This window comes from Equus przewalskii, chromosome 5 (assembly GCF_037783145.1).
Source record: "Equus przewalskii isolate Varuska chromosome 5, EquPr2, whole genome shotgun sequence".
In the NCBI taxonomy this organism is placed as follows: Eukaryota; Metazoa; Chordata; class Mammalia; order Perissodactyla; family Equidae; genus Equus; species Equus przewalskii.
Genome location: NC_091835.1, coordinates 22,754,068 through 22,825,224, shown reverse-complemented (window position 1 = coordinate 22,825,224; position 71,157 = coordinate 22,754,068). Strand labels below are relative to the sequence as shown.

The 71,157-nt window shown below is 50.1% G+C and overlaps 1 protein-coding gene and 2 long non-coding RNA genes across 4 annotated transcripts; all 3 read right to left on the bottom strand.

The window, feature by feature from the left end:
- Positions 1-29,354: 29,354 nt before the first annotated feature.
- On the bottom strand, positions 29,355-31,861 carry LOC139083283 (uncharacterized). The gene is made up of 2 exons (XR_011539879.1): positions 31,628-31,861; positions 29,355-30,427 (listed from the first exon to the last, which is right to left on the bottom strand). It is a non-coding gene; the product is annotated as an uncharacterized lncRNA (long non-coding RNA).
- A 9,481-nt stretch (positions 31,862-41,342) lies between these two features.
- Positions 41,343-48,358, bottom strand: LOC139083281 (uncharacterized). Its single transcript, XR_011539878.1, has 3 exons — positions 48,078-48,358; positions 44,450-44,566; positions 41,343-43,873 (listed from the first exon to the last, which is right to left on the bottom strand). It is a non-coding gene; the product is annotated as an uncharacterized lncRNA (long non-coding RNA).
- A 9,312-nt stretch (positions 48,359-57,670) lies between these two features.
- On the bottom strand, positions 57,671-69,764 carry ACKR3 (atypical chemokine receptor 3). 2 transcript variants are annotated; one of them, XM_008541389.2, is made up of 2 exons: positions 69,682-69,764; positions 57,671-59,575 (listed from the first exon to the last, which is right to left on the bottom strand). In XM_008541389.2, the coding sequence occupies exon 2, from the start codon at positions 59,547-59,549 to the stop codon at positions 58,461-58,463; it is 1,089 nt and encodes a 362-aa protein (XP_008539611.1). In that variant the 5' UTR covers positions 59,550-59,575; positions 69,682-69,764; the 3' UTR covers positions 57,671-58,460. The 2 variants fall into 2 exon arrangements, with proteins under 2 accessions (XP_008539611.1, XP_008539612.1); XM_008541390.2 differs by lacking the exon at positions 69,682-69,764 and adding an exon at positions 68,564-68,654.
- Positions 69,765-71,157: the final 1,393 nt, after the last annotated feature.

The window sequence follows — 71,157 nt, the reverse complement described above, 5'->3', positions numbered from 1 at the left end:
GGGAAGAGGGCCACATCGGCGGACTTATTGCAGCACATAATTATTCTTTTGGATGGACAATTTGTCCATTGGGAGCCCCTTCAAGCCAGCTCCTATGTCATTGTGTATAGTCCTCTCAAGCTCTGTGCACATCCTTGGGTTCTGAAGTTAGAGATTCTAGGTGCAAATTCCCTAGTGGCATCAGTCATTTCTCCAAAGAGCCCTGGTTCCCTTTAGTGAGGAATGGTATTTAGAAACCAAGGTTTGGGTGCTAGGTGTGCTTGTTGTCACTGGGGTGTCAGTGCATCTTGGCACTGTTGGTGACAAGTAGTAAATAAATATGTGTTCCTTTCTGACGCCTGTCATTCAAACCCAACACCACAGGTTCTTTCTCACCTCCCCCATTCCATCATTTGTCTCCCTTCTCCCACAGTGAGAACCGGGATCCCAAAAATATGACTACATTTACTTATTTGATCTCTTCTACAGCATTTACAAAGTCATTTAAAAATTTCAGAATGACAGCAGACATGCCATTATCAACAACAAATCTACGTAGCAAAGTTGAAAGTTATTTGAATTAGTTCTTTTCTCTTCTACAGTGAGGGTTATCAATTTGATATACGACTAAATTCATGTGTTTATGCTTTGATTCAATACTAAAGTTGGCTTTTAGTTTTACCATTTTGTATTAAACTTTATTTTTGAATATTAAAATACCTATGGTGCAAATATCACAGTTATATACAAAATTATACTCAAATAACCCTTTCTTCCATCCCTACTCTACAGCCATAGCCATACCCCATTCTTATCCAATCCCTACAGGTCGCCATTTTTCCTAAATTCTACTTTATGTTTTCTGCATCTCTTTTTGCATAGATATGCAAATATAATCATATATTCTTATTCTTCCTTTCTAACAGTCTTTTTCACGCTAACAATATATCCTGAAAATCATATCAGATGAATTCTTAAAGATCTCCCTCATTATTTATTTTATTGATGCACACTATACCATTGACTGTCAATCCATCCCGTTTCATTGCCTTTCTCATACAGAATTTCCACCCAAACATCAGAGAGAAGGAGAAAATGGGGGTGATGAAGTTGTGGAAACCAGAGGTTAGAAGAGATGAGAGAGCGATGAATGAGGGTAGGAAAGGTCCAGAATGGTAAGTTGATGCCGTGATGAAATCCAACACGGCATGCCCTCCCTGTGGAAGGAGTGGCTTCAGCAGGACAGAAAGGAGAAGGCAGCCGCGTAACGTCCAAGCAGCGGGGTCCTTTGCAGGCTCAGAAGCTGTCCCAAAGAACTGCCAGAAGTGGGCGGAGAGGTTGCCCTGGCTGTGCCGGAGACGTGGTCCTACTCAGCAGACTGATCAACGCAGAGGACTTGGTGTGCATCAGGCACATAAAGCCAGTTTTGCAAATTAGCATTTCAAAGCATTTGTGTAGGATTACACATGCACATGACACAGTGACAGATAAAATGACGGTCACAAAAGCATCCTTGCCCTCAAGAGCAGGGATTCTCAGCTCAGGTTTGTGAAACCTCTGAAGTTCCTTGCAAAATGTATGAGTAGATCTTAGGGGGAGAGCATATACAGAGCTTTCATGAGGTTTTGAAAGGAGTTTCTGACTCCAAAAAATTTTTCCAACAGGTTAAGGAACACTGATGTGGGGGCCAGAATATTAATGGATGAGCACATGGCTATGGCCGTTGAATTGATTGTACTTAGCCAGTGCGGCCAATGAGAATGACTTTCCCAGGCTTCATCCATTATAACATAGATGCTTGTTGCATACATCATCTCATGCAACTTTATAACGAGTGTTTACCAACAGCCCTGTCCCAGAGGGGTCAATAACAATCCCAAGGCCATGACATTGGCAAGAGGTAAAGCTGAGATTCAAGCCTCATTCCAGAGGCCACACGTTGAGGCTGGCATCAAATGGCTTCCCACCAGTCTGGCCACTGCTGACACATGGCATCATGTGTACCTTACTTAGAGACCAGATGGGAACATACTCAGAGAAGAGTGGCTACATGGTGTGAGAACTCACAACCTCATCGATGCAAAGACCAGTCGGGTGCTCTTCCCAGACTGTTCTCTCCACAACTGCAGCCAGAGATGCCCCTGCAGCCCCATCCTGCCAGCTACCACATCATGAGACATGAGGATGCAGAGAAGGCTGCTCAATCTTCAGCCCACTGGCCCCAGGGTGGTGCTGCTCCAGCCCTGCTCTCGCCAGCTCTGGCTCCAGCTCTTCCTATGGCCAAGACATCACTCTTACCACCTCTGGAAACTGGGTTCCCCACACACGTCTGCAACCTGAGTCCCTTGGTACTAGACTCTTTTCGATTCTCTGCCTTGTGCCCAAAGCACCCACACAGACCTTGCTCCTGCCTGTCAGCTCACCTCCAGGAAACTTCAGCCTCTCCATCTACTGGCATAACTTCCCACCTGGTCCAGAGCCCTGGTATGGACACACTCCTTCTCCAGTGACGACCTCACCAGATAATCCTGCCCTCTGGACACAGCATGTTTTCTTCCAGAAGGAATTCCTCCCGGAGCCTCCAGCTGTGTCTGCTGGTTCCAACAGCACCTGCAGGTTTGTCTCTTGCTACATACTGTCCTTAAAGGCTGCTAAGTGAGCTCTTCTTACAGAAATGCATCATGTTAACAACCAATAAATGAATGCCAAAAGCCAGATTAGAGTTTACTATTTTTTAAAGTTCATTCTAAAAACTTTTCATGACACGTCCACATTGTTATAACTTCTTCATCCTTTAGAGGAGAGCCTGGGACATCCCTGCCATTGTAAGACTGCCCAGCAGGTCCAGAGTTGCTCATGAATATTGATGCTGATAGGTAAATAAACACCATTGATACTGAGGTGCCCAGTGGGAATGCAATGAGTAACCAATGGAAAGAATCCACTTATTTGAAATGAGTATAGCAAAACATTGTAATTCCACTTTCATTTGACTGTATTTTTCTTGAAACTGTTTTTTTTTCCATGGCTTCTCCCTGGAGGGAAGTTAGGAATATTTCCCAATATTTAATAAGAAATCATCCCCTTCTTAAGGACATCCCTGTGTTTCAAATCTGGTGCTTGGCCTTAGCTGAACAGATGGGATTTTCCACTGGGTCCTTTTAGAGAAAACTTGGATTCTGGGCGTCTGTAATCAGTTCTGAAATTGTACCTCTCCTGATAACACTGCCATTTAGATTATTCGCTACCAATTACGTTTATAGCACTTGCTCTGTGCCAGGCACAGTTCTAAACACTACAAATGTGAACTCACACCATGTGTGTTTTCAGCTGACTCCCGTGTGTACGGAAGCACACCCACGTCAGAAGCTGGGTTTCATATGTAATTTAAAATGTGCTCAAAGCAAATTTCTTTTTAATTTTATGCTAATGCCAGCCAAAAAAAAAGATGGGAACAATGCTATAGTTAGAAGTTAACAGAGTGGGAGAGGGATAAATGAGGAGTGAGCGCTAACGGCTTTCTTTTGGAGGTGATGAGAATGTTCTGGAATCAGGGAGGGGTGGTATTTGCACAACTTTGTGAATACAAAAAAAAAAGACTAAATTGTACACTTTGAAAGGGTAGATTTTATGGTGTGTGACTTGTATCTCGATTTTTTTAAGTTAACAAGATAAGAAAACCAGAAAAGCAACAATTCTCACACCCCACCCTCCAAACACTGGCCATGACCTTTTCCCCCTTTTGCCTGGGACTCAGAGAGAGAGAGAAGAAACAATAAAACTGGAGAAAGAGAGGAGAGAAAGGATAGCGGTGCTGCAAGAGCGACTAGAGCAGCCGTCACCAATTTGGAGTAGAAAACAATACTCAACTCCGAGAAGAATGCAAACATCTGGCCTGAAGCTCTTCCTGGCGGCTGTTGCTTTCGGCAGTGTTTGCCAGGTGACTACCAAGCGAGGGCCAGACAGACCTGCCTGGGTGCTGGAGTGAGACAGTGGGGAAAGGCCAGGAACAGGCAGATGAGGAAGAAAATGTCCTTGCACAGAGGTACGCACAGCCTTCCGGAGGAGAAACACCGAGATAGAGAGACGAGTCGGGCACAGGGAGATGCTGTTGAGAGAGAAGCATGAGCTGAGAGTGGAGGGGCAATGGGTTCTACTGGGATCTCCAAAGTAGGCACACTTGAACAAGGTCTTGAAGGATGAGTAGAAGTCCACTAGGAGACTAGATGGACCCAGGCAGAGGATACACTGGAGAACTGGGGTCAGGAATGATGGTGCACATTTGGTGCGAGTAAAACATAAAGGCATGCTAGGGGAAGGAATGGGAAAGGACAAATTGAGAAGGCCTTGCATGCCATGCTGAGAAGGGAATCCAGCAAAAGGCTTTAAGAAGAGGGAAGGATGCGCTGTGTGTCTAAGAGCAACCATGCTGGAGGTGGTACGGATGCTGGACCCTGGGACGAGAGAATGATGAGGTGCAAGGAGAAAAGATTCTGTCCACACCACTTCCAGGGCTTCTGGCTTCATGACAGGAGTTTCATTTCGGAAAAGTTGGGTTTGACGTGACTATGGGTCTTGCTAATGAAGACATCCTCGGGACATACATGGGTCTGGAGTTCAGGGGACTGAGCAGCCGAGACAGAAAGAGTGGTCCTCAGCCTGTCAGTGAGCACTGAAGCTGTAGCTGGGAAGGTGGGAAGGATAAGAAGAGAAGAGGACTCAGGACAGACCCACCAACTGTGGGAAGAAGAGGGGCTTCATGAAGGGGGCGGGGGAGAGAGAAGGAACGTGCGTGGGTGGTGAGAAGAGGGGAAGCACTCAGGGGAAGGGAGAATCAAGAGAAGGGTGGTCATCCAGAAACACCAGGAGGCATGGCAGACGTGATATGGCAGAGGGCTGCATGCAAGGTGACCAGTGTCCCCAGTGCTGAGACCAGCTCATCTCCTGTGCTCCCTAAATACGTCACGATTTCTCCCAGAGAAAGAGCCAGCCTTCGAGCTTCCTAAAGGAACAGGATGAGGCCCAGATGGACTCCACAGCCTGTCAAGCCCGGGCCCTGGGCCAGGGGTGCACACAGCTCTCCTGACACACTTCCTCCCTTCGTTCTGTGTACTTAGTGGAGGATGTATTCCTAGCCTCAATTTGTGCTTCTGATTCAGGCCGTGGAGGAGGCCATGAAGTAGAAGGCTGTTGGGCCGAGTGACTCTCGGTGACAAAGAAGCTTCTTATAGACAGCAATCTGCATGTGCCTGAGAACCTTCTCCATCACACTCACAGAAAATGCTTTCTGGAGGCCTTTTTGAAATGCAGGATTTTCTGGAGCTGACTCAAGGATTTGTTGAGAAAGAATGAACCATCCCATGAGAAAGAGAGCACGTGCATGCACACACGAGTGATGACCTTCCAGTTACTCCTCACTGAGCTGCCAGTGGTAGACTGTGGGCTGTTCTGGTCTGGATCCTCATTCTCCTTGGCTCTGATGATCCCAGGCCGACTGAGTTGAAATCATTCTGTGTTTGAGACCTTCTCACTATTTGAAAAATTGTTGAGACTTTGATCTAAAACCACTCAGATCCCCCATTTAAATTCATTCTTTATTTGTAGATTCCTACAAGGCTCAAATCTACCAAAGAACTTTTCAAAATGGCGATTTCCTGCCTGCCCCGTGGGCTCAGGTATGACAGGCCCTGCAGCTCCTTTCTCTGCTTTTATGCCCCGTCATGTCTGCCCTGCCACATGGGCGGCAGCTCTGCTGCCCCACTGGAGTCCCCGCTGAACCAGGATCGCCCGTGGAGCAGAAGCCTGGACACGTGGAAGCCATTTTCTGTGTAGGAGCATTGACCGCCATTGCCCTTGGCCACAGCAGCTCTAGATTGCTCCTGTGACCTGAACTCATGGTCAGTTTCACTAGAGCTACCCCAGTAGCTCTCGAAGATGCCCAGAAGGCATTTGAAAGGGCTCTTTCTAGAAGATTCTGATTCAGTTGGTGTGGAGGGACTTAGGAGTCCACAGTTTTAATTGCCTCATTTGTGTATCTAGGGATGGGAACCCCTAGATCATACTGTGATAGGAAGTGCCCAGGAAAGATTGTTCTGACCCCAACCATGACCTCTGGCCTTCCTTGGAGGCGTGCCATGTCATCATTCCATCTCATTAGCAGGATGGAGGCTGATGGCAAAGTGCCAGTGTGGTCTATTGTTTTAAACCACCTGCTAGTCTTGGGGCTGGATTAATTCCCCTGTGAATTTATGTACACCTCAGTTCATCCCACAAAATAATTGATATGGCTTATCACCCACCCACCCCCAAATTGTTTGCAATAAAATAGTAAAATAGTCAAGAATTGAAAATAATTTTCCCCTTCCTGACTCAGAGGGTTTGCTGCCTGGTAGCCTTATTACTGAGAATCTGAACAAGCAAGGTCCCCATGGAAAATGCCAGAAAGGGGCCCCCAGTCTGTTTCTTGAGGTTCATCTCCAGAGAGACACAGGCAGGAGGGCACAGCACTTATTTGGGAGTGGAGAGGAGGGAAGATACAGAACAATAATAACCAGTACATTCCAGGAACTGAGCGAGGCGTGTTTTCCCACCTCATCTTCACACCTTCCCAATGGGGTCCAGGACAGTGTGTATTAGTCTCTTGTAGCTGTTATAACAAAGTTCCACAAACTGGATGGATTAAAACAACCATGACTTTTTTCCATCACCATTAGTTCTGGAGGCCAGAAGTCCAATTTCAAGGTGTTGGCAAGGTTGAGTTCTCTCTAAAGGCCCTAGGGGAGGGTCGTTCGTGTGTCTCCCCAGCTTCTGGAAGCTCCAGGCATCCTTTGGTTTGTAGCTGCATCACTCCAGTCTCTGCCTCCATCTTCACACGCCCATCTTCTCTGTGTGTCTCTATTTGTCCTCACCTCTTCTTACAAGGACCCACCCTAATCCAGGGCAATCTCTTCTCAAGATCTTTAAGAACATCTGCAAAGACCCTACTTCCAAATAAAGCCACATTCACAAGTACCAGAAGTTGGAATATGGGCCTATTTGGGGGGAGGGGTGCTATTCAACCAACTACAGGGAGATTACCGTGCTACCCCTATTTTAGAGATTGAGGCAAAAGGGGAAAAATTCAATAACTGATAACACAAGTGGCAAGAAGCAGAGCACAGAGCTGTGGTGTGTGCAAGTATGAGTGAGTGTGCTCTAGAGAAAGAGAAAGAAAGATGTCTTAGATTTCTGATGATACCCCAAAGCAAAGCTGAGTACCCTGAAATGGCAATTGGTTTTTTGATCCCTCTGGAACCAGAGTGCTTGAGTAGACTCTGCCCATCCACAGAGTGTGGGCCATCCATCCACTGTGTGGCAGCCGCCCTCCCAACCAGGGTCTGTGACATTTGCACCTGTGACAATCACTATGAAATAGAAAGATGCAGTTTTAACAAGCACACTCACTGGCTTTTCTCCCTGAATAAACAAGGACACTTCCCATGCTAATTCATGAAGACTCAGTGGCAGGTGCCCCACCTGGGGCTCACGAGGCAGCCTTAATTTATGAGGATTGATCATAAATCCTCATTTAATGCAAATCATTCCACAGCTTGTGGGGAATATGTCAGCTGTCAGAGGCGCCCAGGGGCGTCGCTTTTCCGCCTCTGGAGAGTTGAGCCTGATGCTTGGAGAAAAGGCGTGTGAACCAACCTCTGGAAGAATTACATAAATGTAAGAAGAGACATCAGAGATCTCCGGATTGCTGATCCAAGACGGAAGGAATTACAGTAGAAAATGTGACAATAGCAAGACATATACGTCATAGTACACTTGCCACTTACTTACACGAGGGAAATGAGGGAGAGAAGAAAATACGGAAAGTTAATTAACCTGCCAACTTTATAATCCTTCACCTGTGTTTTAGAGCTAGGAAGGGAATGATGGAGAAACAAAGAAGGAGAGCCATTTGCAGAGTGCAAAGAGCACTGAGAAGCCGCCCTTCCTGTCCTAATACTGGACCTGAGGACACAAGGCCAGGGAAACCAGGAGACAAGCTGAAAGTTGTGCTGCTCGCCGCCTCGGCTGCTGTTAGAAGATGCTCCTGACTCAGGGCACCCCGCTACACCTGGAAAATGGGTTCCCCATTAAGACAGCTGCCAATTTTCCTTCTGACTTTACCCAGCATCAGCTGAGGACTCTGCTTTCTTCCAAAAGCTGCATTAGATCATCAGATGTGTTGGAACAGACCTTACACGGGGATTGGGTTAGAGATGGTCGGGCTGAGTGGTGTCAAACAGGACTTAGGGTTCCATTATAGTGGTGCAGCTTCTCCTGCAGAGATGCCCAGGCATGAAAAAGCAAAGAGCCCAGAAACCAGTTTTCAAAGTACTGAAGTCAGCCTCCAATCCTATGAAATGTGAGCTCCAGAATTTTAAAGACGTGGTAGCCATATTTATCCAGAGCACTCGAGTATTGCTGGTGTGGTTGCGTATTTGTAGATCCCGTTAGTTCTCCAACACGGATGCTCGTGGAGCTCTGTTCCTGACCATCTCCTCTGCTCCTGCCGTTGGACCCTCTTTCCAGATCTCTCACCCACTGCCTCGACCACGTACAGACTGATGACCCACAGATCCTCATCTCCATGCCCCCTCCAGACACACACACATCTAAGCCCCTCGACTGTCCAGACCGAGCTGATTCCCTCCTGCCTCCTCTCACCTGGAAACCTGTTCTCCCACTTGTAATTCCTGGAGGGGATATTAGCCTGCCTCCTGTCCAGCACAAAGGAGGGAGGGTGTCACTTCCCCTCGGGTCTCAGGCTGGCCCCTAGTCTCTACTTCATCCCTCATCCCTGTTTGCCTCCCCTCCTAATTTCTTAGCTCACTGGCTCATTTTCCCCCGATTGCCCCGCCCCCACTGAGGTCTCCACCACATCTCCTGTGCAGACTTTCTCAGAAAGCTCCTAACTGCTCTTTCACCACCGGCTCCCCATCAAGTCCCTCCTCCGTGTTGCATCCAAGTGGCCGCATGTCCGTCTGAACGCCTTCTGTGGCTTCTAAGCCTACAGAGAGAGGGACACTTGGTGGAGCCCAGAGGTCTTCTATGTCCCATCTCCCCATCATCTTATCCACACCATATCCTAGAAATGCAAAGCCCCCACAGGCCCGCCCACCATGCTGCCTTTGGCCCCCGCATCCATCGTCTGCGGGTTCCTCCGCCTGCACCTCCCTCGCCCCCTCACCCACCTGAGCAACTTCATCCTTTAAAAACCTTTCGGGCATCTTCTCTATAAAGCCTTCTCTGGACGCTCCTGCCCCACAAGGTCCATTCCTTTATGCTCCTCACTACCCTTCCTGCCCCTCGCCTCTCTCACGCTGCTGTGTACCTCACATGCCACGCTTGCTTGTCATTGCTTTTTGCATGCCACCATCCCTTCCACACCCGTGGCTGGGAGCTCCTTGAGAGAGACCCGTCTTGTCCTTTGCAGATCCCCAGAGCCCGAGGCTCTAGTTTACACAGATTTACGGGGCCAAAATCCCCCAGCCCCTCCTCAGGGATTCATGTGTCGACAGCAAGTACCTTTGACATGATGTGATGAGAAGGGTACTTCAGCTCTGAGGGCTCCCCCCAAACCCCACAACCCCAGTCTAACCAGGAGAACCACAGCAGACAACCCCAATCAAGGGACATTCTACAAAACACCTGACAGGACTCCCTAAAATTTCTCCATAAGAAAGAGAGAAAAGCATGGAGAAGACTGTCACTATTAAGTCTGAATGCTTCTCTTATAGCCAAGATTATATATACATATATACATACATATATATACAATGGAATACTACTCAGCCATCAAAAAGATGAAATCTGATCATTTGTGACAACATGGATGGCTCTGAGGGTATTATCCTAAGTGAAATAAGTTAGAAGAAGAAACACACAAATACCCTATGATCTCACTCGTATGTGGAGGATGAACAAACAAACGAACACAGATTTGGAGAACAGATTGGTGGTCACCAGAGGGAAAGGGGTGTGGGGAGGGTTAAAAGGATAAAAGGGGACATATGTATGGGGACAGATAGAAACTAGACTTTTGGTGGTGAACACGATGCTGTCTATACAGAGGTTGAAATATAACGATGTACGCCTGAAATTTACATAATGTTATAAACCAATGTGCCCTCAATGAAAAATAAAATATTTTGTACTGTCAGCAGTCCTGGTTGTGGGGATGCTCTGATGTGTGGTGGAGATGAAGAAAGTACTGTCCCCTAGGTCCCCCAGCTGCCTCCTGCCCCTCCCCCCACAGGCACAGTGGCCCATTTTAATAGTGAGTTACCCCACACCTAAAACTGCCCAATGCTTCTCCCTGCCCTTGGGAAGAAATCCAGGCTCCACCCTGATCTAAAAGACCCTGTGTGGTCCAGCCCTGCCTCCAACTTATTTCACTGCCCTTCCTCCTGTCACTGTGGGCCAGCCATGCTGAACCCCTTTCCATCCCTCAGACGCCCCAAACTCTGCCTTTGCTGGCATGGCCTTCCCCCGCCTCTGATAAGCCTACTCCTTCTCACCCTCCAAGTGTCCTCTCCAACATCCCCTCCTCACAGGGGGCAGTCCTGCTCCCCTGGAGAAACAAGCCACCCTAATCCTCATCCTCATTTATGATTTCTTGCTTACTGGCCACCTCCCCCTGACCCGTACGCCCCATGAGAGCAAGGACCACATCAGCTTTGAGCACTCCAGCAGATCCGTGGCCAAGCTGCTCCTTATGACATCCTGAACGGATGGAGGAATGATGCTGGCCGTCGTTAAGCATACTGGAAAGACCGTATAGACTCTGGTCCAGACAGACGGAGATCTGAAAGAGGACTTTCAGAAAGCCCGTCCACAGCAGGGCTTCCTTCCCCAACCAAGAGCAGATGGGAGACTCCACCTAACAAGGCAGCGAGGGTCAAATACAGTGATGGATGTGAAGGGCCAGCGCCATGTCTGCTTCGGAGCAAGATGCTCATTATCCCCTCATTTTTTCTAGATATGGTTAAGCCACCGGTGTACATTGTCTAAATCCTTTCCAAACCCAGTTCCACGGCCGTCATTCTTCCATACATGCAAAAAGGCCTCAGATTTTAGCTCAAGCATAAGTCATGCGAAACAACCCATTAAAAAAAACAAAAGTTAACTTTCTACCTTTTCCACATATCTTGAGTTCCAAAAAGAGTCTAACGAGACGTTTTGAAGCAAATGTTTCTTTTTCTGCCGGTAGAAAATAAAAGGTGAATTTCTAAACTCCGCTCGGAGGTGAAGGATAGCGAATTCAAGGCGTCCAGCCCTGTAAGCTGCGGCCAGGAGAAGAACAGCAAGACAAGAGGAATCTGAATGGAAAGGTAAAAGAAAATAAGACAACAGACTTCAGGCTTCAATCCCGTCTCTGCTTTTAACCTTCCCCTAGTCAGATTTTAAACAGAAAAAAAATCCTTTTCTTAGGGATGATTATGGCACTTACAAAAAAAAAGATAAAAAATGGTGGGAGAAGCATAATTTATTGTGGTAAAGACAAATGTCTGTCAAAGAAAACAACACGAAAAAAGGGAAAAAGAGACAGAAATTCCCAAAACAATGGGTCGCCGTGGCGAGGGCTTGATCGGGATCACTGGGCCTGGCACAACCGTGCCCAGGAAGGAAAGTGGAGCCGCACAGCTTTTTGCCCCAGAATAGGACGCACAGAAGTGGTGAGAACGTGGCCCTGCTGGAGAGAGGTGTCGCGGCTTTGTGTTGGGTGCTGGAGAGTTCTTGATGGATGCAATGCGATCTTGTTGCGATGCAACAGGCATTGTGCAAGGCCATAAAGAGACATCTGGTGAATTCTCTTTCCTCCAGAGTCAGCTGGTCCTTGCTGTCCAGTGTACACAGACAGGCTCCTTTCCACCAAAGCCCACTGTGGACAGCTGGGTCACTGCCCCGACCAGCCACTAAGTGAGGCCAAACCAGAGCCAGTGTTCTCTGACCAGAGTCAGGGTGCGGACTGCGGGAGCAGAGGAAATGTGGGGGTCCTTGCTCCTGACCCTTCAGCCTGCAGGTGGGGACAGGGAGCTCCAAGCCAAAACCTCGGAGCCCTGAACACGGGGCCAGGGCCCTTTGGACACACCATGCTGCCTGAACTCAGAGGTTCAAAGACAGAATCACTCGCCCTACCCAGCAACACTGGCCTAGGAAAGTACCCAAGATAGTGGTGTCGCCAGACAGCCTGTCCCCGATCTCAGCAGAACAGCTTCTCTGTGTTAGGTTCTGAGTCACCGGAAAATGCACCACCGCCAGGCTGAAGGTCAGTCCGAGGACCCCAGCAGGCTGGACTCTGGGGAGGGCAGGCAGAGCAGCAGTGGGCATGGGAGCGCAGCCAGCTCTGCTGGGTCCTCAGAGCCAGCTCTAGCTCTGACAGGATCAGCAGAGCTCCCAGCCAAACACCCCTCCAACTTCTGTGTGAGGCTGAGTCTCGTGGGTTGAATGGTGGCCCCAGAAGATATGGCTCCAGTCAGGAACCTGTGAATGTGACCTGATTTTGAAAAGAGATCTTTGCAGAAGTGATCGTGTTGAGGATCCTGGATTATCTGGGTGGACCCTAAATCAATGACCAGTGTCCTTAGGAGAGACAGAAGCCAACACACAGGGGAAGGGGGAGAAGTCATGTGGAGACAGAGGCAGAGACCGGAGTGATGCAGCCACAAGCCAAGGAACACCTGGAGCCACCAGAAGCTGGAAGAATCTAGGAATGGAATCTCCCCTAGGACCTCGGGAGGGAGGGCAGCCCTGCCAACACCTTGGTTTTGGACTCTGGCTTCCAGAACTCGGAGAGAATAAATGTCTGCTGTTCTAAGCCACCTGGTGTGTGATATATATTTTGGCAGTGCCAGGGAACTGCCACATGCAGCTTCTTTAAGTCCAACCAGACTGAAAACAGAGGGAACTGCTGGGGGTTAGAGCAAGGAACACTCCAAGATCCCAGTCCCCCCCACAGCCCCCTCCCCCCAGCAGCCGCCTGGGACCCTGTCCAGGAGGGAGCGAGCTAACACACAGGCCCGTGGAAGACAGACCGGACTCTGGGGATCTGAGTGGGATGGAAGCAGAAGGCAGACGAGACATCCAAATGCCTGTGTCCGTGTCTGGCCCATCCAGCCCACCAGCATCTGCAGGTCAGAAACGGACGGAGGGGAAGAGGGAGGGACCCAGGAGAAGTGTGAGGGCGGGCTGAGTAGACAACAGAGATTGCCACCGTGTTGAGCCGACTCTGTGCGAACAGCAATTGTCCCCCAGAGCTTCTGACACCCCTGCCCTGCCCGCAGGTACCATTGTCTACTGCCCAGGTCACTGGGGCCAGCTCTGTTATGTCCCCCCGTCCACCTCCCTTCTGCTTTGCTGACAGGACCCCAGGGTGCACAGCATCCACCACAGGCAAGGGGACCTCATTTCTGCCCACAGCCAGGCCTGGAAACCCCACCGAGAAAGGCTCCCTTCCCGTGGAAGGAGACCCCCAGCAAGGGACGATCTTTCTGAATTCTCCACTCCTGCGACATCCGGGGAGGGAACTGGGACAGCTGCATCCAGAGGTGGCTGGACAAGACCAGGAGACCTTCATCTTCACCGGCCGTGAATTATTCAAACCATAGCCGCCCTGCTTGGGCATCTTCGTCCCTGACGTCATTCGTTTTCCTCCTCAGTGAGGCCCTCTGAGTTATCTGTACCTGAAGCTGAGAACTTCCTGACTGCTACCGTCCCAGGATCCTGGAGCTGTGGATTCCAGGTTCACTCACACGGGGCTGGAGAGGGCTCTCCTGTCCCCCGAGGGAGGACCAGAGTCTGTCCCTCCCCCAGAGCCCACAGTGGAGGCGAGGTGACAAGGAGAAGGGAAGCCCCACAAGGACCTGAGCCACAGACACCTGTTGGGGCTGGCCTTTCTTCACCTTCTCAATTAGGAATCACGTCCCTTTCACACAACCACCTGAGGCATGTCCCCAGGCCAGCAAACGCTCCAAGCGCCACCATCCACACTGGGGGCCCCATCCTCTGCCTCACACCGAGCTTGCAAGAACGGTGGGCACAGAGCTGAGCAGCCCATTCCTGCCCTCAGGGGCTCACAGATGCACAGCAGCTCACTGCCTCTCAAGGAGGCAGAGTGATGATGAAACCTGAGCAGGGGATCATGCTTGCACTCACGGCAGCTTCCTGGAGGAGGTGACCTCAGAGCTGACTCTTAAAGGATAAGTAGGAGTTGGGTGCAATTAGTTAATGTAAAAGATCGGTGCACAACAGTGTGAATGATTGAAAGAAATCTTATTTCACAACTCTGTTTTTTTCCATCAGGTCCCACTGGAAAAATCAAGACCAAGTTTATGAACAAATTACACCAGGGTCTTCCACACCCACCCCCACTGCACAGTGGCTGTGCTGCCCCCTCCTCTCCACTGCTTGTCCTGACGAGGATGTGCTCTCAGCCTCTCCCAGACTATAATGATTGCAGGAAGCTGTTCGCTTTACACGGGCTGGTGGTGTGCAGTGCTTGCAAAGTGGGTTCCTTGAAGACCGGTTCTGGGGGACGGCAGCAGAAGTTATGCAAATAAAGGGCTCCGTTTTCAGGACAAGTTTGGAAAACATGGTAAGGGATTTAATCAAACAGGTTTGTTTCTTACCTGACTTCCCAGAGTGTGCTAAGGAGCACGGTACCTCTTGTGAGATGGGAGAGCGGCCGCACTGGCCCGAATAGGGCCCCCGAAAATTCACACCTGTCCAGAACCTCAGGATGTGATCTTATTTGGAAATAGGGTGTTCGTAGATGTAATTACAGTCATGCGTCGCTTAACGACGGGGCTACGTTCTGAGAAAAGCGTCATCAGGCGGTTTTGTCGTTGTGCAAACATCACAGAGTGCGCTTACACAAACCTAGATGGTGTAGCCTACTGCACACCTGGCTACATGGTACTAATCTATGGGACCACGGTCGTATAGGTGGTCCATCGTTAGGTGATTTTGTCGTTGTGCGAACATCACAGCGTGCACTTACACAAACCTAGATGGTGTAGCCTACTACTCACCTGGCTACATGGTACTGATCTGTGGGACCACCATCATATAGGTGGTCCATCGTTGACCAAAATATGGTTATGCAGCACATGACTGTAGTATAATTAAGATGAGATCATGCCCCATTAGGGTGGGCCCTGAGGCCAATCGGACTGGCGTTCTTATAAGAAGACATACACACAGGGGGAACGCCATGTGACCACAGAGACAAAGATTGGAGTGATGCAGCCACAAGCCAAGGGACACCTGGAGCCAGCAGAAGCTGGAAGAGACCAGGAGGGATCCTCCCCTGGAGCCTTTGGAGGGAGTGTGGCCCTGCCAGCACCCTGACTTCACAGTCTGTTGTTTGAAGCCACCCAGGACTTTGTGGGCAGCCCTAGAAAGCAAATACACGGCGAGCGCACATCCCCAGGCTGTCTGAGGAGGGAGCCCTTTGTATGGGGAGGTGCAGCGGTTGGAGGATGTGGAAGCCACGCCAGGAGGGAGCAGAGGCCAGGCAGGCCTGAGTCGTCCGTCTCCTCTGAACCCAGCCTCGTAAGCTGGTCCCCAGGGCGGCTCACCCCAAGTCTCACTGTACACCTGATTTCATCTCCCCCAAGGAGCATGACTATACTCTAAGCCTCACATTACCCCCATCTACCTACTCTCAGAGTAAACGTTTGCTGCCTGGGACCCTACAGAGATGCAGTCCTCACCCTCAGCCTACCCCTGGGCCTCCCAAGTGTCCTCAGCAAGCACGGACACTGGCAGCCACCTTGCTCCCCAGACCCCAGTAGATGGAGCAGTTTCCCTTGGAGCCATCCTCCGAGGTCCCCGTGTTTCTGGAGAAGCACTGTTAGTGGGTCCTAAAGTGGCTTTTAGGGTCTGACAGCGGGACCTCACGTGATGCTCAGGGAGGCCTCATTGCCTTGGGACCACCCTCTCTGAGACTCCCAGGCCATCCTTAAGCATGGGGAAGTCTGTGTGGGGATGGAGCAAGTATGTCCGGGGAAAGGCGTATGATCTACAGGTGGAAAAATAAAATGCAAATCAATGGGTAAAGTTCACACCACGTGGCCCAGCCACTCTGCTTTCAAAGACGCCAGCTCGCTGAACAGTGTCCTAGGATTCCCAGGCATCTGTGAATTCCAAAGTCTAGGTTTCAACTATTCCACACAAGAAGGAATTTGCCACTTTGCTGAGGCAGCCATCTGACCCTGGCAGGGGGAGCTGGCAGCTGCGGGCCTCACTTGGCTGGTGACTGATCTGACCTCAGGTGACCGTGGCCCTGGTGTGGCTTAGCTCTCTCCTGGCTCACCAGGCGGTGACCCTGCTAGGACAGGCTTGGCCCCGAGGATGCTCCTGAGAAACACCAGGGGCAGAGGAGAAACCTGCTTACTGGCCTCGCCTGTGATGTTTCTCCCCTGTTGATTAATTGGTTCACTGGGTCCTTTTCTATGACATCGGACTGACCTTCAGGGAGAAATCACATCCGTGCCTCGGGGACTCCAGAGCCGTGGGGACATATTCCCCACAAGTGCAGAGGGTGGACTCCATTATCAGGCCGTTTTGCAATAAGAAAGCTGTGGCTCAAAGACGTTAACTCATTTTATCGGGGTCACGCAGTGGGGCCGGCCTTACACCAGGCGTCCTGACTCCTACCCTAGCACTTCACTTGTTCAGGAGACTGATGTTTATGGGGGGCCGACATGAGCCAGGCACACGCTGAGGTGTGGGGATGTGACAGTGAGCAGAAGGGCCAGACGCTCCTGCCTTGGAAGCTGACATGCCGGTGGGAGGAAGGTACCAAATAATCCCGCAGGGGCAGGTGAGGCGGAGGTAAGGAAGCACAGGGCAGGGGCGGCACATGCGGGCCGGGGCATAAATACCTGTCTGCTCACTGAAGGTCTTGAGCAAAAGGAAACCTTTCCTGGATCCCAAAGTCTTGCATTGAATTGCAGTCGGCAGCGCTGACCCAAGGGGCTGTCTCTGGTTGGGATGGAAGCAGGGAGGATCCTCTCAGTGTCCCGTGCTTGGAGCCCAGCCCATCCCTCACCCCCAGCCCTTGAGGCCTGTCTGGGGAATATTGGGCTCCATGGACCCCCGAGGGAAACTGAATCTGCTCGCCAGGACCCTGGTCCCGAGGATGTCTGGACTCTTGCTTCAGCTCGGTAGTTTTGTGCTATTCCACCGGCCTGGCCTGGACATGAGCTGCCCACTGAGAGCCCAGCCAGGCTGAACTGGGAGACTGGGAGACCCGCCGACACACAGGGGCCTCTTAAGTGACACCCAGGGGCTGTGCCCCCACCTTTCAGCCCTCTCCACGATGCTTCCATACTGAGAGGGAGACGCTGAGAACCTGGCACCTCCAGGAAGGACGGGGGCCGCCTCAAGGGCGCTTTCCTGGAAACCAATGACGGTGACAAATGGCCCTCTTGTCTAAAAGGCTCAGATGTCCACAGTGGTGAGCACCCAGGCCATGCCACATTAGTGGGGTCCTGAGAAAAGCGGGCTGCCCAGGCTGCCTCCCCGGGCCTCTATTCACACATGCATGCTCTTTCCACAGTGAAGACGGATCCAGTCAAGGGGCAATGAGCAGTGGACAGTGGATTCACTGGGGACTTCAGAGACGTCTTTGATTCCTTGTTAGTGCAGGCTGAGTGTGGAGTAGAATACTGAAATAAGGGGTGCAAGCCATTGGGGGGAGCACCCCGGAGCTCAGCCTTCCTTCCCCGAAGTTGCCCATAGCCAGGAAGAGGCCCAGCCTCTCCGAGGGCTCTCCCCACCCGCTCTGTTCATTCCCGGGTTTGCTTAAACGTCTCTCAGTCCTCGTGTTGGCTTCTCTCTGCCTCCTTCTCCTCTCTCCTTCCTTTGGCTTTTAGTATCACTGCCAGCTCCTTTCCTGGACGGCATTAAGTGCTCTCTCTAGAATGGCGGATGAATCCTATTAAAAAGCTGGAAATTGTTGAAGGGAAATCAGCATCAGAAAGCCCGGTCCCTTGTGTGATTGGTTTCCCCATTATCATCAAGGAGCAGGATGCCATTGACAGCCCCAGAGTTAGGGAGGCAATACAACAAAAAGACGCAGTGGACGCCTGTGCCCAGGCCCCATCTGCCTGGATGGCCTTGTTCCCACCTGATGGACACAAGGGTCGCCTCTTCGCTGTGTCCTGCCCTACTCAGGCTCACTGCGCCTCACTGTCCCTTACCTCTGTATGCCACACACTCTCATCCTTGTCCAGTGTGACTTCCGGGTGGCACAGCTCCAGGCACCCGTAATGCCTTGAGTTGCACTTGACACGTGGTTACCTGGGTGTGGGTTTGCCTCCCCACCACGCCCAGTCCCTCCACCTGGGCTCCTTAAGCACAGGGGTCGAGTCTTACCCAACTTTGTAACCAGATACTTCCCTGGGCTTGGCACACATGCAAGCTGGGCGGGGCTTGTCTTGGACCCCCCACCCTCTCCCAACATTTCCATCATGGACCTCCTTGTCACAGTCTGTTGTGATCCTCCGTCCCGCGGCTGCCTCTCCTGAGGCCGTGGGACCTCCCAGAGGACAAGGGCCTGTGGCTGCCTTGACTTTGCACCCTAGGATCTCAATTGATGTCTGCGAAGTTGAATTGTCGGATGTCACAATGGAATCCTGGGACACATGCGAGGGACCAGACGAAGAGCAGGCTGCAGGGCAAAATGTTGATTCCTGAAAAATGGAGAAGAGGATGCTCTCAGATGCTGGGAAGGTCCCTATGCCTCCAGGAGTCTCTGGGTGGCTGGGTTGACCGGCTGAGAAGCTTTCCCACATCAGTCTGTCAATAGGATGTGAAGTAATCGATTCCCAGATGGAAGCTCAACTCCACTTCGTGCACAAAACCCCTCTACACTATCCTAGGAAAGGAGCCAAATGCCTCTTCTTGGTAACCTCTCTTGACTGGGACCTCATCACCAGTAATTCACATAGGACCTAATGATCTGGGAAATCCTTGTACTGAGCCAGCTTCCAGCTCCTCGCCCTGGACCCCCTCATCTGGAAGTGTTTAGAAAGACCACCTTGAGTCAGTCTTTCTCATTCCCTGACCAAGGTGCCCATCAGCTTAGACACACCTTGCCTGCCCCCACCCCTCTTAAAGTCCAGCCTGGGACTCAGGGCCACGCTGCAAACATGATCTGATGGGGCACAGCTCAGGGGAACCAGAACCTTCTCTAGCCTTGACGTGGTGGGCTATTTCAGTCCCAGAGTCCAGGGATGCTTGGGCAGCCACAGCATGGTCCTGACTCATCTATATTTACAGCCGACTGACTCTTCAAGTGTCATTTTCAGATGTCTTGCCGTGAAACAAACACATTCCATCCAACTGTCCTCACCAGTCTGTCTATAAAGATATCCAAGTGCCTTATAATAAACATACATATGACACAGCACGCAGTACAGGCAAAATGGAGAAGCTGCAAATATATGAAAGGAAGACATAGCTAGTTCCTCCAGGCCCTTGAAATTTGATGGTTATGACATTGGCACAAGCTTTCACACAGAGCTTCCTGGAAGACGATGCAAAAAGGGAAGCATGACAGATTTCCACTGACAGATAAAAGGATGATGGTGGGCCTTGAGTCAGAACCAACTTTTTCCTGGCAGGAATTCAAAAAGAAACACGAGTCACATATTCTCTAATGTAAGTGCCATTAAGTAACACGATAAGACAAATTGGCCACAGTAGGGTTCTTCGATTGGCATTTCTCATAATCGGACATGGAGAGTACAAGCTCTCTGGTGCTCACACCAGGATGCCGAGGCAGCGCCATCTTGACCACATTCCAGCACATTCTGTTCATTGCAAAATCCAGCCCACAGGGTCTTTTTGGATCCAGAATTATTTCCAGCAAACTTAATGTCCTGCACAGCCTTGTGTCATTTGCAAGTTTTATCCACAGGTGGTCCAAGTTTGCATCTGATGACACTGATAACAGGGTTGAGCAGACAAGAATAGGGCAGAGTCAGAAGGCACCGCCCTGCAGGACTTTGACCAGAAGATGTGCTTTGCATCCCAGCCAGAGATGGACCAGCAACTCTGCAACCAAGAATAAAGCATGTCCTGGTGAAGGACAAGCCGCCAGGGGGAGAGAGGGGCCACAAGGGACCGAGAGCAGAGGCCAAGGCCCACAAGGCTGTTCCACACTCACTGGGAACCATGGAGCAGTGGCTGAGCGCGCAGCCCTGGGCTGGCTTTGCATCCCGGTGCCTGGAGCACCCACTCTGAGTCCCCAGACTGAGGCTTCAGGGTCCAGGAGCTAAACGTTGCCCTCAGATCATGTTAGATTATTGAATTTATCCTTTTTAATCCTTTCTCCCCAGCTTTCAACCTGCCTCCATCATGGTTTTCCTTTCTAGTTCATTTTTCCTTTTTGCTTTTCTGAGTATTATTTTCTACTTATTTTTGTTGTTTTTATTCTTAGTTTAAAAATAAGGTAAGCAGGAAGCAGGATGAAGGAACTTTCCACCCTTGGTACTTCTTCTTTCCAGGTGGCCCCTGGACAGCCCTTCCATCCCCCTGCCTCCCAGGATAAAGCTTCCAGCACCTTCCATGGTGAATCCTCACGAGATGAAGTGCTCTTGTGGACTAGTGATGATGCTGCTAGATGGTAGCACGTGGTCCTGCTGGGACAGAGGTGCTCCCCCTTCCCCAATCTTGAGCCATTTGGTCTCTAAGAAGGAACCAAATTAAATCCAGTCTCTGCCTATGTGCTCACGGGGCATCACCCACATGTTGCAAACTGGTCTGTCCTCGTCAAAGCCTCTGGCCACTTTGCTGCCAGCAGCTCATTCAGCCAGAATCTGTCCTGTCACCAAACTGGATCAGCCAATCTCGTCCACGTGTTGTGAGCACCCATAGGTGCTAAATATCAGAATCTTATGAGGCTGCACCCCATGGTGGGAGGAGCACAGAGCTGGGGTTTGGATTCCCAAAGCAACTCTTCACCTTTCCCACCCGTATTCTCTTGGGCAGCTCACTAGCCCTCTCTGCGCCCTTCTTGCACATCTGTGGAATGGAGGTGGTGGAGCAGTCCATTCACACTCACTGTCCAGGGTGCAATCCCACTTGTGACCATCCTGGCATAAGTCCCTCCCGTCATGTGTCAGATGTAAGTGGTGGGGTCTATTGTTATGATTAAGAATACAAACCAGGCTGCTTCCAGAGGAGGAACTCTGCCATCACTGGAGTGGTAACTCCACTGGGTGACCCCTGACGTCATGGGAGAGGAACACAGACAGTGGACAGATGCCTGGGAAAATGAGTCACCTTCATCCCTCCTCCCAGCCAGAGATGCGATTCCATTCTCTGTGGGTCTACTCTGGGTGCAGGCCTCTGTGGAGGGTAGTGAGAAGACTAGAGATGCGCAGAGCCTCCTCCTGGAGAAGCTGTGATAAGGGATGGGGGAAGCAAGATGGCCACGTAATCAAGAACTAAAGTGTAAGGGCCAGAGATCTACGACAAATGAACTGTGATTGGTTGAAGAGAGAGAAGGGATGCAAGAGAGTCGTCAACTCCACTAGCCTCACGTGTTGGGTAGAAGAGAGGCCGGGTGGTGGTGGAAGACGGAAGAGCATTTGCAAAGGCGGGAGGCTGGGGACCAGCGGGCTGAGCATCTTTATTTCGCTGCACAGGAGGCAGAAGCACCATCTTCAAACGGGCAGAGGCAAACCTCTTGGGTTAACTCTCCCCTCAACCCTGTATCCTCCAAAGTGCTGGTCCCTCCCTTTCTCTTCCTTCCAGAAACGAGGATGCTCCCACTGCTCTCACTTGGCCATCTCCCCTTGCTTTAATGACTCACCTTAGTTACCTGTTTCAGGGCTCTGTCTCCAAATACAGTCACACTGAGGTACTGGGGGTCAGGGCTTCAATATATGAATTATGGGGGAGACACAATTCAGCCCAGAACACACCCCCTAAATAAGCACTTCACGAGACCGGCCTCTCTCTCCATCCCCTCTGCTTAGCTATGGTCCTCACAGTACTGTCCAGCAGCTGGAACATACCCCCACCTCCCAGCCTCCAGGCTCTCATCTCCCGGATTCACCTGTCATGCTGCCCCCCATCAGCCATGCTGCTCCTTTGTTTAAATATCTCCACTGTAATCCTATTACTTGCAGGGAAAAAAAAGACTCACGGATCTTTACCGTCTGTCCTGGCCGTTTCTCCCCTCACCCTCTGCCCTGCCCATCAGACGCCCTGAACTGACACATGAACAAACTTCTGGGCAGGTGTCAGAGGCTGCTCTTCCCCTCTCCCTGGGACCCACGCTCTCCCCACCCCTTACTTGGTTACCTGGAAAATCAAATCGCTCCTCCCCCTTCAAGATCCCACCAATGCCCCTCCATTGGAGGCTTCCCGCACCTTCCCCAGGTTGATGGTCACTCCATCCTCTGTGCACCCGGAGGGCGTTATACAGACCCTGTCTCCCACATGGAGCCCGAGGGAGGCTGATTGCATGCTTGTCACCCACCAACTCCAGCCAACAGAGGCCAGTCCTTTTCACCTTGTGTTTGCAGCGCCTGGTACAAGGTAGACACCCGTGGGTACTGGATGAACGAATGAAGGATCGATTCAATGAATGAACCTACAGCCCGGAGCCTCCTCTGCTAAGAGTCAGCATAGTGCCTTACAGAGAGTTTATTCTGCACTAACTTGTAGGCTTTGAAAAATGAATAACTGTCTCCGAATTCTAAGAAATCCAATATCAAAGCCCTTAACAGGAGGCTGACATGTGCATGCCTGGTACCAACCCAGCAGAGGAATGTAAGGCGCTCTGGCTTTCGCAGCATCCATCCGTCTGCACAAGGCTCAAAGCCCCCGCTATGCTCGGCACAGAGACAGCATCCTCACTCATCCCGGCCTGCCACAGCATCAACTTCGGGGAATGCGAACATTTCATTCCACATTTATTTTGCAAGCACACATAATTAAATGTGAAGGGCCCCAGCAGCTCCAGTGAATAAACAGCAAGGAAAAGCTGTCCTCTGTCTGCTGGATGGAGTGAGCCGGAGACATAGTTAGGAGCATAGCTCACCGGAGAGTTTCCAGGTCTGCCCTTTAATCAGCGGCAAGACTTGCGTTACAGCTGGAACGCAGGGACATTTGCGTTCTGTCTCCGAAGCAGGAAAGATTGGAAGAGGGAGAAGGTTTTCTGAATCACAGTTTGCTCATTGGCACGGAATCTGTTCCTTGGCGTGTACACGTGGACGCTCGGTGCTTGCTAAGTCTCACATCTTCTCCTTCAGAAAGTGGGACAAAACCCAAGGCCTTAAACTGCGCAGAGCTCTCACTTCTGCGTGCCAAATCCCCATCAGTATTCCGGGCCGCATGCCTTCACCTTTTCTCTGGGTTCAATGCAACCTTACACAAAGCTCATGCTCTGAAGGCGGCCGCCGAGCCTCTGACACAGAGCAGGTGGAGAGGCTAGCCTCGTTGGGGCCCAGTTCTCATTCTGGCACAGGTCATGCCCAGCCCGTATCTCAGCTTCCCACGGGGATTTACAGAGCCCGGCCTTGGGAAGATGCTGACCCAGGCCCACCAGCACAGCTGTTTCTTCAGCCAGTAGCAACATCCCCAGTTATTCATTCATTCAACGCACCCTTATTGAGAAGCTACTATATGTCAGGCACAGCTCCAGGAACTGAGGATGCTACAGTGAAAGAGTCAGGCCAAACCCTGATCTTTCTCCACCCTGGCCACCACCTTCTCTTTCCAACTCCCCCGTATCCTTCTCCCCAGGTTGCTGGTCACCACATGGTCGTGGGTCCTCTGAACTTCGTGGCTTCTTTCTTCTGCCTCCTTCCCTAGCTCCACTTTCTTCCCTTCCCCAGACAGGGAGGTGCCTCCAATAACCCACTCCTGGTTTTATTCTCTTCCACCCGGTGGTAATTTAAATAACGCATGCTCCCCCCCTCCCCCACCACGAAAGTGGCCATACCCTAGTCCCTGGCACTTGAGAATTTTCCTTATGTGGCAAAAGGGACTTTGCAGATGTGATGAAGATGGAGACATCTCTCTCGACATGGAGAGGTTACCCTGGATTATCTGGGTGCGTCACAAGTGGAATCACAAATGTTCTTATATGCAGGAGGCAGAGGGAGATGCGACCACAGAAGAGAGAAGGCAAAGTGACGATGTAGGAAGAGCTTGGAGCTGAGAGCTTTGAGGATGGAGGAAGGGGCCACGAGCCGAGGAATCCAGGTGGCCTCTAGAAACTGAAAAGGCAGGAGACGGAATCTACCCTGAAAGCTTCTGTAAGGAGCCAGCCCTGCCAACACCTTGACTTCAGCCCAGGGGTCCTGATTTTGGACTTCTGACCTCCAGAACTTCAGGAGAATAAATGTGTGTTGTTTTAGCCCACTAAGTTAGTGGTGATTTGTTACAGCAGAAGTAAGAAACTAGTAGATGCCTCTTCTCTCGTGGGGATTTCATGGCACCATAGCATCCAGACCTGGAAGGAACACCGCAGCCCATCGATTTTCTCCAGATTTGTGATATTCATCAATTCACTAATTGGGCAATTATTATGGCTTGTGTCTGAGCCATGCATGGTGCCACTGCTGGGAAGGAAGATGACAATGAGAACAGCCCTGGTACCTGGCCCTGTGCAGCCTCCCTGCCCTGTGGCTGCTTGCATACATCCAGCGACAGGGAGCTCACTCTGATCCAAGGAAACCTATGTATCCTCGGACAGCTCTCACTCTTAGAAAGTTCTTTCTTTGACTAGAATGGGACTTCTGGGAAATTACCTCTTCCAACCAGTTCTGAGAAAGTGAGCTTCCCAGAGGATCCAGGATTGTCCTCTGTTCCTTCGTTCCACGTTCTACACTGTTGTGAATGCATCCTGCGGCTGAGTCTCTCACCCCTTGAATGCATTACGTCATCCTCTGGATCCGCAGCCCCTCACACACCTGCCATCATTCAGACACATCTTCCTTATATCTGTGCAATTGGTTTTCCTGAAGCCAAGTCAATTTTTCTTATGAAACTCCATCTTTTTAGATATGATCCAGGATTCCCCCCGACTATGTCATCCTAAAACATTTATAGACTTCTCAGCTATATGTCATCAGAAAAATATTTCTTCTTCTTTTCTTTTTTTTGCCAAAGTAAAAACTTCAACATAACTCTATGCAGATCACTCCAGCCCACGTCTCCTGATTCCCAGGCCTGCCCTGCTAAGGGCTGTTGGACACACATCCAAATGTCTTGCAACGGAATGCCTGCCACCACCCTCGTCATTTGACCTCTGAGGGCAGCGCCTGCTTCTTGCAAAGCAAGAAGTGGTTCACGCAGCCTCTCACCCTCATCTATCTGCAGACCCAGACAGCAGGCCTCCGGTGTGTTCATTCCACGAGCATTAGGGTACCAGGCAAAACCCTCCCAGAGGGATTCCACGGAAGATGCCTGGAGACAGAGAGCACGCTTATCAGGACGCTGGCCTCCAACAGAGATTGGTGCAGGCTTCCTTATCAGTCTTGAGAACCGCAGCCGGTCGCCCAAAGAACGCGCTAATCCTGCCAGCAGAAAACAGATATCAGTAATGAGGGGCACGCCATTTATTAGAGACCATGAGTAGTGTAAGTGGAAAGCCGAGCTTGGGAGGACTGGAAGAGAAGAGTCAAAATATAATTGGGGCGATAGCCTTCTGTGCCTTCTTCCCAAGCCCCCAGTAAAGTGCATTCTCAGGCTGTGGGCTGGTGCTACCCTTTGCTCACACCCTGGTCACAGCCCAGGAATGGAGGGATGAATACAACCTTTATGTAAAAAACAGGGTAGGTTCCCACGGTCATTCCTGCTACCATCCTCCCACTGCCCCGAAATAACCACCAATAACAATTTGTGTTTTATCTTTCCAGATCTTTTCCTGAGCACGTGCAAACGTGAAGCCATTATGGACACATGTGAGAGCCTTTGAAATATACATTTGGGTTTTTTCTTTGCATACGTATATCTCCCAGATTATGCATTCTTTTGCAATGTGCTTTTTCCAGTCGACAGTCTGGGTTGGATTTCCTTCCGTGTTTGCATACATAAACTCGCTTTGCTCTTTTTCACGCAGCAGAGCACTTGGCTGTGGGGACACGCCTCCGGTTGTCTCACCATTCCTTTCACGGTGAACATTTGGGCGTTTCCAGCTATTTTCTGTTACTAATAGTGCGTTCCTGAAGTGTTTGTTAAGCTGCCTCCTCTGTCATCATTTGTTGAGTTTGGCCTCCCCAGTTCCTTTCCCTGAGTCAGCTCCCACCGTCCATCCACGATCAGCAAAAGGAACCACATGCCATAGCCTGCGCACAGGCTGAGGTTCCCAGCACCTTGACATGGCCCACGCAGTGGCCTCGCTGGACGCCCTCCACACGGCCTCTTAGCCACCCGCCAGACCAGCCTCACCTTCCTCCACACCCGGCTCCATGGGCACCTCTACGGAAGCCCTCACGCACCTTCCCAGGCAGTTCCTTGTCCCCTGTCTCTACAGCACTTCTCAGTTTGTCATCCTCACCTTGCATTCCAGCACCTGGCGTGGTACCTGGGTTAGAGAAGACATCAATAAATAACAGTTGGATGGATGCAAGAATGAATGAGACTCAGGCAAGTTTGGCAGATGTGGTGTGGGTGCCCCTTGCAGTTCAGCCCACCCACAGGCAATACTCAACTCGTTGCTGTAGGTCTCTTTGGGGTCTGCCTGTTTGCATCTCCTGTGTCATTATCAGCCACCCCTCAGTATCATGGCCCTTTAACAAACATCTGTCTGTCTATATTCCATCCAGGGGAAGCTCTTGGAATTACCAAAGGTCCTGAACTGCCAGGTGCATCTGTATTGGGCTGAATAGTGTCCCTCCAAAATCCATGTCTACCCAGAACCTGTGAAGGTGACCTTATTTGGAAACAGAATCTTTGCAGATGTAATCAGGTTAAATTGAGGTCCTACTGGATTAGGGTGGGCCCTAAATCCAACGTGATTGGTGTTATAGACCAAATGAGTGTGTCTCCCCAAACCCCTAATCCCAATGTGACGGTATTCGGCAGAGGCGGCTTGGGGAGGTAAACACGTCTTGAGGATGGAGCCCGCATGAATGCATCAGTGCCCTTATAAGAAGAGGCCAGAAAACTAGGTAGCTCTCTTTCTGCCGTGTGAGGCTACAAGGAGAAGCTGGCAGTCTTCAACCCAGAGGCAGGCTCTCCCCAGAACCCAACCATGCTGGCACCCTGATCCCAGACTTCCAACCTCCAGAACCACGAGAAATAAATTTCTGCTGTGTATAAACCACCCAGCCTATGGCATTTCGTTATAGCAGCTGGACTGCCTGAGACACTTGGTGTCCTTACAAAAAGAGGAGAGACACACAAGGGAGAAGGTGGCGTGAGAGTGGAGGCAGAGAATGAAGTGCTACGTCTTCAAGCCAAGGAACACTAGGTTTGCTGGCAACCCCCACAAGCTGGGAAGGATGCTCCCCTACAGGGCCCAGAGCTGGTGTGGCCCTGTGGCCCCTTGATTTCAGACTTCCAGCTTCCAGAACTGTGAAATAATACATTTTGTTGTTTTAAGCCATCTGGGTTGTGACAGTTGGTGGTAGCCGCCTAGGAAATGAAACTACCATCCTCCCTCCCTCCTTCCTCCCTTTCCTTCTTCCTTCCCTCCCTCCTTCCTTCTTTCCTCCTCCCCTCCTTAAGTAGTGAAGTCAAGGAAGCTTCCTCTCATAAGACTGATACTCACAGACGGACTCTGGAACCATCAGGAGAAGCCATCAGACCCGGAGCCAGCCACGTAATTTGCAGAGCCAGGCACAAAATGAACACGCAGGCTCTCTGGTTCAAAAAGCTTTCCCTTTTCTTCCGAAGTCTCTCTCTCAACCCGTCGTGGTGCTTTTTATTTGCTATTTATGTCACTCTTGCTTGGGCACAGGGATATTTGCAGAGTGACTGCAGACCCTCAAAGGCGCCCAGCACCACCCCGCAACCCAGCGCACCTACCCTGACCCTCCCCGCACCCACCCAGGCCTCCGCTGGGGGGCGGGGGCAGCGGAGGTTGCAGAGCAGCGGTGAGTGGGAGAGGAAGGGGCCGCAGGGAACCAGCAGGGGGCACAGGCTCCATCGTCCCATCAGACTTCAGCTGACAAAACGCGAATTCAAAGATAAAACCATTAAGGATTTCAAGATGGCCACCACAGAGCATTTAACCTCAAGTGCAGGGCCTTTTTGAGCACAGGCTCTGCGACTGGGCTGGTCACACACCCAGGAAGCCAGCCCTGATCAGACCAACCCAAGGTCACTCAGAAGAAGGACATAAAGATTTGAGACTATTATGCGTCCAAGCTCAGCAGTTTAAAAACCTTATCTCCCATTTCCAGCAGGGGCTGGAAAGGTGGATGGTGAGATTATCCTTTATTGGCAGATGAGAAAGCTGAGGCTCAGAGAGGTAGATAAGCTCTTACCTCGGAACACTGGCATCGTCTTTCCGAGAACATTCAGCTCCCTCTGACAGTCAAGTCGCAGCCACCACCTGGCCCACATCCCTGATGGAGAGGAAAGTGGCCTATTTCCAGAGCAGGTTTGGGGCAATTTACACTAAGAAGGATGCAATCAATCCACAAACCACTGAAGCAAGAATAAAAAGACAGGAGTCAAAGAATAAGGTGAAGGAGGCAAATATCCTCACCAGAAAACATGAGCTGAAATAAACGACCTCCATTGCAGCACAAAACTTAGCGCCAGCTTTCTGGCAGCTGTGACAAAGAGAAGAAGCGATAATTACTCAGACCTTGTTCTCTAAAAAACAGGAAGAGCTCCAAGAAAAAGAAGGTTTTTCCTAAGGCAGAGCTGTGGAAAGAATGTGCTGCCTGCGTCTTCAAGGGATGGACACAGGACGGCATGACGGAGTATTCTTCTAGAATACGGGGTTAGCAGTTTTACAAAAAACGGGCAGATGCTCCACATCAGACCGTTTCATAAAATGATGCTTTGTGTGAAAATTGAGGGCATCATGTAAAGGTGACTGTGGGATGGAGGATGAGTGGTTTAGCACAAAAGGTGGCGATGCGTTTCGACCAGACCCAGTGCTTACATCCTAAGCCTTGAGGACCTAGGGGGACTTTTGGAAGGACTTTTATGGGAGTCACTGGCCCCACTGGCCCCCGATATTCCACTCTGTTGGTGGAGACGAGATCTAGACGCACAAGTGACCATTGTGTAAGTGTGAAAGGAGTTGGCGGGTGCTCAGGGACACCACCTGTAGACAATGAATGCCCCTCCCCGTCACTGTTCCCAAAGTCTGAATAGACGCCTGGACACACGCACTACCCCCATACACAAAAAAATTAAAGTAAAGTTAATGGTTTTAATGTAGTCAAAATAATATTCTCTTCTTTAAAAGGATAATGTTTTTGTTTTAGTTGAGATAAAAGTAGGTTTCTAACAGAGTTGCTTTTTTCGGCCATGTAAAATGTGCCCTTGGCAAGGCGATGTTCCTTTGGCGGCCTTGGCAAACGCCGAGGTTTGTTGGAAAAAACAAACCCGGCAGATGGTGCAATGGACTCAGATCTTGCAGTCGAGCGTGGAGAAGCGGAGGAGCAGCCACCGTCAGGAACAGGAGACCTGTCCCTGTCGCACATCGAGTGGCTCCTGAATGGCTTGAAGAGCTCCAGGTGGGCTGAGCGAGACGCAGGGCAAGGGCAGCCGGCACCCGCAGCCAGACAGTCTAGGCTGCCTCCCAGCCCACCCGGACCAGCTGTGCACCTGCGGGCGTGCCCAGCCTCAGCATCTGTACACGGGAACCATAACGGTGAGAAGAGCTCAGTGAGCAAACACCAAGGACCCAGCCCAGTGCTGGAAACATGTCCTCTAAGACATCACTGCCCTCCTCCACACAGCTCAACTCTCCCACCCCCTACACACGCACCTGCACACACCCCTCAATACAGAGGAGGTTTGGGTGCCTTGGGAGAAGGCAACGTGGCAATAAAAGCTGTTCGTGGGGACATCTCAGCTCAGGGTCATCTGACTCCCGCACAGGAACCCATGGGGAGGTGCCGCATCCCTCCGGGTCTTCATCACTAGAGCTCAAGTGAAGACTAGGGGGGAGCCTTGACTGGCTGGAAAACATGACTATAGGTCTGGCTGTCTTTCCTTAAAGCCCGTTGCTCCATGGGTGCCAGCAAAGATGGTGGAGAGTGAGCTCACCCACTGGAGCCGCCAAAGGACACCAATGAGCAAGGACTGGGCAGGTCTGCTTCCAAGTGAGGCGAAGCTGCCTGGTGCTCCGTCAGCGTGGACAAGCAACCCCAGGTTCAATGTCCTGTGGCCTTCCCATGTGGACCACAATGCCAAGAAGAGCTGCCCCCTCAGAGAGCCAGAACAGAAGTCCATCAGGCAAAATGGGCTGCTGCCTGCCCTGCAACACAGAGGGGAGGGTAAGCCTGGAGGGTCGGCCTGGTTGTTTGGTAGCCCGGGGTGTGGAGCAGCTGTGCGTCATGAGGCCCGGTCTTCAGAGCCAGGTGCCGGGGGAGACGAGAGCAGGGAGGAGGGCAAACCTAGGCAGCCGAGCTTCTTAAGTCGTGCTCACAAACCCCACCTGAAGGTCAAGTAGGAGACGAGGGGGCAGGACCCAAGGACTCAAGCCATCCTAGGACCTCCTGGGTGAGCCGCAATGTGGACTCAGCCCAAAACCTCTCTTGGGGAGAAGTGGAGGACCAGAGAGGAAGCCGTTAGGGTGCTCGTCAGGCTGTGTAACTGATCCAAGTGCCTGGAGGCCTCTGGAGACGCTTTAGGAGATCTGGATGTTTCCAGGACTCACACAAAGCTTAGCTGCAGGCTTTCCCCGTGCTGGGTTAGGCCCTTTGCAGGAAGGTGGCTTCAGAAAGGGGGCAGGGGAGCAGTACCTCAGGTTCTGTGCATAATACCACTCAGCGGAAACCTACCATTATCCCCAAACTATCTTTCCAAAGGATATAAAAGAAAATTTGAACTTGAGTAAGTAAAGATCAGTCATTTGTTGCTTTCCACTGAGTAAACTGCTCACGTCATCTCTTCCGGGCATCCCCTTCCAGTTCCCTCAGTTCAAGTGTCCTGAGAACCCCGCGCCATGGGTAGGTGCCGAGGCTGGTGGAGAGGTGAATAGGGTACCACCCCTACCCTTGGGGAACTTGCAGTCTAAATCAGGAGGACCAGGCACGTGGTCTTCATGGTCAGACACGTGCTTGAGTAGCAATAAGCTTCAACCCCATGTACCCTGAGACCAGACTCAAACATGCTTAGCAGGCAATGGCCACGATGTCTGGTCCCCAGCCCCCACCCCACATTTGACGCAATGGGAGACCCCCCCAACCTCAGGCTTCCTTAGTGCTGGTCCCCTAGAGCCAAGATGGCTAATAAGTTTCCCCTTTGGGGTCAACCTCAGCTGATTGGCAGTGGCTTCCGTGAGCCGTGTGTTAAAAGGATTTTGAGCCAGGCTTGCTAGATTCAGTGGGAGAGATAAACCATGCCAGCCACCGACATCAAAGGTAATAGTGATGCCACACATCCATTCCTGACCTGAAGATACTTCTGCTCAACTGGCCTCATTCCCCCAGCTTGAGCCAAGCGAACGACCTACCTTCTTAAGAGTTCCTCTAACTCAGTCTCCCGGTGACCGTCATAGCTTCCCAGTGCAGCTTCCATCTGTCCCCACTCACCGCTGGGCCTGAGTGTGCCATAGGAGGCCTGCCTGGCCCCAGGGTGCAGCTGCCCTGAGATGGTTAGCAAAATAAATTTGGATCCAATTGGTTCCCTCAGACGGCCTACCACCAAGAAGCAGCTAGGAGGTTTGGGTGGATGAAGAATTGTTACTGAAGCCGAAGGTGATTAGTTATATAATTCTGAGCAGTCGAGCTATAATTCCACTGAGCTGACATCACAAGCCTGAGGCATTAGCAGGGATTATTTCAAAGGGCTCGTAGGTATGACTAAGCTTCCACGTTCTCTCCACTTGCCTTTGAACCAAGTCCAGAGCCAAAGCTCACTATCAATTTGACGTTGTTTTAATAAAACACTGGTGGAGCCAAAACACAGGAGGATTTCTTTGTTGAAAAACCCCAGTGGCCACTCCAGGGCCCAGAGCACTGGCCCTTGGGTGGCACATCAGCCCTGGCTGGCTGCCCCCGTCCTCTCTCCCAGGGAGGTGCTCTGGTTGCAGCCGTCGCTGTCGCTCTCTGCCCAAAGCATGGCTTTCCTCCTCATTTCTTTACTGTCGTGACTGACACACAGTGGAGCTTTACTTTTCGTGTGCTGTTACAGCTGCCGGTAGCTTTTATCACGGGGACCTGAAGAAAGCCCGTGGACCTGGTCTTCCTAAATCTGCCCCCTGTAATACCATGGGTGGTCGGTGGATTCGACTCCTGTACCCTTTGGCCATGTTCTGTCTGCAAGAAGGTGAAACCTGGCGCAGGGCACTAATTTCTAAAGTAAGTGTATAAGGTATAGAGCTAACCTCCAAATTCCTGAGCAGCCGTGGACACGCGTCACTCTGTGCCTCTCATTTAAGCCATGGGTGCTTGGGGCACCATCCTAGTTTCCCGTTCTTTTGTGATATTGCTTGTGTTAGTACACAAAGTGCAGAGAAGAGTACCTGGCTATGAATAAGGTCTCTGTGTGTCTTTACCTCCATGAGCCAGCCACAAGCCGTCTCGTTCTCATTCATTCCAGATCACATCAAAAAGAAAATGCATCCTGCTGTACCCTACGGAAAAGAAGGCCTTGGCATTAAGCAGACCATGCTCCAACGCCAGTGGTATCTCCCCAGGCGTGTCGGTGTGAGAGATCACAAGGATGCCGGCTTACAAGGTGACCTTTAAAGCATGAGTGATGAATGACAAGCCTTGTCACACTGTAGGAGTCTGAAGAGTCACAGAGGACCTGGTGGCACAAAGGAACAGCACCTTCTCCCATGTCTCAAAGTTCTATCTCCATGGCCTGGAAGCGTAGGTCTTGCCCACCCACGTCCCAGGCTTGTCTCTTGTTTAGTGAGATCTCTTTAAGGAGCTATGGTCTAAAAGTTTCGTTTTATTTTGAAAATCCAACACAAACAAAGGAGGGACAATGTTGATTGAGTTACTCATTATTTTGCTTATTTCCCCATTTCTTTCTACAATAAACTCCAAGTAGGTTACAAATATACACAGTAACTTGATTTTTTTCAAATACCAAGCAAAAGTGAGAAAGTAAATAAGTCAAGTGAGCTAAGAAAGTGGCTGGGATTGGTGAAAACTTGGTTCGGAGTCTTGCATTTAAAAATGGCCATTTCAGTCCATGAACTTCGTCCTCCTCCACCCTTACAAAAGCCCACTGCATTCTCTTTCAAAATAGGAGAGAAATTCCATGGCTGAGCTGGAAACGAATGTTGGTGTCACCATTGGTAATAAATAACAAGGACTTGCCATAGATGTGTCACTGACAGGATGTGGGCTCCACTTGTCATGGGGGAGAGACAAAGTCACACTGCAAACGAGCACAGGTCGCAATACGTTATTGCAGATATCTATGGAAAATGCAATCTGCCATCATACTATTGATTATTTTACCATGGCCTGCATTGTTATGTCAATTAATGAGCTAGCACAAATAAGTGATAGGGAGATGTAATCACTTATCATTCGTTGAAATAAAATTAATGGGTAGTCATTGGGTGATTTTTCATGATGAAACGTAACATCACTGAACATTGAAAAACACCAGTGTAGAAGCTAATAGCCTGCCTGGGTCTTAGACATGAGCTGCTTTGGTGGTTTTGGCACCGTGTTCTATAGCAGTGCCTGGGGTTCCCTGGTAGGCATGGGGAAAAGGGAAGCCTCATTCTCCTTCAACCAGAGCAGCTTGGATTTTTCTATATTTGTCTGTGTTTCATTTCACCTGAACAAAAGTTTATGTACCTTAAAAATGTGGCAGCAGCATTGAGTTAGTGCAATCGACCTTGCTTACAGGAAAGGAAACTGAGCCTGAACCCCATGGGACCTGCCTGGAGACCCATGCCTACCTGAAAGCCAAGGCCAGCCAAGACTCAGACTCCACACCCTTCCCTGGGATCCTCGCTAAAACGTGGGCAGCCACCATGCATCAGAACTGCGCTTCTGTAACCAATATAGACTGGATCTGCCTATGCTCAGCCGTCATCGTACCCCTGGGTGACCGGGTGCTTTTATTATAACAAAATATAAAATTGTATTGTGACATGGCAGAATCACACCATGCAGGCCGACCTGACATTTTTCTCATAGGACTTGATGAGAAATGGAGATATTACATCGTTTGAGATTATTCCAGAAAGCAAAATGCAAAACAAGCTTAAGGATAGAGCCTAGCCCTGGGGGTAGGATAGATGCTCAGAGGCCTTTCATTTCTCCTGGAAGACTCGCTAAGTAATGTTAAGAACCAAAAATGTCAGCGACATCTGTTCCTGGAACTTATGATTTAAAAAAAAAAAATGGCTAAAACCTGGGTTTTTATCTCTTGTTTAGCTTTCAGAAATGTCAGGACATGTACCATGTGAGACTTGCAAGCCCAAGGAACGTCCAGAACAGGCTCACAGCCCTGGTATTTCAGATCTCTCATCTGGAATTCATTAGATGGTAATATTATTAAGCTTCTAGTCAGATGGAAAAAAAGAACCGTTTTCACTGGAAATGAAAGGTATTCAAATGTCAGCAACCAAGCCCTACCTCTGGGGACGAGGTTTTCTTGAAAGAAATGTTATTGCAGCAACAAGTCTGTTTTCCTGGTGATTTCACCCTGTTTCCACATTGTTGTCACCAAACTTCACTGTCAAAAGTGATGTGGGAAGTGTAGCAATTTTTCCCGTGGGTCAAGCACTTTACCTCTCACCATAAGCCCTGTCTCCTTTGTCATTAACCCAGCCCCGTGGGGTAAAGAGGGCGCATTTCAGCAGGTCAGACAGGTCGATGGATTTGGCTGAGGTCACCCAACGGAGAGGTGGCAGAGCTCGTTCTAGAGAGCCGTTCCTTGGGCTCCCGGCCCAGTGCTCCATCCTGGCTACCCCCTCCACATCCCTGAGAGCCTGGATGCTTCTGCTATGGCCTGAATTGTGTCCTCGTAGATTTTGCATGTTGAAGCCCTAACCCCAATGTGACTCTATTGGGAGACAGGGTCTTTAGGGAGGTAATTAAGGTTAAATGAGGTCGTAAGGGTGGGGCCCTATTCTGGCAGACCTATTGCCTCATAAGAAGAAGAAGATATACCAGAGAGCTCTCTCTCTCTTTCTTTCTCTCTCTCCCCATGTGCATGAGAGAAAGGCCACCTGAGGCCACAGAGAAAGGTGGCCGTCTACAAGCCAGGAAGCAGGTCCTCACCAGAAACCAAATTTGCCATCACCTTGATCTTGGACTCCTGGCCTCCAGCACTGTGAGAAAATAATTGTCTGCTGTTTCAGCCACCTGGTCCACATACTTTCTTACAGCAGCTCAAGCTCAGACAGCACTGTAACCCAAAGCCAGGGCGTCTGAGTTGAAGATCTTACAGGGCCAAAGGAAAGAGTGCAGGAGGCCAGGGCATGGGGCCTTTTTCTAGACAAGAAGTCCGTGCCATGAGCACCAGAGGCAGGGACAGTCTGTGACATCCACCGCTCTGTGGAGGTGCCTGCTATGGGGCCTGAAAGCAGATGAATAAGCGAAGCCTGAGCTTGGCATCCCAATCTGGGGGCCGAGTCCATTGAAAGACCCCAGGATACTTTTAAGGAGGCCCAGCCAAGGTGGGAGGCAATGGACCCCACTCCTGCCCAAGGAAGGGGCGAGCTACAGCTCTGGGGGTTACGCGGGGACACACTGCTGAGCCTGGCCAGCCCTGCTAGGTCAGAGGCAATCCTAGAAGGGACCCAGAGACAAGGGCAGAGCTCATGCCCTGGGGCCTTCCTTGGACAGTCAGGCCCAGAAAAGGTGCCCTCGGTAGCAGAGTTGCTGTCCCTCTTCTGCCAAGCAGTGCCCGGAGGGAGCCCAGGAGGAGCATCTCAACTCTGAGGGCTGGAGGCAGGTGGGGACAGCACTGGTGGTCCACAGTGAGGCTGAGGACCAGTGGACCTAGGATGAGGATGGAACGTCCTATCTGTGAGGGCAAAGCAAGCTGGTGTAATTATGACATGTCTGCTGAGGACTGACTGTGTGCAAGGACCATGGGACTGCTGGAAACACTGAGGGAACAGGTTCAAGCTTGTGGTGGGGTCCCCTAGGGGCTCAGGGGCTCACTTGGAGGTGCCAGCCAACCACACAGCTGAAATGTGGGCACCTTAGCAGAGAGCAACAAGAAAGCATGTGGTATCTTCTAAGGACGATGCAGAAGGAACTAAACAAGGAAGTGAAGGGGCGGCCTTGAGGATTTTAAATGAAGCTTGAAATGCTCAAACCTGTGTTTCAGAAAGGTCACTCTGGTGACACTCTGAAAAAGAGAAAGCCTGGAGGGAACAAGGCCAGTGGGAAGGTTGCTACGATGGTCCAAAAAGCGGTCCCTTGAACCAAGGTGGAGACTGTGGACATAGAGAAACAACTGTCTTTGAGGATCTGGTGAGGACCAGACGTGCGAGACGACGGAGAGGACTTCCAGAACGCCAGGTTTCTGGCTTGGGCAACTGGAGCGTGATGCAGCCGTTAGTAAAGTGGGCGCAAAGGAGGACAAGTGGGGACGGTGCGGGAGAGGAGGTCAGCATGGGCAGGCTGACTTGCTTGAGTCCCTGAGAAGTCACCTCAATGCTGCCCAGAGAGCTGGTGGGAACACAGATCTGGGTCTCTGTGAGAAGTCTAGACTGGACGCATGGATGGAGGAGTCCATTGACCCACAGACAGCATTTGGAGCCCACATATGAGAGGATCATCTATTACAGGTAAATTGTGCCCCCCAAATTCATGTGTTGAAAGCCCTAACCCCAAGTACATCAGAATGTAACTGTATTCAGAGACGGGACATTTAAAGATGTGATCAAGTTAAAATAAGGCCATTAGAGTGGATCCTAATCCAATGTGCCTGGTGTCCTTATAAGAAGAGGGAACGTAGACACACAGAGGGACACCAGGGATGCACGTGCACAGAGGAAAGACCACATGAGAACGCAGCGAGAAGTCAAAGAGAGGCGTCAGCAGAAGCCAACCCTGCCAGCCTTTTGATCTGGCCTTCCAGCCTCCAGAACTGTGGGGAAATACATGTCTGTTGTTTAAGCCCCTAGTCTGTGGTACTTTGTTATGGCAGCCCTAGCAGAGTAGAATGTCACCCAAGGATGACCAAGGAACTCTCCAGGGAAACAAGAGGCACGTGAGGCGGAGAGGACAAGAAGAGCAAACAAAGGCGGTGGAGAGACCAAAGTGTGGAGAAGCACAGGGGCCCTGGGCGACCTCGCGTGAAGCACCACATTGAGGTGCCGCTTCCTGTGGAGGCCGTCTTGGTGTGGCCCTTCTGGAGTGGAAAGCAATAGGACAAAGTAGGCCGTGCGGCTGGCTGGAAGGAGCCAATGGGAACACAGATCTTGGACGCAGCAAGAGTCAACAGCCCTTCAAGAGGTTTGGGGTGAAGGGCAGAAACAACAGGAGCGGTGGTGTGGGGGAGCCAAGCATCCAGGCAAGATTGTCAAGTTTTGTTTTCTTTTCTTTTCAGTGAAGAGCATGTGTGGTATATGAGGGACCTGGGACTGCTTTTGTGGAAGAGGGGAAATGGCACATGGTTGGAGCAGGATGCACATACGAGATCCAACCAAAACCACACGCATGCTCCCCCCGGGATTGTGGAGGGAATTTATTGAAAGAACTGTGGGCAGCATTAAGAGAACCAAAACGGAGGCAGAGACACCCAAGGAAAAAGTCGTTAAACACCCAGACCTGAATGGAGATGGAAAGACGCCTGAATGGAGATGGAAAGAAACAGTGATACCCACCCCAGGTAAGAACGGGAACCACGGATGTGAAAACGCCCAACAGAAGTTGTGTGTTAAGGGATGTGATGCTGCCAGAACCATAGCATCGACACAGGGAGGGACGGGAGGAAAGGCCTGAAGCCTCCTTTCTCCTTTCACCATCTGCTCTCCTCCTGGAGGCTCCTGGGGACAGAGTAGTCAACCAAGGACTGAGGGCAAGAGCACACTGAGGCGGGTCCAGGCCGTAGGGGTCATGTCCTGGGGTACAGAGCAGAGGTATCATGGATTCGGGGGATGTTTTGGGTGAATTATGTCTTCCCAAAAAAGATATGTTGAAGTCCTAACCCCTAGAACCTCAGAATGTGACATTTTCTAGAAATGGGGTCATTGCAGATGTAATTAATTAAGATGAGGTCATTCTGGAGTGCAGCAGACTGAACGACAGGTGTCCTTATAAGAAGACAGGTGTGTGAAGCCAGACATGCAGGGAGGACACTGGGTCAGGACAAAGTATCAGAGAGATGCGTCTACAAGCCAAGGAATGCCAAGGATGGAAGTTAAGAGAAAGACATGGGACAGGTTCTCCCCTGGAACCACCAGGGAGAGCGTGGCCCTGCTGGCACCTTGATTTCGGACTTCTAGCCTCCAGGCCTTTGAGACAATAAATTTCTGTTGTTTTCAAGTACCAGTTTGTGGCACTTTGTTACAGCAGCCTGAGGAAACTAACAGAGAGGATAAACAGGCTCATGCATGCGTTTAGAAAGAACAGCAATGGACAAAATCTCAGATTAGGCTAAAGGGTCAGGAGCAAGAGGCAAGAAGTGAGTCTTCCCGGGAAGAAGAAAGTGTGTGTGGGGGTGTGGTTGTGGATACTGGGAAGGAAATTAAGAGTGTGCCCTTCCTTCCACTAGGGCTTTCTCCAGGGTATAGCAGAGAAGGTCATCTGGTGAGTGAGGAGAGGGGGGCTGGAACAGGAGCTCGAGGAGCCGGGGAGAGCCAAGGATATCTGGCAGGACAGGGAGAGGGAGGTTTCTGAAGAAGGCCAGCTGCCAGTGCCCAGGGGCCCCACCTAGATTAAAAGCCATCCTATTCGATTGGCACCAGTTTACACAGCCCTGTGATTTTTCTCCAGTGGCAACTAGCCTGTCCAGGATAGGATGCAGGCTGTTTGTATCGATCCCGGGCTGGGGACTTGCAGTGTAGATGCCGCGGAACAGCACTGCCCGATAGGACTTTCTGGGACGGAGGAAGTGTTCTCTGAATCGGCACGGGGCCACCGAGCACTTTAAAAGAGACTGGTGCGACTGATGAACTAAATTTGTCTCATTTTAATTTAAATTTTAATGACATAGGTAGCTCTCGGCTGCCATATTGGCCATGGCGTGCAATAGAGATGGTGAGGGAAGGCAGGGGCAGTTTGAGCCGTGGAGGGCACTCGGGCAGCTGGGACCACAAGGCCGGGGGCCCACGTTGGAGGCTCATCTGGGCAAAGGAACAGTCTGGAATCTTTAGATTCTCTCTTTACTAAACTACGCAAAAGGGAAATTGGCCACTCTCCTAGGAGTCACTGGGTAATGCTCTGGGCGTCTTTGGGAGTGAAAGTTGTGTCGAGGTGTGAACCCTGGAAATTATGGTTATTCTCTAACATTGTCGCTCTTTTCTCAATTGACAGAGGTCACCGTGCCCTCCAAGTATCTTGTGTGACTATTATAAGTGAACAGCTTTCTGAAATTTTTAAAAGCTTCCCAGATGTGCTGAAGAGATGTGTCCTAGAGAAGCTGCAGGCATGGTATTTTCATGGCGCTTTATCGTTCATTGGATCCTTCTTCCAAGGTCTTAAAGAAGTCCCTTAGTGGGGATAAGATGCCTGTTGATTAATTAAACTCAGAAACCAGCCATTTGCCCTCTCCTGGGACTGAGTAAGCTACAGATACTCCATAAAGGAGCCCCCGAAGGAACTGCAGTGTCTGGAGAAAAATATTTAATCACCCTTGGGTTACCCACTAAATTTCTTGCTGGGCTTCTTGACAATAAAATGCATTTTCGGAAACTTGGCACTTTCCCTCCATGTCCATACCTCCCCCCAATAAATTCTTGAGACCCTTAAATGGGGGAGTCATGCTCCCAAGCATGTGACAGAGGGCAAGCTGGGACGTGGTCTCTGGGCAGAGAGGGGCCCCACCCAGAACTCCAAACTCTTTAATTCAGTCTGCTCCCACCACGTCACGACACCTCTTAGATACCGTCGACCCAGAATACAGCAAAAATGTTTAAAATTCACCTCTCTTCTCAAAGTTCTGTAAAATTTCCACCATGGCGTATGTTTAGGTGCAAGAAAAAAAATTGTCTTGTAAACAGCCACACAAAAGGATTCTAAGTCTAGAAGAACAAGGAATGTCGAGAAACTGGTACTCAAGCCAGCAATGGAAAGATACGCACACAGAAACCAATTACAAAGACTGACAAATGGTCCCTTTAAGAGAGTAGGAAATGTGGCCACAGGGCCTGGGCACCGCCGCTCACACACACACACACACACACACACACACACGTGCGCGTGCTCTGGGATGCTCTGCTTCCCAGATGCTGACAACTGGTCAATATAAATCTCCGATTATAAGGAGGCCAGGGAGCCTGCCATGTGTGTCCGAATGATGAAATTTACAGGATTAATGAAAATTTACCTTATACAGTATTTTTCCTAGATTGATAAAAAAAAAAAAATACATGCTAATCCTTTGTTTAAGCCTTTTGTGGTCTCTGCCAGTGCTGGCTCTGTGTTACCCACCTCGGGGCCACATGGTCCTGCGCCCTTCTCAGCCCAGCCAGGGCAGCTGTGGCTTGGGAGAAAAGGACCCCTTTGTGGTCTGTGGCTATTTCATACATAGTCCCTTAGTGCTCTGGCTTTTTTTTTTTTTTCCATTTATTCAAATCTCATTGGCAAAAACGTCATTCAGAACACCTTATTAAATACTGTCATTTCAGAAGTAAGAGTGTTTATATTAATGTAATGGTTATGATGTCATTTGGGGATTTTGAAAAACAACTTTTTTTCAAAATCTGCAAAGCTGGCCTTACCTCTTGAAGTCTGGGTGTTATCTCAGTAAAATGAGTATCCCCAAGCGAGGTTTCAGGGGGGACCGGCTGGTCAACCCGGACGCCGGCGACAGAAACAGCAATATTTCTCTCTAGGCAAACAGCCTGTGAGGTTTCTCTTACTAAAGCAACATCGCAGGCTCGCCTTTGGCTCCTGCTGGTAAGAATCAATTCTAGGACCAGCGTGGAGAGAGCAGAGTTTCATGATTAATGGAGTCGTTCTATAGAGAGTATTTGGTAGGAGAGCCCAAGTCTTTCATGAGCTGTGGAGCTAGACAAAGGTAAGTAACTCTGGCTCGCGAGTTTTGTACTCAGTAGGACAAAGAAACCATTCAAAATAATATTTCATGTTTATCTCTTCTTCTGAAAGCTACATGCCAGGTGCCGGGGTGCAGGTGGGAGTGGGGAGACCAGCCCGAGGTTGGATTGGGAGCCTCCGCATTGTGCATCTGGAGAAATGTCCCCATCGTGCCATGCTCCCAGGATGTGGGAAGGCACGGAATCGACAATCCAGGTTTTGTTGTGATGACGGATGTATTTACAGATCCATGCAATACTCAGCTCCCCACCAGCCAGGGCAGCTCCCCACAGAAACGCTACAGGAAACGAGAGAGGAGCCTGCTCCCCGGGGCTGTCGCTGGCGAGTCTTGGCACGATTTACCTTGTTTGGTTTTCATTAAGGAGCCCGCAGATAGTTGCTTTCAAAACCCCAGGCTGCCCTGAGGGTAGATGTGGTAAATCTTGGCCCGATTTATGAGAGTTTCGTGAAAGGGCACAAATCAATCAGCTCGGTCTGAACGAGTGAAGTTTCTTTGTTCCCTCAAAGGCCACGGGTCTCATTCATTCATTCCTTCATTCAGCAAGTGTGTGTGGCTCCTCCTGTGTTCTGGGCACGTATGAGGACCTGGAGACACTGAGATGAGCAGGACCGTCTTCTGTTTAATGGTTTTGCTGCCCTCCTCCCAACTTCTTTTAGGTGAAAACTGTAGTGGAAGTTGGAGAACATACATGGGAAATAAAACTCAGACCCGTTCTCGTATATGTCAAGGTGCTCACAGGTGGGCTTCATTCCGAATTTTTGCTGTCCCTTTTCTGCCACACCTGAGATTGCCCAACCAGCAGGGGAACATCCAGAGGGCTGGGACCAACTCAGTGTGGACACTCAGGGACAAATAGAGTGGACAGTTGCCCCAGTGGAGCATGTGGAATAGATTCTGATTAGGTCCCTTGAGGAATTCCACCTCCTCCAGGAAGCCCTCAGGGGCCCATAAGGCAAGCTGGAGCTCCATTCCTTGGCCTAGGTATTGCTCCAACAAAAGGAGTTAACTGACTTTGGGAAATGCTGCCTGCTCCTTGCTTACTCAGACCCTGGCTAAGACAAAGGGTTACGTGAGTTGAGTCACCATAGGTGGGGCCGAGAATTTGTTTTTTATTTTCCCCACTGTCACCAATTTTTCAAAACATGCAAATTCCTCAGATATTATGTACATAACCGCAGGGTGGGGTTTAGACACTAATCAGGGAGGACTATTAAAATGGAAAAGAACTTCACATTAGAAAAGTAAGAGTAAATGACTTCTGGTAAATCCGTATAAAAGGAGTGATGATGTGGAAAGAATTTTTCTTCAAGAAGAACAAGAAAACTACAGTGCAATCGGCTGCATCCAGACCAAGTTAAATCTGCCAAGTTTGCTGATGGTGAAATTGAGCTAGTCGGTGATTCATTTTGATAACCATCCTCCGAGCCCCTCCTGCGGGTGGGCTCCCAACATTGTCCAAGCCTGGGTACCACAGGCTGGAGCACACATCTGTCGTTTCACAATCATGTCAAACATCGGAGGAAGGTTGGAAAAAGAAGGCAGACAGGCGAGGGGAAAGAGAGCCAGCACTGATGGGCAAGCGTCCCGTGCTCGGCTGTGTGGTGGGGCTGTCATGGAACTGTCTTAATTAACTCTCACCACACACTTGGAGCTGGACACTAGTGTGAAGTCCATATTCTAGAGAAGAATCAAGGGTCAGAGAGGCTAAGTTGCTTGTCCACAGTGAGGATTAGAAATCTAGATGAAGCCCTGTTGCCGTCTCTGCACCAGAATGTGCCACAGAGAGAAGCAGATGGTGGGCTGGCAGAGGAAGCCAGCTTTGGGAGACAGCCGTACTCGCTTCCAGGTCTAGGCTCTGAGCTTCGTGGTCCATCCCAGGGAAATCCAGGATGAAAGTCTGGCTCACTGATTGGAGTTGGCAGGATCCAGTGAGGACGGGTCCATTGGTGCCATTGGGCCCACCCTGAAGCCAGGGATGTTTGGAGAAAAACAGCCCAAGGTGGAATGAAGAACACTTTGTCCAGCCCAAAGCCACACGGACCCCAGCGGTCACTATCTTCTCAGCCTTGGCCAATTTCTTGGCGCTGAATTAGAATCCAAATGGATCCATTCTGTCTGCATGTTCCCTAACTGAGGGAAGTGTTGTCAAAAAGAGCAATCATGTCCTGTATTCATCCAATTGCTTCTTAGCATCTATGAGCCTCTGTTTGGCTGACTATGTTGCCAGCATCGTGCGAGACCCTGGGGATACAGGGATGCAGAAGGCACCTCCCCCAGGAGCCCTTCTCTTGGAATATGATGGAATGGGAAGCTAACCACACAGCAACAAACAAGAGAAACACTCTGAATGCTGAACATTCAAATCCATGGGCATTTTCTAGATCATAGATCCAGAAGTAGGCACCACACATGAGTGAATAGCTCTTTACAAAAACGATCGTTTGTTAAAGTGGAGCCATGTTCCGTGATCAGAAAGACAGCAAAAAGCGTGGCCTCTCTCAAGAAAGGATCTTCACAAAGTAACACAGACTCCGATGGGCCTCCTCTGAAAACAAAATCCAGTTTCAGACATTTAGACATTTCAGGATTTTACACCCAAAATAAGCCACATGGTTTGGGGTTCCAGCACTCATAGGCTACTATATCTTTACAGCAGGGATCCAGCATCTAGGAATAAGTTTTCTGCCCATATGGTGATCAATATTTTTTTTTGTTATTTTTTGGTGAGGAAGATTGGCCCTAAGCTAACATCTGTTCCCAATCTTGCTCTTTTCACTTGAGGAATATTCACCCTGAGCTAACACCTGTGCCCATCTTCCTCTATTTTTTGTATGTGGGACGCCTCCACAGCATGGCTTGATGAGTAGTGTGTAGGTCCACACCTGGGATCCAAACCTGTGAACCCCAGGCCACTGAAGCAGAGTGTGCAAACTTAACCACTACGCCACGGGGCTGGACCCTGATCAATATTATTTTTATGCACTGTCAGGAAAAAGAATGAATCCTCAGTTTAACAATCTTAAAGTAATCTTAGAAGATCAAATCTAGCTATCAAGAAGAAAGCAGGGGGAAAACGAACATCGAAGTAAAGACTGGTGTACTTTGCCCAATTTTAACGTACCTTTCATCTTTCCTTCCTTTTGCGTGGAACCCCAGAGGTCCAATATTCTAATTCCAGATAATACTCCTGGCCTGCAATCCTGTTTGGCCTTTGGATAACTCCTGACTTTGGCAAATTCTGTAAAATAAATCTATGTTTCATCAAGTGTATCTGCTCTTGAAACCAAAGACTCAAGGACTTATGCCCAAACCCATGGCTCAGCCAACAGAGAAGAAAAAAGAAAATTGTTTTGCAAAGTGGATTTGGCCTTCCGGGAGTGCTGGGCCCCGCCCTGGGCAGCTGGGCTGACTGTCTCAGAACGCCCACTGGCTCTCTGATGTAGTCTGCCTGGACTGATTCCTTTCCTGGGGCAGCCTAGGAGAGTGGCCTCAAAACCGACGGCCTTAGGTTCAAATTCGGGCCTCCTCTCCTTACACTGCCGTGCGGGTTCCTTTACGCAAGAAGCGGGAGTGATATATAACACATCCCTCAAAAGCCCAGCGCAGGATTAAATGAGATGATCTTCGTGATGGGCTTGGCCCACACTGAGCACCTGGACTGGAGTCTTCTCCCTCCCACTCGCTGCCAGGAGCTCAAACCTCAGACTGCAGCTGAGCTCCGCTTGGGGGTTCCGGTCCCCACCCGGTCCACCATCTGCGGTGGGCTGCTCCCGTGGCATTCCTTGCTGGAGCTGCGAAAACACCCAAAACTTGAACAAAACTGCCAGGAGCACCTGCTTTCCTGCACCAAGAACACAGGGGCTTTTCCGTTTTTTCTTTTAATCGTGTGAGCCTGATATTACTTTATAAGTCAAAGCACGCAGAGATGGTTCTTTTTCTTTTGCACAAAGAAGATAAAACCTGAATACTCTTCAGAATCTTAGTTTGCAGGTCTCGGAGCAGGAAACCACTTGACCTTGTGGGGAGATCGAGTCCAAGGATGCCTCCTGCTAAGACGAGCATCCGTAGGCTCCCGTGCCGCATCTGTTAGCGTTTCGGAATGGATCTACAGGCCATCGCCCATGAGACCATGGCTTAATCACTTTAAGCCAATCGTGTTCTTGTTTTCACTGTGTTTGTTATCACTACATCCGCTTGAAAGGCGACGGAATGTAGTGCAAAGAGCTTGGGGCTTAGAGCTAAAAGCTCTCACTCTTGTTGATCCATTCGTTCTTTTGTTTATTCAAAACGAATGCGACTGGCGCAGAGCCAGGCTCAGTGCTGGGTGGGTGTGCAGAGACGATTGGGTTCCTGGTTCAGGGTGTTCAGGCTCTAGACGGAGAGACAGGAGGTGAAGGGAGGCAGGTCAGAGAGCTACAGGAGCCCAGAAGGACAGACAGCTTCTGCTGGCCATCCCTACCCTATGTTGAGTGCTTGCATTCATCGGGCATTATGCTGCACGGTTTGTACACTCGCTGTTCTAGTCCTCAAAACGAGCCCGTGAAGAAGAGTCCACCAGTCTCCCTATACTATAGTCATGAAAACTGAAGCTCTGAGACATTGTGTAACTTTCCCAAAGTGACGCAGAGGTGAGTGGGGATAAAACCCAGATCTGCCAGAACCCAAAGCTCGAGTTCTTGACAATCCTTTTGCATGTTGTTTGTTTCACCGGCAACCTCAGAGTTGCTACCCACACCCCCATCTCGGTTGTCTGCTGCTTAAAATCCCTCAGGCACCGTGATACTGGGGGTGGAGTAAAAATAATACATATACAAAGCAGTATTAGTACACTCCTGCGTTTTCTAGACGAGGAAGTACTCAGGGAGCTAAGCAAGATTCTGATGCATTTTAACCACCCTGTCACTTAATCTGAGGATAAGATAGGGTCACTTAAACATAACTTAGTCAACTGATTTTCGGAGTCTTTTGGGGAGCCGAGCTCACCCACGTGAGGCTTGTAAGAGCACAAAGAGCCCTGGCAAATGTCTCCCACTCTCTGCGGGGTCCACCCAGGCCAGGGGGCTTGTCATGGAACCTTCTCCAAGGACACTGTCGGCGATGGCTCTCTGGTTCTACTGTAATCACCACTGGTCGGGAGTCGGTTCCGTGAGATCCCAACAGCCCCATTTTTGGGGGTCCCACTGTCCTACACGATGGTTTCATCACATGAGATCAGATTTATCGGTCAGGCTCCCTCACTCCCCACGTGTTCCCGTCTGCTCAAGCTGCCCCCGAAGCATCTGCCCAGGTCTAATTGCCTCTCCAGTTACTAAGAGGTGCATTGTGGATAACTTCTAATCCATGACCTTGAGCTCTTCCTAAAGCACTTTTAAATGGGCCCACAGGCACCAGCATGGTGGCGCAGCGGTTAATTTCGCACGTTCCGCTTTGAAATCCTGGCGTTGGCGGTTCAGATCCCAGCCGCTGACCTACACATCATTTGTCAGGCCATGCTGTGGCAGGCGTCCCACATACAAAGTAGAGGAAGATGGGCACAGATGTTAGCTCAGGGCCAGTCTTCCTCAGCAAAAAAGAGGAGGTTAGCATATGTTAGCTCAGGGCTAATCTTCCTTAAAAACATGAATAAAAATAAATAAGTAAATGGGTCCACAAACTCTCAGATGTCTCCCATGACTTGATCTTTCCATGTGCTGTTGAAGACATTTCCCAGGATGGGTGGAAATGTGCTATAAGCATTTGCCCGGAGAGCATGCAAGCCAGCGAAGAATAGACAGTTATGAGGAAACCATTTCGCCCCCTGCTTCCCAAAGAGAGAATTACTTATTTAGCAGACAGGTAAGGGCCTCTGGGGGACCCGTTTTCCTTCCCATTCAAGATCTCAGTGCAAGCCACTAATGTAATGTGACTCCCTCCAGCCATCTTTTCCGGCCCTGGAAAGACACGACGACTCTCTCTGGGTCTCTCCTGAGAGAGTGTTTTCCAAGATGCTCACTCACAGGGAGGGCAGAAGAGGGATTTGTGCCCCCCTCTAACCTCCATATTCTGTTTGCCTCTGGGATGCTCAGACTCAAAACAAAACAAAACAAAACGAACAACCACCAAAAAAACTCAACTATTGGGTTCTGTGGCCACTAAACATGCTTCCCTGGGCACGTGAGTCCACATTCCAACCTGAGGGAGAGTCAGAATCACCTGGGAAGTTTTGAGAAGTGTGGATTTGGGGATCCATCCTGGAGATCCTAAACCAAAACATCCATGGATGGACCCCAGGAACTGCTTTTGTTTTAAAATCTTCCCAGTGAGTCTCCTTCTTGCCAAGTGTGGAAACCTTGCCATGTTCAATATTAGCACTGCAGGCTACGCCAGCTCTGCGGGGCAGAAAAGCATGTTCTGTAAGGAATGGGCTCCAGAGCCCACCAAGCGAAGAGGATTTCTTTACTCCAGGACTTCTCAAGCCTCGCAGACGCCCGGGATGCGTGTGAAGTTCCCACGATGCAAGGCAGCGCATCTTAAACCTGTGGGACCACAGAATTCCCTTTCTCAAGAAGCACTCCTGGGACTACGGCTGGGCCGGGCACCCCTGGAGAAATGCTGCCAGGACACAGGGGGTGGGCGTCCCCTTCATCCTCAGCACTGGTATCTGTGTTCTGGAGCCAGCCATTGCTGCTCAGAGCTTAACTTGGCTGAAATCCGTCACCTCAAGAACCCTCCCAGCACTCTTGCTGGCTGACTTCAATCAAGATGCTTACCCTCCTTGTGTCTGTTTCTTCCCTGTAAAACAAGTGCTGGCTTGAACACCAGAGTCGAACATTTGAGAAGGCAGAGGCTGCAACGTGCAAGTGACGAGCCCTGGGCTTTGGGGTTTGGTCATAAAGGAGGGCGATGACGAGGCTGGTCTTGCTCAGGATTTGTTTTATCCAATGCAGATGGAACCTGGGAGACAAATGTGCAGTGTCCACACAGTAAGCTGAGACCAAGCATCCAGCGATGATGACTTGATCAAGTCAGTCTCAAGGCAGGATACCAGTGACCGCACCTAATTACTCACTGACTGCTCCTGGCCTGATCGGTTGAATTCCACATCTGTGAGTTACTCACCCTCCTTACAATTCTGGGGTGTGGTTCCTTCTGCAGCCTGTTAGCCTTCTCCAGACTGCCTCCTGTTAATGCCACTGACTTTGGTCACCATCAAGCAGGACATTATCCCCTGAGAGCTAAAGAGGAGATATTTTGGGTCTCAGGATTCTACATGGGCAGTATTAGAAATAATATAGATTTTTAACCATGCCAGTGACAAGGAGTGGCATTTACTAAAAAGAAAAAAGTATCAAGTGTGGAGGAGTGGGAGTGACAGGTGGGAATCGAGAATGCCCACATGTCTGCTCAACCCTCGGTGAGAGACCTTGTCAAGTTCGAGGAAAGGATTCATTGATTCACTCAGAGTCCAGCCAGAAGCAAGAAGCCATGCCAGTCGTTCAGTGGAGAGGATGCAGTACGGGGACCTTGGCGAAAGGTGCTAAAAAGGCATTCGAGGACAATGAGGCAACCCAGGGATCAGCACTGGGGAGGGAGCAGCCACCTCCAGCATCTGTGGGACTCAGGAGGAGGTTTGTGGTTTGAGGCCAGAGGCTAAGCCTACCTGGCAGCAGAGGCCGCATGGCCAGGCACCCGCAGTGGGAACCAGCGGGATCCTAGAGAAGATGTGGCCCCTGCCAGAGACACTGGCCGAAGCAGAGACAGGGAGGAAAGAATACCCCGGCTTCTCCCTTCTGCCCACTCTCCCACTGGGGCCATCCTCCAACCCAGAGCGGCAAGAAGCCAGTGACCCGGGGTCCTCCAAGTGCAGTCTGCAGGAGTCTCCCCTCCAGAGCAGGGCATTCGGGGGAACGACTCTGACCTTGTGTGAAGGATGAGTTGGAGGGACACAGCGAGGTAGGGGACCAACTGACAAATGAAACCTAGAAAGGGGTTAAACGAAGGTGACGGCCCTGGTGGGAGAAGGACAGTGGTAGCTGCAGACTAGGTTGGAAGACAAATCCATATGCCAGCCCACCGGAACCTCCCGTGCGGCACAGCAGGCCAACTGCACTGACTCCCCCATATCTGTCAGGGTCCAACCAGGAGAGGAAATCTGAACAAGGAAAGGTGAAGAGAAAGAATCAAAAACTCTAACGAGGAATAGCTGACACACCTTCCCAGAACCCGACTATAATGGCAGTAGAGAAAACAGAAAGAAATAAATATAACTACATATATATGTGTATATGTGTGCACATATGCATGCATGTGTATACATGTATGTGTATGGTATACATGTGTATGTAGATGCAAGTATATATACATATGCATTGTGTGTGTGTATGTGCGTGTGTATATGTGCATATCTATATGTGTGTATGTGTGTATGTGTATGCATACGTGTGTGTATGGTGTATATGTGTGTACATATATACATGTATCTGTGTATGTATACACATGCATGTGTGTATGTATATGTGTATATGTGTGTATATGATGTATATGTTTTTATGCATGTATGTGTGGTACATATGCATGTATGTACATATATAAACGTGTGTGTATACACATACGCATGTGTATGGTATGCATGTGTGTATACATATATACATGTATGTGTATATATGTATGCATGTGTGTATGTGTGTATATGTATATGTGTGTGTATACGTAAATATATATATATTCACCTTTACAATTCATCTTTCACTTTCCATCTTCTAAAACTGTAATGAGATCAGAAGGCCTGTAGAGGGAGAAACCAATAAGAAACAAACCTATTTACGCCCCAAACCCCAAAAAGCCTTAGAAATTTCAGCTCCTGGGTACCCCTGAGAGGGCGGGCGTGGCCCAGTGGTGAGGTGTGCTAGAGCCAGCTCACGTCGGTTCTAAAGAGCCAAATGTTACGTTTTCAGGATTTTTGAAAGCCAGTTACTGAACATGGCCATTATCAAACCTTAAACTATATAAACTTAGAATTAAATGCATGATATTAGAAATGAAGGTAATAAATACTCAGAACACACCGTTCCCAAATCTTCCATTACGTTTCACTATTATCTATGTCCCGAGGTGACTGGCGTCTCCGGTGTCTGTCTGGTGGAAATGCCACGTAACGATGTGCTGCTGAGCAGCTCTTCTGGGCTCTGCGGTCAGTGACATCACCTGGGTAGCCCGGCATCGGCCGTGGTGGGGATATTTACATCACAGGGATCAACAGACACTTCAGATCAGAGCCTTTTTTTTCTCTCCAGAAAGCCAGCTGTTAAACGTTTATCAAGTGACTGCTGGATGAAACTAAACACATTATGATCTTAGGCCCCCATATCCCACCCCTATGTCACAGTCAGGAGGCCACCTCCCCTCTGCAGACAGAAGGCTAAGTGTATCCTGCAGAGAAGTTGATCAGGGGGCAGAGGGCAGGTGCGGGCAGCTGGGAGCCCCAGTGCTGTGGTCCTCTGCCAGGACCAGGATTGTGATTTGCACGTAGTAGATGATGAGAAACTCCTTAGCGTGAAGACGCCGTGTGTGGAGGGAGGAGAGAATGCGATGGAAACACTGATCTCAGCGAGCTAGGTGGGACCAGGAGAGCCCAGCACTTAAAGGGTGGTCTCTTCCACCTGCTCCTTGAACCACCACGGCAACCCGCCAGGCCACGGTCAGCCTGCAGCACGGGCCACCGAGCAGGACCAAGAGGGGAGTTCAGACTTGGGCAGCACTGCCCATTCCTTTTGGGAACACGAGTCCAGTAACACATTCTACAGCTGGAGTGAGAGCTGGGTGCCAATTCCCTGCAGCCTCTCTGCCCACTCCCCCCGCACTTCCTTGTCCTGAAGCCTTATTTTCTGTCCTCAGGGTGGGGGGTGGCCATTATGACCTTTGTTCCCATCTAGAAATGTGCTCCTATCACACAATGATTAATGGCATCAGTATTTATTAACTTCTGGATGCTTTTGCTCTTCCTTAAAGTGTCTATTTTTAACAACAACAGCATTGAGAAACTGTGCTGAGGCCTGCCACCCTGCACCTGGCTCCCTGGGCCTGCTCACCTGCTCACCGGAGTCCTGGCTCTCCCCAGGCTGAGATGGGAAGACCCCTTCTTTGTAAGCCTTCCTGATGTCTCCTCAGAAGGACCGCTTCCTCCTCCGGACTCTGAGCATTTCTAGAACAGGACACCAGGATCCTTCTCCCCATGCTGCCCCGTAACAATTTCTCTACATCTCGTTGTCCATCTCGCCTTCCAGCTGGGAGCAAATCAAAAGAAAAATCGAAGCCCCAGCCGACTCTGTCATTTTAACGACAAGCACAGTTCTCGGCACACTGTGGGTGCTCCATAAAGCTTGTCAGATCGGTGATTGAATGAACAAACGCGGGGACGGCTGAATAAATTAACGGGAACAAGTGCGGAATAAATCGCAGAGAAAGACATTCGTTGGTTGCACAGCTGGGCAACTGACGATTTTTCATTTACACTTCAGGCTCCGCACGAAATTCAAATTCTCATTACAGTATGGCATAAAACACAATCCACACTTTTAACAACGACCCTGAGAAATTCAACGGTGGGGAAAGCTTTAATGTGTTCCTCCTATTGATTACGGCTCTGCAAAGTGGAATGAAAAGATTAGCTTCAAACACTTTCATGTGAAAGGCTAAAAGGAAGCAAATGCAGCATGGGATAGTGAAGCCCAGGGCTCTTTCAGACATACCACCGTCACTGACGTGACATGCTCACGGCTCGCCCCACGACATGTTGCCGTGCCAACATACATTCTGAGTCACCCAAGCAGATTTAATGCCATCCCCACAATGACTCTCTCTTTGCCTTTTCTTCTAAAAAAATTGTGAAAGGGAAGATGCCGACCTACCTAGGAAATGATTTTAATCAGTTTAGTTCCGGAAATAACTATGGAAATTCAGATTTTTCCATTCTGTTGCTTCTGAACATTATATTGTGACAAATGGCTGATGAAGCCACTGCTTTTATTTTCCCCCCCTGACCCGTCGGGAGAAATGACATGATTGGCAGTCATTCTGAATCCCACATGGAAAGGTCTCCGGGCATAAGCATATGAAAAGCCAACAAAAATGAAGCTTTTGAAAATAAGAAAAACGCAAAAATTGCCCATCATTCTTCACATACCATACAGATAACCGTGCCCTCCTTCATTAAGAGTCGTCCCCCAGTGGCCATTTATCTCAATCCTGGGAAATCTAGACAGAGCTCACAAGCATGGTGACCTCAGCAATGTTCAGGTGAACATCAACCCATTTGTAGATTTCAAACAAATTGAAGAGGATGAGTGTGCACCAGACGTGTGATATATTTTGATACGGATGACCTACCAAACAGGATATTAGTTAAGCATTGGGCAGCACGAAATGAATCATGCAAAAAGCTTGGAAAATTTTTAGGGACATTTGTGTGACCCTCCGCAGGTTTCGAAGCTCGCTCATCCCTTTATCCATTCATTCAACAGTATTTATTGGCATACATGCTCCTTTTGACCTCTGCAATAACCCTGCAGTGGAGGTGGAGAAGAAATTGGAAGGACAGGAGAACTGAAGTTTACAGAAAAAATACTGCTCACGTCATCGAGCTATTGAGAAGCAGAATGGAACCTGTCGCCCTGGTCTGATCTGCAGTCCTGGCCACGAATCACGTTCTTTCTGGGGCCTTTTAAACTCAATATTGTAAACACTAAGTTGAAAGTTAAAACCTCCCAAGTGTACTTAAAATGCTGATGGAAGTTTAATTTGTGTGTCTACCTTTTTCACGAGCACTTCTTTTATGTAAACTGTTAACGAAACAAATTCGTGTAAATGGAATATATTCAGGCACGATGAGAATACGAGTGAAATCTTGCACGAGCACCGATGGTAGGTCTCACCTTGTCGGTCAGCTCAAGTCCTTCTGTAGAGTTGAAGGACAAGAAAGGGGAAACCAAGGGCTCTACGGACCCCCTAAGATGTACCCCAGTGCTGGGATTGTGGAAGACCCCTGCTCAGAGCAGATCACAGGAAGGCAGTGAACAGTATCCAGAATTCTGGCGTCTAAATGGTCGGCTTCTCCTAGACTGGGGTGTCTCAACCCCAGCTCTGTTGACATTTGGGGCCAAGTAATTCTTTGTCGTGGGGCTGTCCTGTGCCCTGCAGGATGTTCAACAGCATCCCTGCCTCTACCACCAGCTGCCAGTAGCCCCATTACTCACACTTGAGGCACCCAAAAATGTCTCCAGACATTGCCAAAGGTCCCCTGGAGGACAAAACCGCCCCCACAGTTGAGAACCGCTGTTTGAGGCAGCTGCGCCTCACTCGTTAGTCACTGCCCACAAACAGATATTGTTTCACCATATTTCTCTGGAATGCATTGTTTCTTGCAAAGAAAAATGCAGACCGTGCCCAGGGGCTGCTGTACCTGATACACACTGTGTGTGCCCCAGGCACCCTGAGGAGCACTTTGCCGGGACTGTGGAACTGGATGAGCACAGGAACCCTGGGTAACAGATACTATTACCATCCAACTTTATAAAGGAGGAGACTAAAGTTTCTCAAAGCTTCCCCAGGACATTAATAGTGACGGCTCTTTGGGCCGTACACTGGGTTGCCCCCCTCTGGCAGAGGCCTCCGCATTATAGAAGGTGGACCTCAGCACTGTGGCCCACACACTGGCTAGCACCATCCTAGACGTGACCAGGGAAACTGTGTCCATGACGCATATGTTAGTTACCACGGACGGTAATGAATCCACGTGTGCGTGTGTCTGTGAGTGCAGAAGAACCTGCACTGGGTAAGTGCACACTGCTAGAATTTTACAGAAGAGTCAGGCCATCATCAGCCACCTGGAAAGCAAAAAAAAACATTGCCACAAATACAAACTGCCAGTAATGAATAATTGAGTTTCCTATCTTACCTTATCCAAACTAGCATCATTCCATATTAAATGTCATGGTATCAAGATTTTGGGATCCTAGCAGGCACTTCACGTATGTGCACCAAAGGATGTAAAGAGCTTTCCTCGGAGGTCCAGGACGAGGGGGAAAGGGGAGTGAAGTGTCTTGTAACACTGGGTTGATCTTTTTAAGCATTCAGCCCACCGAAACCATCACCCTGGAAGGACTGGTAATTGGGCAGCATGTCCGTATGCAGAGGCACCTCTGGGCTTCAGAAGCGAAGCCTGTACCTCCAGGAGGGAACTTTGCAGAACTTCCCACGCTTATCAGTCATCGCACTCCTCCCATTTGGTGCAGATTCAGAGCTCCCCATGGTCCCCTAGTTCTGAGATACCCGGCTCAACTTAGACGGGGCATCTCCTGGACCCATGATTCATAGTCAGTGTCCTCGGAGGAGAAGCCCAACAAAGGCAGAATTTCCACGTTCCCGATAAAAGGGGCCACATCCCCTCTGGGCAGCAGCCTCCTGGGGAGACCCCGAGAAACAAGCAGCTGTGGGTGATTTAAAATTTCTCGCTGCTCGGTCAGAGATGTGAACACAAATGTCCATTATCCGGAGGATAGATTGCTCCTTTGCAGATGCCCAAAGAATTTTCCATCTGGCATTTTCAGCGGCATTATCTTTCTTCTTCACTTGTAGGGGTATGAACAATGTAAGTTATTTACACGTTGAACCAAATGGGAAGCATTTCATACTGACTCACTGACTGACAACAGGCTGCCACTGGGACCTCTGGTGGTGGCCTGCCACTGCCCACCGCGCCTTTGGAGCAGTGTTAGAGGGGACGGAGTAGAGCAGAAAAGCTTTCCCCTCTCTCTGGGGTGGGCTGGGGGCTCCAGGCAAGGCCATCAAAGAAGAGATGGCCGCTTTTCTCCCCATTCCAGGTCCCATCCTTTGCTGGAGCTCCCGACATCCTCCCTGGGGCCCAAATGGCATAGTTTGCTGGATCACTAACAGCCTTATCACCATCTCACGAGGCTGGCATTTTCAAAGATCTTTCCACCAAAAAGGATGACCAAAGAATGACCTTCGAATGGCAGAATTTCAGGCCCTCTGGCCTCTGCATTGGAGGAGGGATGGGATTTCTGCCCAGCCCTTCTCCCCCGCAATGCCCACCTCGTATCCCAAACCCAGCTCCTTCTGCCCGCTCCATGTCCAAATCCGCAGGGGTGGGATAGATTTTTTTTTTTAATATTAACTGATGGCCGCCCCATGGATGTGCTGTACCCTTGACCTGTGCCTCTGTCATCCCACCTGTAGCTCCACGGTCCAGCACCATCGTTCCCAGGAAGGCTGTTACAGCCAGAGATCAAAGGAAAGGCTTTTGAGTCTGGATAACCAGGCATGAATCAAAGCAAGTCCTGGGCAGGGCAAAGAAGGGGATTTCTAGACGGAGCAGAGAGAGCTTAGTCACTGGAGCGCCCCCAAGATGGAGCCTGCACCCCGGACACCCCACAAAGGTCTGAGGGCACTGTGTCCTGGGCCCTGCAGGGACATAGGAAATCTGAATAGTGAGTCTAGATCCAGTTCAGCGTCCACCCTCCCTTCTCCACACCTCAGTGCAGGAGGAAGCAACTGAGTGATTCTCACGGGCTGCAGCAAAGGACCAGAGCAGCCCACCCAGTACCCGAGTACCCACAGTCCACCGTGGTATGGAACAGCAGAAAGAGACCCTCGAATAGGCGTGACAGAAGAAGACCTGACGAGGACCAGGAGGACAGGCAGTGGACATCTCAGCAGAGGCCAGCGGCAGGGGGGGAGTCTCTCAATTGATTGAGATGGGGCCTCAAAATAGAAAGTAAGTTGAAGTATTTTTTATGCTACACCTATTGGCGGCTGAGCTTGTGGATGGACGGTATGCCCCAACCCTGAATTGACTGCTTGGCGAGCGTGCTTCTGTCTTAACTTAGACCACTGGAAAGCTCAGAGCAAACTGGCAGTCCTTTCCCACTTTCAGGAACACATATTTGGGTCATAATTTCCCGCCTTCACTTTGCCATTCTACTCTTATTTGCCCTTGACCTTGGCATCTTCGACTATGGTTATGCTGTCATGCCACTATCAACACTCTTGTTATCCAACCTGAGTCCTATTTGGAACAAGGCAAGGCAACTGTGCACCTGAGAACGTATATGTAGATATTTAGAACAATTTATAACTCCGGTTTCAAAGCTCTTGGCCCTAAAGTCCTTTGCAGGTTGTAGGAGCGCTCCTGCAGCAGGCTCAGTCTATGGCCACTGGGAGCCGCTGGGGGCTGCTCTCTGTGAATTGATGGGTGAGCCGACATGTACTGGGTGCTTCCCTATACGATAGCAGCCCCCAAACTCACAAGTGAGTCTGGCGCTCTTGGCCTGGGTCCACCTTTGTGTTGGCAAACAGCCCTATGTGCACATTGGTCCCTTCAGAAACAGCGATGACGGAAGCCAGGCCCTTCTCTGAGCTCCTTCCCGGAGGGACCTGCCTGTGGACGTCTCCGCCATCCTTGTGACTCCATGTAGAGCTGGTGAGGGCATGGGGCATTGGCCATCCTGAGCATGCTCTATCAAACCACCCGTAAAGGATGTTTATTTGGCAACGCACGGGCCCGGAACTCACTCATTGCGTGGCCTCAGGAAAAGGGTCATTGGTGGGTTACCTTTTAAATGAAGAGTTTGTCCTGTACAGAGAAAGGGAAAGTAAGACTTCAACCACAGAACCTTAGCAGGGGACGCTTAAGGGGCTGGGACGTGTGGTCCTGGGGGCACATGAGGAGCACGAACGATGACATGAGCCCCAGGCCCTGAGCCCTCCGGCTTGCCAGCAGGCGGAAAGGAAACTTCCTGCACCAACCTGGTCTTGACAGCTACCCTACCAACCATCTTCTCCCCGCTCAAATATATCGTGTGAAAATTTTTTTTAAAAAAACCGAAATACTCAATGCACCCAAATGTATTTCCTTTTATATCACTTCGTCCAGGTTAACCCCTTGGTTTTGCGTTGATGACAGTAATCTCTCTCTTTGAACATGTTTATTAGGTTGACCTGTATATATTTGTACATTATTGTCATCCATGCCACAAAATGCCAGACATGAAATTAAAACCAAGACTAAAGAGGCCAGGCTGGTGGCACAGTGGTTAAGTTCGCACGTTATGCTTCAATGGCCCGGGGTTCACAGGTTCGGATCCCGGGTGCAGACATATGCACCACTTATCAAGCCATGCTGTGGCAGGCATCCCACATATAAAGCAGAGGAAGATGAGCACGGATGTTACCTCAGGGCCAGTCTTCCTCAGCAAAAAGAGGGGGATTGGCGGCAGATGTTAGCTCAAGGCTAATCTTCCTCAGAACAAACAAAATAAAACAGAAAAAAAACTGAGAATCAAATGCCTTTTTAGGAAAAGAAAGATCTTTATTAAAAAAAATAACTTACAAATCGAGAGGACTCTCTGAAATACAACTGTTCGTGTTGCCTGGCCTTGCAGCCTGGAACAGTTTTGCTTTGTTTCGTTTTTTTAAATGCAACTTTATGACACTACTAATGTCACCAACTGCATGACAGAGCAGTTTCGGTCCATCCCTCAGGCTGGCACAAAGCACCACGCAGATATAAAACTATCGTCAATAAAACATTTCGGCCAAGACTGGCATATATTTATATATTTATATATTTATATATATATATATATATAATTTCAAAACAGCTAACAATTAATGTCATCCTTAGTCAACACTGACGTCCAACTAATCTTAAAACTACAACACTCTGAATATATGTCAGCATTATACCTCCCATACGATATTTAAAATATATTTAAACTTTCAAATACATTTATAAGGTACACCAAGAGTGAGAAAATAAAGTCTTAAAATTTAAATACAAATCACCATATAAAACCTTCAGGAAACACAGAAAGTCCTATTTTACAGAAGTACAGGCAATCCTATCCCACAGCTGGCTTTGACAAATAGTCCTGTGGTGATGCAAACGCATTAGAAGGCACAGCCACGCGACAGCCACATTGGCACGAGAGAGAAAGGATGCACAGTGACGCCCGTTCCCCTCTCCAGGCTACTCAGGCATCAAGCCCCAAACCCACTCGGCTTTACTCTTGAAAAGGATGCAGCCCAGTGCTCTGTTGAAAACAGGCTCACGCGTCCTGGAGACTCTGCAGAGCGTATCATTTGGTGCTCTGCTCCAAAGCGGAGTACTCTGTTTCCGACACTCTGGAGGCATCGATGAGCTTGGTGAGACCTGTCTTGGCCGAGTACTTGAAAATGAAGGCCTTCATCAGCTCGTATCTGTAGTTACGGTTGATGAAGCTATAAAGCACGGGGTTGACGCAGCAGTGCACAAGAGACAGGCACTGAGTGACGTGCAGGGCCGTGAAGAGGAAGTTCTCCAGCTGGCAGGTGAAGGGGATATAGTGGAGGATGGAGAAGATGTCCAGGAGCACCACGATGTGGTAAGGGAGCCAGCAAACGAGGAAGACCACCACGTAGGAGAAGATGATTTTCCGGCTGCTGTGTTTCTCCTGGTCGCTGGACGCGGAGATGGCCCGGGCGAGCAGGAAGTAGAAGACGGCGATGACGGAGAAAGGAATGGCGAAGCCCAAGACGACAGAGACCAGCTCCATGCTGATCAGCCACTCCTTGACGCTGTGCTCGGGGTAGAAGGACCGGCAGTAGGTCTCGTTGTTGGAAGCCGACGTGACGGTCTTCAGGTAGTAGGTGTCAGGCAGGGACACGCAGAAGGCCAGCAGCCACACCAGGACGCAGACCGCTCGGCGAGCTATCTTCTTCTTGCGGCTCGAGGTGTTGTTGAAGTAGGTGATAGAGAGGTAGCGGTCCACGCTCATGCACGTGAGGAAGAAGATGCTGCCGAAGAGGTTGATGGAGAAGATGAGGTGAGTGACCTTGCACGTGAGCTCTCCCATGGGCCACTGGTTATGCTGCACAAGGCTGACCACCCAGACCGGGATGGTGACCACCACCCACAGGTCGGCGATGGCCAGGTTTAAGATGTAACAGTGTGTGTCGTAGCCTGTGGTTTTGGCCTGGATGTTCACCCAGACCACCACGGAGTTGGCGATCATGCCAATCACGAAAATGAAAATGTAGATAAAGGACAGCGTGTACAGCAGAATGCTTTTGTTGGGCATGTTGGGACACAGCACCATGTCGACGCCGATGCAGTCGCTGCTGTTGCATGGCCAGCTCATGTCGGAGAAGTTCGCTGGTTCCGGGTAGTCAAACAGATGCAAATCCATGGTGTTGAGGACGGTGATCAAACGACCTACAGGAAAATCAAACAAAAAAGATGGAAGAGGAAAACGGTTTCGTTAGAAAACATTGGAGTTTCGGTCAAAGTGCTTTTCCAGCCCCCCGAAGATGCTCAGCTGTTTCGCTTTAGCTCTGCAGTGTCTTTGCAAAGAAGGGAGAAACAAAAACCACCATACGAGAACTCTGCAAAACCAAATAAAACACATCAAGCGTCCAAATCCATGTGGTGCTCAAATAGAGAAACAGGGTTTGCCAGAGAAGTGTCAGGCAGCTGAGCTGCGGCCACAGGGACACAGATGGCTGGCTGCTTCTCAGTGGGGACCACAGAGCCATTTTACCTACATCCCCGAAGACGGGCGGACTGGCTCTGTTCCTGGCACTGCTGTATGACAAGCGTCCTGCTCTGGTTCCTTAATGACTGTCTCAGATTCTCTTCCAAATTTGCATCAGAAACGGGACGCCGTGCTTTTCATCTTTCTGCAAAATCTGCATGTAAATCTGGGTCTCAGGCCGCCCCCAGTTTGCAGTCATGAACACCACGGGAAACGTGGTCAGCATGCGGAATGCCCTGCAGCTTGACTGCATCCCAAACCCGCAGACTCAGCGTTTGCCATGCGATTTTCAACTAAGGGCGACAGACTGGCCGTCTGACGCTGTGGGCCATCGCCTCTTTTCCATCCTTTATTTGTCCAACCGCTTTCAGAGCAACTTGTGCAAAGACCCAAACACAGATCACCACCTGCTGCTTTTCTGGAGGGGCTTGCCATCTTCTCAACCGTCTTCCCTGCTCACCTGACCTGAGCAGGTCAACACTCTGAATTGTCACTATCTTAACACCTGGGGAGAATCCAGCCCCAAGGTACCCCTGGGCCTGGCAATGATTTCTCCACAAACACACCAGCCGGGAGAGCCGCCGGTGGCTGCCTTTCTCGGTTGACATGTCCACGTGAGGGCCCTGAAACCGCTCCACGATGTGGCCCTGGGTCGGCAGCCCCGCTGCGTGACAACGGGAAGGGGGGTATGTAAAGTGGAAACGGTGGGCCCAGGGTGCCCGGCTGAGAGTTACCTCATATAGTAAGATGTTTGTTCTTCGTCTCACCTGTCACAGGTAATGACTGATCCGAGTCAAGCTAATTTGCCAAGCTCATTTAAAGTGGACTCCAGGTCCAAGATGAGAAGCCCCTGGAGGATGGAGGGCAGCGGCCCCTGGGTCAGTGCCCAGGTGGCTACGTTAACGGTATGAACAAACAAAGCTGGGAGAACCCCCATCCCAAGATCAGACCCTCCTGGGCTGGAATCCCGACTCGTACTCATTAGCGTTTAACCCGAGACGAGTTAACCCGTCTGCCGCTGCTGTCGCGGGACACCAGCTCCTATCTCACAGACCTATCTAAGTATTAAAGGGCCTCGTACAGAGTCTTACACAAAGCAGATGCTCAGTACACTCCTCCTCTCCATCCCCTCCCTTTAGCAAAAAGCCTGCCCTCACTTAATTCTGCTCCACATTTGAAACCGACTCTTACTGACCAAGTAATCAATGTCCCCGCCGTGGAGGCAGATGCAGGAGCTAACACAAAGACGACTGACTCTGGACTCCCAGTTAAGGGAGACCCCCTGCAGGCCTCCGGGCGGCTCCCTGTGGGTTGTAAGTGGCTGTTGGTTACCATCCTGGTGACTTCACTGGGCCTCAGTGTCCCCTGCTGCTGATGGAGAGGGCTGGACCTCCCACGAGGAGGTGGGAGTCTTTGGCCTCACAGCCAGGGAGGCTGGCATTCCACCAGGAGGATGCTCATGCCCCATGCCCACTGACTTGTTGCAAGACCCGACACCCAAGCACAGGAGGGCGTCCGGGGGGCGCTCAGCAAGATCAAGTTTAGGACAAACAAACTCCTCACGTTGAGAGACTTTGGAACGCCCTCTCCTAAGATGCAGCTCTAGGACCCCGAAAAGGACATCAACACGCTGCGCAGCAGAGGACACTTTGAGGAGCCAGAGCCCCCGACCCACTGGCCTGGCCTTGAAACTACTATTGCCGCCTCCCCCTGGGCCGCTAACCTGCCTGGAGCTGAACCCCTACTCTGCATCCCCCATCCCAGAAGGGAGCAAAGCAAAGATTTTGGCTTTGCTCTCCTGCACGGTTCTAAGGCGGTGACTCTTTTTTCCCATTTCCTTAAAATGAAACACATTGGCAGGTGTTTCAGTGTGCCTTAGTTTATAAAGCGTTCGCCCCATGACCTCATGTGATCCCAGAGTCCCTGTGGCTTGGAGAAGCTCGGCTGGAGGACAAGCCACAGCTCCACAGCTGGGCAGAGGTGGGCCAGAACCGGGGACCAGAGAACTGCTTGGCTGGCGCCTGGCTGGGACCCCTCTTCAGCCCGCAATGGCACAGCCCTACAAGGTCTTGACAGAAACCACCATAAATCCTGGGGTTTGGGCCGTTCACATGGCCCGTAAAGATGGAACCACCCCTAGCCTTCGTTGACCTGACTTGGATCCCAAGCGCCCCACTTCTTTCTTCACCCCAAGGCGACATTCCCCTCGCTCAGGCCTCCGTGCCCACAAGTGTACAGGGGGCGGGGTGCTGTTTATCGTGGACAGACGGGCCCATGCGGGGAGCAGGAGTACACTGTGAGAGGACACCCGCCTCTCATGCCCTAGCCCTCTGGGAAATCACCAGGTGAATGTGCCCTTCAAGGCCCCTCCACTTCTGCACAACAGACTGACTGTACTCGCACCTCTGGGCGGCTGCCGGCCTTCGGTTTGCCCAGAGCCCGAGCCCGGGTGGGGAAGCGCTGAGGGACCCCACTCCAGTCCTTTGGCATCTGTCTCTGCTGTCCAGGCGATGAAAACCTGATTTACAGATCACTGGTCCTCTGGGGCAGAAAGATCATTTATGAGCCAGGCACACCTCCCCCTTCGGCTGCCTCTCCCCACCCCACGACCCCGGCAGCACAGTGGGAATCTTCCAGCAGGAGCTGAACGGGAGGGCAAAGGCTGCAAGGCTGCTCAATGGAGCATGAAAGTCAGCTGGCCCACTGACCATCGATCTCCGATCACCAATTAGCCCAAGAGACGAAGCCAGAGGCCCACACCTTGACCACCCGCCTTCCTCTGGGGGACCACGGCAGCCCCTCCCCTCCCACTGCTGAAGACTCTGGTGGTCCAGAGAAGCATAGAGAAAAGCTTCAACCAACAGGGCAGTGATCAAACCCTCTGCAAACTGAAACGGAGAACTAAAGAGGAAAAAACGTGGCACACAGGAGCTTAAGTTTTTGTCATGTTGGTATTTGTCATGCATTAGATTTTGGAAACAAACAAGGGCTGTTTCCAGAAAAGAGAATATTATTTGACAAACACAGTCTGCCACATTAGGTGGAAGGCGGTCGGTGATGAAGGCCCAGCCGCCCGTGCGTGTCCGGCAGGTCCAGGATGGGCAGGGCAGGCCCATTTCAGACCACCACACAGACAGTGCGTGGCCACTGCTGGAGAGAAGAGTTTTCCTAAATCACCTGCTTGGATTGTCACAAGTGACACGCTCAGAGCCCCTGATGTGAACAGAGGCATCCTAAGAAATGTCTGCCCTGGCCCCTGGTTTCCAAAGACCTGGCCACAAAGCTCCGAGCAACATCTGAGGGTGGAGGGAGTGAGGGAGGCTTCTCACGAACTCCCTGGGGCCACTTAAACTCCTTGAGCGCCCTGCACTGGAATTTCAGCTCCCCTCCAGCAAAGGCAGTGGATCCAGTACAGAGAGCTGAGTGCATTCTGTGCAAATCGGGAAGGAGTGACCCACACCTGCGTGCTCCTGCACACTCCTGCATACACGGTGAGGCCCCTCCGCTGGGGTGGCTGGTCTGTCCGTGCTGGGAGGCTGACGACCACCAGGACCTGGAGGAGAGTCCCTCATCCCACTCAGACCAGTCACCCTCTGCTGGAACGAACCAGCAATTCTGTTCCCGCCAGCTTGGGGCCATAGCTTCAGCGAAACTTCTGGAAGTTAGTCAAACCTGCCGATTGCCTGCCACGCTGTGGGCTCAGAGCCCACACCAGGCAGGCACAAGAATGAGAGACGCACTTGGACTCTTAGGTTGTAAGGCATCTGCATAAAGGATTCTTGATGGAAAGAAAAAATGGGGCTTGCAATAAAAGATTTTTCCAGTTCTATGATTTTATGGGTTTACACACTTCTCTCGAAAGATTCGCTTGTCCCCAAATGTACATATAGGAATGTTTACTGGAGCGCTATTTATATACTAGCAAAAAGTCAAAGACAACATAAATGTCCAGTAACAGGGAAATGGTTCGATCCACTATGGCGGATCCACTGTTCTGAACATGATACAGCTGTAAAATGAAGGACGGAGACCTACTCTTATGAACATGGAAAGGTATAAGATGCTGTGCAGCGAAAGGCAATGTGCAGATACACACACACAGCAGGATCTCATTTATGTAAAAAAGAACAAAAAGTACGTGTACCTCTCTATGTAAATATATGTGCACAAAGGTATGGAAAAAGATCTGCAATCGGTATAAAACTCTGGGCCGAGAGAGTGGGAGGAGGGGACAAAGGGTGAATTGTAGTTTTAACACTATAAACTTCTGTATTATTTGAAATTTGGCATCAAGAATTACGTAAATTTTAATAGAGGTAGGAATGTTCCACAAACTAATAAAGGTTCACAGTCCATTTTTCTCGACCACAGAGACCCAACTGAGAACAAAAAGCAGTAATCGCCACTTTTCAGTCCCTTTTCCCCAGCAGTTGCTGTGTTTTATCTCACCGAGTCCTCCCTTAGGGACCACTTTCTACAGATGCCTCGTCTGACACCTGCACCAGGAGAGCATCACGTGACCGCCATGACAGGAAGTGAATCTTCCGACAGCCTTCGGAGGACCCAGAGTCAGTCCGGCCCTCCCCGCTGGCCCGGGGTCTGTAAAGGGACACATCTCCCACTCCCCAGCGGTGGAAGGGCTCCTCTTTGTCAATCGAGGACTCTTCTGGGAGAAGCACTGCTCATTTCTCAGGCTTATTAGTCATCAACCAAGTATCCTTGACAATGATTGAGCGGCAGCAAGCGGCCCAAGGTATTTAGGGTGTTTAGCTGTCTTCAAATAGCTTCCCCGAGCTCGTCCAGTGAGCTGGGGGTAGAGCCAGAATCAGAAGTCTCCAAGTTTAGAGTCTCCTTGGGGTGGTGGTTTGGCCTGCAATAAACATGTCCTTTCACTGGCCAGAAGTCCCTTCCTCCATGACAGAGACTGCCAAGCGCTCAGGTACCTGGCCAGCGTTCACCCAAACTGCCTTCAATGCGTTCACAGTTTCTGAGCACAGATCAGGAAGACCCTTCTGGACAAACCCCTTAGCCCCTCCCATCATCCCTAACAACATATCCCCTCTTCTTCTCCCGCTTCTCCCGGGACCCTGGCCGCGCACCTCCATTCTGCGTCATTGCGTCGTTAACATTTCTCCGTCTTCCTCAGGCTCCCAACCCCACCATGTCCTATTCATCTCTATATGCCCCAGCCAGCAAAACCACAAAGCAGGTGTTCAATGAATCGATAATCAATGAGTCAACAGTTAATCGAGCTCCACTGAGACCAAGGATCCGAGGCCATCACCAGAATGGGAGTCCGGAAGAGATTCTTCTGAAGTCCTCACTGAGCTGAGATGAACATCACTCCTTTCCACGCCCCAAGTGTTTGTGAAGCCTCTTCTGGGAGGGGCGCTGCTCTGGGGCCTAACAGACCAGAATCATCACGTCCCTCCCCAAGAACTCGACAACTAACACAGAAGGTCAGGAAGGCAGGAGGTGGGCGGTGGATGCCCAGAGAGTAGACGGGTGAGGGATTTCCACTCAAGTGGCTTATGGGGCCTTCAAGGAGAAAGGGGGTGGGAGGGAGGTGACCAGTGATGTGCCACAGAGAGTCTGGACTTATTGAATCCAGCTGAGGCCAAGGTCCCCACAAAGGAGAGCGGGCTGCAAGAGTTGGGCCTTAAAGGTGGGGGCAGTGGGGAGTCAGGCTGGGCCTGTCCATGCAGGAGCCACACAGGTCTTGAACAAGAGGGTGGCTTTGGGGCAGAAAAGGCTTTTGAGGGTTAAGGTGACAAAAACCACATAGGAGGCTTGCAATGAGGTGCCGCATGCAGAGCAGGCTGGAGGCCCCCTCGAGGGAGGAAGGCCCTCCCAGTCTCCAGTGGTGTAGATAAGATAAGGCAGGCCAGGCTGGGGCCCCAGGCTCCAGCTCTGACACTGAGGGGCCCTCTGGGCTCTTCGGGACCTCTTCCTACACGGGACCATTTTTGGTGAGGAAGATTGGCCCTGAGCTAACATCTGTGCCAATTTTCCTCTATTTTCTATGTGGGACACCTCCACAGCATGGCTTGATGAGTGGTATGTAAATCTGTGCCCAGGATCCAAACCCATGAACCCTGAGCTGCCAAAGCAGAGCGTGGGAACTCAACCACTATGCCACTGGCTGGTGCAACAGGGGACCTTCTTTAGTGGCTTTCTGCTACTGGAACCCATGTCCCCCTAGGATGGAATTTCATGGAAGAATTCAGGATTGTCCCCAGACAAGTCCATCTTGTTCAGCCTCTCTCAATGCTGCGCAACCTGGAAACTGAGGCCAGGACAGGTGAAGAGACAGGCTGATCTGGGGTTTGTGGCTAATAACAGTTCTCTCTGTTCTCCTAACTTTTCCAGAGACTTTATCTGGGAGAATCATGCTCTGGTCTCCTTATGAAAGCCCCACCCCTCTCCTTGGCAGGCACGCAGTTTAGATAAGAGAATCCACACGACTTCTAAAGACTCAGTAGGCAATGGCACATCATTGGGGTTTGGTTTTTATTTGTTTGCTTTTTGTTTTTTGTTTTTACCAATCCTGCATGAAATCAGTGGGGAAGGGCAGGACAGCTTTGGCCCAGGCAGGCTCCCTGTGGCCGTCTGCGAGGGCTGACAGCAGAATGGGGAGCGGCCTGTCGCCCAGAGCCGAGCAAACAGAGAACAATGCTGTCTTGACGGCACATTCAGTAGCAGCCCTGAATGATCTTATTTCACACAAGGAACTGCTCTGAATCATTTGAGAAGTCAACAACTAAGAGAGAGAGAGAGAGAGAGAGAGAAACAGAAGGAAAAACCCCTACTCTGCTTCAGATAGAGGCCACCTATTCTCGGGGTCCTCAGACACACTTCCCTATAAACACATGGAGCATCTTCATCCACTCTAAGCATTTAGGGGAGAAAATGGACCCCACATCCAGAAACCCGATCTGGTCTATTGTGCTCAATAGCCGAAGAGCAAAGCAGTGCTGGACCCAGAAGGGCAGATCCAGAGACGCCCACGTCACAAAGGCTGGCTGGTGTAATCGGAGCCCCAATTCCCACCCAGCTTAGGAACAGGACGAGGCAGCAGGAGGTCAGTCAGGCTCTAGGCTAGACACAATGGGGTTCCCAGGAGAACGCTTTCAATCTCAGACCCTTCTCATAAAATTCAGGCAAGATCCCCACGAAGGTATCTGTTACAATGAGAAAATTCCAGGATGCTAGCTAGCTAGCTGGCTGACAGCCGTCCATGTGCACAGTCCCCATGCTGCCCACTGCTCCTTTATCTCTCCCTCAGCTGACAGCAGTTCAAGGCCACCTGAGACAGGCTCAGCCCCTCCACCCTCTGAGCGCTGGGAAAAAAAACACGGGGCCAGCTTCCAAAGACACATGTGGCTCGGGAAAATTTTCACCCTAAAATATGCAATTCCCTCATCGCTTTATAACGAAGTAGTAATGGCTTTTTTCCGCCATTCTAAATTAGTAGATTCTTATGTAACAAAAGCATCAAATATCCCCTGCAGAAAACCATCAAATATTCAAAATCAGAGAACACTCCCCCTTCCTTTCCTTCCCTCCCCTTTTTTTTTTTGGTTTTATTTTTTAGCTTAATAGAAAATGTGTCCCAGAGCTAGAATTTTCTGGACTTTAAAAACACCTGACATGACACAGCCTTTGGTTTCTTTCTAAATTGCCCCTACAGGTACACAATTCCACTGGAAGGCATTCTAATACTATTTTTGTTAAAAGGAAAACTAAGTTCCTTGATTGTTCAGTTTAAAAGAGCAAATAATTCCCAGCCCCAAATTCCATTGGCGTTCTGCAAAGTCACTGAGAAAAATCTCAAGTCCTAAGATCGTCAACATCTTTTCCTTCTCCTCGGTTAGTCTTAAGGTTTATTGAGTGACTGTCCTTCAGTTTCAGATGGAGTAACTTCAACCAACTTTCCTCCTGTCTCCTCGAACACAGGAGCCTCTCTGCCTAGAATGATCGCACAAAAAGCCACTGTTCCTGATTAAGTAGGTTTTTCTGTTTGGGTTTTTTTTTTTTTTTTCCTATCCGGCAAGCCTATACTTTGCCTGTTCTGGGCCTGATTAGAAACCATAATACCAACTCAACTCTCTCAGGACTCACTGTTAATAGGGGATCAGCTCACCTGCAAAGTCCTGACTCAGGTAAACACAGGTCTGCTGCCTTGGCTGTACTTTCTAGAACTTTTTTAAAAGTATCATTGCAATGCATGCCCCTTTACAAAATCAGACGGCCAGCAAAACACAGGCATTTCCCCATTTTCTTTTGCTTTGCCACCCCCCCAGCCCTGCCCCAGCCCTGCAGCTCCCCCACTCCCTCTCCTGGAGCTTGCACAGGAGGCTCAGGAGCTGCCTGCACAGTCCAGGGTTTGTGGCAGAGTCCGGGGGCGGGGGAGAAGAGCAAATTGTTTCCAAGCTGGAGCTCCCCTGTGCAACTTGGCTTTCCAGAAAGGCTTTGCATCTGTGGAAGCTCCCGTGCTGATGAAAGAGGGGCCAGCAGTTTATCCATTTAAAATCTATAGAAAGTTAAGCACAGACACCGGCAGCCTTCACTCTCTTTTCTAAGCAAGCCTATTTGATCTCTGCGTTTTCCTGGAATAAATAAAGGGGCACAAAAGCAGCATCTGCGTTTAAAAGAAAAGAAAAAGTTACCACATTGAGGCTTTGCAGAATGAAGTTTCAGGGGATGTCAGCGGGCCCAATACCTTCAAAGAGCTGTAAACCATTTCAGGGGGCCCTCTCCCACTTCTGAAAAACGTAATTATCCTGTTGTGAGCAAATGAATTGAGAGAAAGAAAGAAAAAGAAAAAAGAAAGAGAGAGAAAGAAAAAAGGGAGACAGCCAGTCTGACTTTTACAACTTCTCATTCTCTTTGCAAGTTACAAGTCTTGGCCAACCCCCACCCCTGACCTCACTGCAAAGTTGTTACTCTCAGCCACCCCTTGAAGGTTTTTGCATACTAACAAAATTGAACAAAATTCATGTTTTATATGAAGGGTATATTTAAATGACAAAATCCTAGACTTATGTGTGTGCCCTTTTTTCCCAATTGAACCTGGACTTAATACCTTCTGAGAGAACAATAAATATTCAAATTAGATTATCAAGGATGCAATCAAGAGACAAGAAGACTGAGCAGCATTTAACATTCATCCTTATAGCTTCCGGACTTACAGGATCTGGTAATCCCAGAAGCATTGCATTCAAATACATTCTGGATCCACAAAGCTTCTTAGCACAGCTTTCTGCTTCCCTTAGAGATGTGTCTTAATAAAGTGTTCATCTTTCTGGAAATACGGATTTGCTGCCCATTATTTCTATTTCCCAACCGAGAGACCAGAAGTGAAGCAGGTAAGCAGTGGTGCCAGGCTGCTCGCTATGCCAGCTCTGAGCAGACAGAATCAGCAGTCTGCATTCTTGCAAGTTCTCTGCTTACTCAAGCTTAAATACCCACAGCAGCAAATGAACACCAGCTTTCTAAATCCAACAAGTACTGGACACTCGGAGAGTTCCCTCCACAATGGACTTAAGAAAAGTGCCCTTTGCTTTCTGCAGGGAGAAGCGGAGCCCCCAAGTTAGCAAACCCACTCTGCAATGCAGCCATGCAGCAGGCAGCCTATGCTCTCAGGAACCATATGCTCTCCAGCACCCATCACAGCGCTGAAAAAGAAGTCTTCTCAAAAAGATCACCTAGTTTAAGAGCAGAAAACCTGCCTTCCGTCCTCCCCTCCTTTCTAAGCAGGGCTGCTGAGGGAGCCCACTCTCCTTACCTCCCGGCTGGGCTCCGGCTTGGGGCTTGCTCGCCTTCCTGGCTCGTGCACTCGCTGCCTCAGGGCTGAGCAGTTCCGAGAACTGTGAGCTCTCCAGCTGCAGACTTGCATTATATACACTGCAGGAAGGCGCCTCTAGGTGGCAGCTTTGTAACCCACTTCTCCCTCCCTCCCTTCCTCCCTCCCTCCCTCCCCTGCACCACCCCCCTCATCACAGGGGCACGCACACACATGCATGCACGCACGCACACACACACGCACACACCCCTCTTGTAAACCCCGGTCTGTCATTTCCAGCAAAGCTCCCCTTCACAAGCATCCTCTTGGGAAATCCCAGCTTTCCTTCATTTGCAAAGTCCAATGAAGCCAGAAGGTCCAGACCCCAGGGGGAAACATGTGTCAGCAGAAGAAAAACTGCAAAGAAACCCTAGTGCTTTGAGAAATCATCAGATATTTATCTGGTCTCAGGTATATCTTTAATAATTCCATGAACACTAAGAGTTCCTTTGAATGCCTCTTCGCTCTGGGGAAGACTTTCTTCCCAAGACAAATTGCCCTGAACTTCTGAACCTCAATGTGGATTTATTAAGCCTGAGTTTTCCTTGTTAATTCCTCCCCAACAGAAGTAACAGTTGTGGTATGAGCAATTGATGGGTACCATATTATATACCCCAAAAGTGAGGGAAAGAGCCTTTATAATAGATTTTATGTGAATACTTTTATTTGGGAAGGTCCTTGAAAATCTACTCAGAATGGTGTTCTGAAGTGCCTACCCTGGGCCAGGCGTACATGAAAGGTATCATAAATGGCGTTTGATAAGGTCTCTTTCCAAGATGAGTTTAGTAAACACTTTCTAATTATTATTGTTGAAATCCACATTCTCCTCTAGAAGCGTGAAGTTCTGTCCATGGAGGAATTTAACCTAAAAATGTGTTCCATGCGATATTCACCTCTAATGCCCTATTTAGAAAAATCAGCCATAAACCAACGACCTAAATCTTGCTTTTAAACCGTGCTTAGGAACTTTTCCCCAGAGTCAAGTGCCGTGTTTGGGCTTTTGTTTTGCTCTCTGCTCCTCTGCGGTTCTGCCAGGCCAGCTCCAGTCCCATGTGTGGGGGCATCGGCTCTTCCCACTTTCTCCCAGCTAAAACTTTTGGAGATTCTTTTTATACGTCTACTAAAAATAACAGCAGACAGCCAAATGCTGAGTCTGGATGGCTGGGAGGTCAAACTCTCCAGTGGCCAGCAGGCCTCGGTGTGGAGCAAGTCCTTAACAAAAGAAATATTTTATTCAGATCAAAGCTTCAAGGAACACCAGCACACCGTGGAAATCACTGCCCAGTGGGAGCACACCTGCTCTCGCAAGGCTGGGGGTGGGGGACCCACAGGAGTCCACTGGCTGCCGTCAGCCTTGCCAACCCTGTCCCTGAAGCACCCCGTCGCTGTCCTTAAAACTGGCACGATTCTTCGTGTCAC

Coding starts and splice junctions, on each gene's coding strand:
- ACKR3 (XM_008541389.2), bottom strand. CDS start 59,549: ATGGATTTGCATCTGTTTGACTACCCGGAACCAGCGAACTTCTCCGAC.